At 31.3% G+C, this 72,089-nt stretch overlaps 5 protein-coding genes and 1 non-coding gene across 8 annotated transcripts; 3 read left to right on the forward strand and 3 right to left on the reverse strand.

Moving 5' to 3' along the window:
• Positions 1-4,980: 4,980 nt before the first annotated feature.
• LOC114728934 (auxin-responsive protein IAA23) lies at positions 4,981-6,415 on the reverse strand. Its single transcript, XM_028915883.1, has 5 exons — positions 6,134-6,415; positions 5,818-5,999; positions 5,599-5,713; positions 5,423-5,484; positions 4,981-5,327 (listed from the first exon to the last, which is right to left on the reverse strand). Exons 1-5 carry the CDS (start codon positions 6,316-6,318, stop codon positions 5,278-5,280), a joined length of 594 nt encoding a protein of 197 aa, XP_028771716.1. The 5' UTR covers positions 6,319-6,415; the 3' UTR covers positions 4,981-5,277.
• Positions 6,416-13,478: 7,063 nt separating this feature from the next.
• LOC114728936 (auxin-induced protein IAA6) lies at positions 13,479-16,146 on the reverse strand. The gene is made up of 3 exons (XM_028915884.1): positions 15,630-16,146; positions 14,812-14,905; positions 13,479-13,849 (listed from the first exon to the last, which is right to left on the reverse strand). Exons 1-3 carry the CDS (start codon positions 16,021-16,023, stop codon positions 13,747-13,749), a joined length of 591 nt encoding a protein of 196 aa, XP_028771717.1. The 5' UTR covers positions 16,024-16,146; the 3' UTR covers positions 13,479-13,746.
• Positions 16,147-30,483: 14,337 nt separating this feature from the next.
• On the forward strand, positions 30,484-35,009 carry LOC114728920 (E3 ubiquitin-protein ligase At1g63170). Of its 2 annotated transcripts, XM_028915874.1 has the most exons (6): positions 30,484-30,656; positions 31,232-31,316; positions 31,463-32,320; positions 33,431-33,556; positions 33,640-33,931; positions 34,428-35,009. In XM_028915874.1, the coding sequence occupies exons 3-6, from the start codon at positions 31,647-31,649 to the stop codon at positions 34,599-34,601; spliced, it is 1,266 nt and encodes a 421-aa protein (XP_028771707.1). In that variant the 5' UTR covers positions 30,484-30,656; positions 31,232-31,316; positions 31,463-31,646; the 3' UTR covers positions 34,602-35,009. The 2 variants fall into 2 exon arrangements, with proteins under 2 accessions (XP_028771707.1, XP_028771706.1); XM_028915873.1 differs by lacking the exon at positions 31,232-31,316.
• A 597-nt stretch (positions 35,010-35,606) lies between these two features.
• Positions 35,607-48,509, reverse strand: LOC114728919 (N-terminal acetyltransferase A complex auxiliary subunit NAA15). Of its 2 annotated transcripts, XM_028915871.1 has the most exons (26): positions 48,276-48,509; positions 47,462-47,540; positions 47,154-47,236; positions 46,917-47,066; positions 46,660-46,775; positions 45,368-45,473; positions 44,553-44,624; positions 44,353-44,468; positions 43,495-43,627; positions 42,345-42,422; positions 42,215-42,268; positions 42,025-42,095; positions 41,569-41,623; positions 41,373-41,468; positions 40,655-40,783; positions 40,453-40,535; positions 39,699-39,929; positions 39,277-39,409; positions 39,090-39,197; positions 38,187-38,318; positions 37,834-37,890; positions 37,448-37,545; positions 37,273-37,331; positions 37,071-37,182; positions 36,858-36,958; positions 35,607-36,431 (listed from the first exon to the last, which is right to left on the reverse strand). In XM_028915871.1, exons 1-26 carry the CDS (start codon positions 48,324-48,326, stop codon positions 36,220-36,222), a joined length of 2,715 nt encoding a protein of 904 aa, XP_028771704.1. In that variant the 5' UTR covers positions 48,327-48,509; the 3' UTR covers positions 35,607-36,219. The 2 variants fall into 2 exon arrangements, with proteins under 2 accessions (XP_028771704.1, XP_028771705.1); XM_028915872.1 differs by lacking the exon at positions 48,276-48,509 and having other exon boundaries at positions 47,154-47,219.
• Positions 48,510-49,271: 762 nt separating this feature from the next.
• TRNAS-AGA (transfer RNA serine (anticodon AGA)) lies at positions 49,272-49,353 on the forward strand. The gene has a single exon. It is a non-coding gene; the product is annotated as a tRNA-Ser (tRNA).
• A 217-nt stretch (positions 49,354-49,570) lies between these two features.
• Positions 49,571-55,371, forward strand: LOC114728916 (uncharacterized). Its single transcript, XM_028915869.1, has 12 exons — positions 49,571-49,636; positions 50,931-51,136; positions 51,266-51,354; positions 51,439-51,553; positions 51,638-51,801; positions 51,907-52,592; positions 52,689-52,767; positions 53,043-53,131; positions 53,835-53,946; positions 54,031-54,138; positions 54,803-54,953; positions 55,135-55,371. Exons 2-11 carry the CDS (start codon positions 50,955-50,957, stop codon positions 54,928-54,930), a joined length of 1,752 nt encoding a protein of 583 aa, XP_028771702.1. The 5' UTR covers positions 49,571-49,636; positions 50,931-50,954; the 3' UTR covers positions 54,931-54,953; positions 55,135-55,371.
• The last annotated feature ends 16,718 nt before the right edge of the window (positions 55,372-72,089 follow it).

Here is a 72,089-nt window from a genome sequence, read left to right on the forward strand (position 1 = left end):
ATATGAGTTTTAATTTTTTATATTTTACTGTTTTTAAAAATCATTTTTTTGTTATAGATACATAATCCAAAATAAATGTAATCTCTTGACTATAAGTCTTTTAAAAAATAAATTTTTATTTAAAAATTATTAGTTGCAAATTTTAAATTCAAACCATTAAAATTTTATTTGAATGATGTAGGTTTCACTGTATGGATGAGTGTGAACACCCAATTTTATCCCGGGCTCATAAAAAATATTAAATAAAAATAAAACAAATAAAAAAAAAGAATAATAAAATAGTAATATCCTCCTTGATTTTTGTTTGAGAAATCCACCATGTGGCAAATAAAAAAAAAAGATTAAATAAGAATATCTCTCTTATAATAAAAGGAAATAAAATAAAGGATAAAAATTAAAAGCCAATTGACTTCCAAATGCGGTAATACGGGGTGGGGTCTTTAAAGAAAATAAGAAAATTTAAAAATAAAAAAATTCATTTAAGATGATTAACTCCTCAATTTAGAAATATCTTTTAGAGTCATAATTGTGAAAATTTTATTAAAAAAATTTAAAATAAAAAATCACAATTTGATGATGATTTGGTGTTTAAATAGGAAGTTATATTACAAGTCATAATTAAAGAAAATTAAAAAAAAATTAAAGAAAAATTGGAAACCCTAGGTGGAGCCTATAAATAAAAGAGTAAGGGTTGGAGGAAGATGTTCAGAATTTTTTGGTGAAAAATGAGGCATCGTAGAGAGCTTTTCGATCATTTTATTTCATGACGATGAATTGGGTTGGGAAAAAAGAGAAGACGCCTAACTAGAGAAAAGTCTATTGTTCATCATCTTCTTTCTTCTATACAAAGAAAGCTTATGCTCTTGTGATTATTATCACATTTGTGAGCTTGAACAATGATGATTAGAGGGTTGAATCAAACATGATTTCAGTTAATTCTCACTACTCTCCTTCTCTTTGATTTGTTTGAAATATGTCCTTATCTTTTATCTCCATATGTACTCATTTTCTTCCTTTTTTATTTTATTTATTTCATTTTTGTCCATGTCATTTTGCTAATATGTGTATATAGTTTTTCATTATTGGATTATTATATATTGTATTTTCCTTTTTTTTTAGCCAATTGATTAGTAGAACATCAAGTATGAATTTTCATTCCTATCTACTTTGTTTAACTCGAGTTTCATGATGAATTACTTTGGGTTGTTCTTTCTTTTCATTTTCGAAAGTGCTTCCTTTTTTTAAAATCCATACCGTGTGAGGTTTTCAGAACCTCTGCAGGTATCTAAATCCAATGGTAAACTGTGTGAGACTATGGGAGTCTCTGCAAGAATACTAATATAGTTGTGCAAATTTTCTTTTTGAAATAAAAAGAAAGAAAATAACTTTGGCCCCATGTTTGTAAGTAAATAATAAAATAGAAAGTCTGTTTTAAATATATATATAATCTCAAAATATTTTTTGGAGGCGTGTGGGGTGTTTAGAACTTTAACAGGCTCGAACGATTATTCTCCCGTGTAAGGTTATAAAAACCTCCACAGGGATGGTAATCCAAAATTTCTTTCAAAAAAATATTTTCTAAATAAAAATACAAAATTTTTTTATATATTAAAAAATAACAACCCACCAAAAAAATATTTTTTAATTGAATAAATATTTTTTAAAAAATATCAACCAAGTGAAATTTTTATCCTCGAATTACATAGGCTTTGATTCCTCTAAAAGGTATGTAGGCTCTAGGATTTTTTTCTAGGTCAAATCTAACTTTATAAATAATTATTTTTTTTGGTAAATAAGAAGTTTTTTTGTTTCGATCTTTATTTTTTTAAGGGTAATTAAAACATAATAAAAAAGCCATATAAATTTTGAATAGTTGATTTAGGGTAATTGTTTTCTTGAACGGTTATTGTGGGGTGCCTAAAACTTTTCCCACACACAATCGACTCCTGAACCGTATCCAGTTTTTGTAGACCACATTTTTTTAGGTTTCATAAATTAACCTTTTAAAATTTTGGTGGCAACTCCTCTTTCTTTTCTTTCTACGGGATGATCAGGATTCGGGTGCAACAATGAGCATCATGTTTATTACTGCTATGAGCACTAAAACCGATTTCCAAATGTAATATAGTGCCCAGCAAATGTAAGTTCCGACTTCTTTTGTTTCCTCCAAAATTGCATTTGATAACTAGGAATCTGGAGATCATCTCTGCTCATACACTCGTATCTGATCTGAAGGATAAATGGGATCAATGACAGAGTAAGAAAAGGTGCTCTCCCGTTTCTGTATCAGAGCTTCCATATGAACAATGCTAGACGAGGGAGGAGATCGATGGAATTTCTTTAACAACTTCCATGCAAGTATGTGTCACCAGAGGTTAGTTCCGGATTGGTATTGGAAATAATAGTGTATTTATAAGCACCAGCCACAGAATATTGACCACTAAAATTGCCCTTCCATAATAGCCTATCAGAATTTTGTAATACTGAAAAGCTTATATCTAGCGTGTTGGTTTTTTTGCATACAAACTCAAACTTTAAAAGCTACCTAGTTCTTGCTTCTCATGTTGATAATCAAATTCGAGACCCAGGAATAATAAGTTCTTATACCGATTCCTATATGTAAGTCACTTATAGGAGAAAAATTTGTTGCTAAATATAACTAACATAAAGTAAACTAATAATCTTTTTTTTTTCAATTTCACTCTTATTAAATACAATAAAAAAATATGTGAGAGAAAATATATCACTTATTTTTTCCTTGCCATTTTTTTTTACTAGGAGCATAGTTGACAAATTTTATCAGTTTAATGTATTTTTTGGTATGCGAGAATAGGAAATACAAGTGACTTACCTACACACATATATGAAAATATATATATTTGTGCATATATATTACCTCTGCTTCTAAATATAACAACTAGTTGGAGATTAAATTTGATCCTAAGTATCTTTTTTTTTCAAATTTATAATATATTTTTCTAAAATATTCCTATTAATTATAGGGTCTTTGTCGAAAAGTACTTCTAATGCATATAATTAAATAGGGTAATTTAGAGAAGTCAACACATATTTATTATAAATAACCAACTTAACTAATTTTTCTAATCTCTTTAAATTAGTTATCTAACTTTTATATTAAAAACCAGAGCTAATATATATGGACAAAGTGATAGTTGTCCAAGGATTGTTAATTCTGTGTATTATCAAAGCTGAGATCCCACGCAGTGTTCATGCCTGGCAGAATTGCCCATTCATTATAAGCTCTATAACGGTGGTTGCAATTACAATACCTTCCCAATTGCATTTAATCCATTCCTCATGTCATCTCGTCCATTAATCACAGGACTGAAGTTGTTTCGAACAAAGCTATACAAGTGTCATATATATATAATTCTTGTATGAGTTAAGAATTTACTATTGTTGGCTCTTTATACAAATTGTTTTTGTATCTCTCCATTCTTTCTCTCTTTCTAATGAAAGTTAAACAAGGATAAAATTGAAAAACAAATATTAAATATACTATAAGTGACTTATACTTATAACCAAAATTCTTTCTTATGAGTGAGTTATATTTGGGACTGAAGTAGTATATAATTTACGCCAGCTTGCTCCACCATTTCCAAGTGAAAACCTTATTTATGGCTTGAATTCGAGAACGCTAGTGGCTAGAAAATGGGCCCATTTGTCTTGGCAATGTTGGAGGTGTTCTCGATCCAATGGGCCGATTCGTTATTTCTTTCTCTGTAATCTTTTAGGCCCATATTGCATTTGCTTTGTGGCTTGAACTCCACAAAGGCTATGCCCCTTTTAAATTAAGGGCAAGAAGCACCACATAACCGGATGTGGGCTTCTTCATGCATTTTATAGGATATATAAGAATTGATTAGTTGCCGTGTTCATGACTTACATGCCATTTTATATAAATGTTGTGTTATATATGTTGATTTGCAAAACTATATCTTTTATCCCCTAATTCTGTACAAGGCTTTAATCTAGTCCTTTGATTTTATAAAATATATCTTTTTGTCCTCTAATTCTAACCTCATCAATTTCAAATGATGGCTTTTTGAGCTAATTATTGTTATTTTTAAAAATTAAACATAACAGCAACATTTGATAATGCTTTACCAATATTTAAAATTTCAATGAAAATATTTTCTTTAATGAAACTAACGAAATTATGGTTGAACAATTAAAAAACACTTTCAAATTAAGGGACTAGAATGAAATATTATGTAAAGTTAGATTAGTAGTGTGCTTGCCTTCATTTAGTGTTAAAGCTGTTAGCAGTCGTCACATACAGTAGTTTGCCACGGTGAACTGTGATAAATTATTATTAACTTTAGTATTTAATATAAAAGTTAGATAAACTAATTTGTTAATATTAAAGAAACTAATTAAGTTAGTTATTTATAATAAATAGATGTTAACTTTCCTAAAATACTGATTTTAATTATATGCATTGGAATTAGCTATCACTTGATGAAAATTCCTTAACGATGTATAGAAATTATTTGGGAGCAAAATGGATAAATATTTGAAATAAAGTAGATTGAAGACTTATATTCATGACTAAATTAAATCTTTAACTAACTCTTAGAACAAGAAGTAATATTATTTAGTGTTAAAAACGTGACAATGTATACTCCAAAGATTAGAATTGTCATAGTTTTGCCCCAATCAGTTTGAAAAGCCATGGCAAGATGTTGATCTGTGAGGCTGAATCATGACAATGGTCCATTTTCAACAATGGCAAATGCATCTCACTTTTTAGAGTTTATATGAATATGCAAACGCCAGCTAATGATATTATTCTCATAATAGATTCACAGTGGGTTTGATTTTCCCTTAAGAATAATGAATATCCAATTATAAATATGTGTTTCACATATGCATAAACATTCAGTTATTTATTTCGGTAATCATGGTCTAAGAATATAACCATTTCATGGTCACTTTTAAGGCGACATTATAACATCGTTCACTATTAACTGTAGGGATATTCTGAGAAAAGAAATTAAAGTTGTATTGATACATATTAATGAGATAATAAAGATGTCATCATAAACTGTTAATAGTCTGCCTGGTCCAGCATCGTCGTAGGTAGTTTGATAACTTGTCTAACAAGTAATTAACAACTACAAAACTTGCAGAAGGCATCGTTGGAAATTACAGACACACCTTCTCTTATTATAAAATTCTCTTCTCTTAACCTGTCACCCACATTCAAAAGCCTCTCTGTACAGCCACTCGTCAAAACTCCATCCAACCTCTTCATTAATTGCCACTCGTTTTCTCTTCCAGCTTCAACTCTGTTCTTCGAATCTCTGCATTTCACAACATAGATTACTTATCAGTATATATATATTGAGATAATTAGTCAAACAAAAATACAACACAGATCATAAAAGAGAAATCTGACCTAAGCCAGTGGCCTCTGATTTTATCATCAACCTGATTCTTTTGCAGGATTCAACAAACATCCTAGAAGAGACAGGAACATAGAAAATTTGTCAGAAGATTGATCGGTTTAAAATTTAAATGGCTGGCATGAATAGTGAATGTTTAGATTTTCTAAGGGTAAAATAGAGAACTCACTTCCAAGGTACATCTCCGACGAGCATCCAGTCACCGTCTTTGTCCTCATATGTGGGCACGTACTCTGCCCCATTCCCAAGGTCCATCATCTTCTTCCTCTCATTCAAATGATTGCCTGAATCCATGGCAGACATCGAAATTACAAAATCACCCTTTAAAACCACAATTCTAATAATTACCACCCGGAAGTATATCAACCTAATAACGCAGTATACTTACGAATTGTCAAGGATCCAAACATGGCCTCTAAACCCGTGAGCAGCTGATCATAGCTCTCATACTTCTCAAGATCTACCTTCCTCAGATACGGAGCTCCGTCCACCGCCACCTTCACGTACTTGCAGCTCCTCATCACATTTTTCCGGCTCGCCCTCACCGGCGGCCACCCCACCGCTTGTGCCCTGAATCATCAAAAAACCCACCACCCAATCACAACCAGTCCAGACACTAAAAAATATGCATCTATGTACCTATTTATGTATAACACCCACACGCACAGAATTATAAAATCAAATATATATCTATAGGTTCTTACTTTGGTGCTGGGGTACTAGTTGACGACGACGTTGGGCTGAAGACGGTGGTTTCTGAGAAGGCACGTTTAGAACGAGAGATATTATTGGAGCCGGGAAGGCTGAGGGTGAGCTCCGTCTCCTTCAGGTTCAGCTCCGTGACGTCGGATTGGGTGGAGCGAGTGGTGCCAGTACTCTCCGGCGACATTTTTCTTTTTCGGTTCAACGAACGACCGCCGTGCTTGGAGTCTTGTCAACGTTCAAAGTTGGAGGGGCGATAGTGCTCTTTTTTCGCTTTGTCGGGGGGAATACTATAATGTGTCCTTTGGGTTTAGCAATTTGTGTGATTTATATTTAGGTTTGAAGAATGAAGGACTCGTGTATGGGCGGCGTTGGTGCTTCAGCGTCACCACTCCGAAGGTGACACGAGTTTAGAAAAGAGCGGCTACGATTCGTCCATGTAAGTGACGCTATATGACGGCAGCGTGTACGGGATTTTCGTCTCTTTGCAATAGCAAGTTCCGGCTCCGGTCGGTTCTAGTGGGGTTCAAGTGGACGAACCAGAATGTTCCACGTCTACATCCTTTCGTTTTGGGCCCGAACGTCCACATCAGTTTTTCAGATTCATGTTTTTTTTTTTTTTTTGGGTTGCCTTTGATATTTTCAAAAGACAAGATCAACTTCCTTGAGTAGTAATTGGTCTCTTAGTCGGTATTTTGGAGGAAATGGTAGCATGCTATACTCCGTCCGCTCCTAGTTTTAGGGTAAAAAAACAAATTTATATGTATTCTTAATAGCTTTTTACCTTACATCATTAAATATAACATCTTATATGCCTTATCTCTTCTATATATATTAAAACTTTCTTTCGCATAATATGTTGATTTATTAAAGGAAAAACTATATTGGAGGTACCTATATTTTTTTTCAATTTTCAATTTAGTACCTATGTGTTTTTTGTTCTTAACTAAATCTTTATTTTTCCTCTATTAACATCATTAATCCTTATGTAGAGACTAAAAATATCAATAGAACAAAGTTGTAAGAGCTAATGTTGCTAAAAAGATAAAATTAAATGTTTAATTAAAGGGAAAAAAACACATAGGTACCAAATTAAAAATTGAGAGAAAGTATAGGTACCTTCAATATGGTTTTCCCTTTATTAAATTATTTTTATCTTTATAAATAAGTTTTATTCATTAAATGATACGATTATCTTTTTAAAAAGTGTCACCAATTTTCTGGGTATTAATTATAAATAGCCGACTTACCTTCTTATTTTTCTTGAGTCTAAATATTAATTAATATGATATTATATTCAGGATTGGAGAAAATAATTCATTTTCATTCAACTAATAGTGTTCATACATATCATGCTTTGATTTTATTTTCAAAATTAAATTTAGGCTAGAAAGGCCAAAAGAATTGTTGAAATAAAGATGGAATGACATTTTGCTTAAACATTGTACTCTACTATTCTTATTCTAAATATAGAAATTAAATAACCAATTTAAAGAGTATTATTTTGACGGCAAGCTGCCTCAATAACAGCACTACTCACCATGTTTGATGAGGTCTTGGGTTAGCTTGACATGCATATTACATGTTTGTGTGTATGAGTATTTAAGTTGATTCAAAAAAAATCTATAATAATTAAAAAAATAGTTAAATTAATCATTTATAAAAATATATATTTTTATTTCTAAAAGATTCTCTATAATGATTTAAAACCACCTTAAAATGCTGAACAAATAAAAATAGTTTAGAGTCCATATCTTGCAATATTTATATGTATAGATTCTAATCAATTTTAACTATACCTCTTAGTTTAAATAAATTAGTTATTATTATTTTTTATACAAAAACGGAGAGCAGTGCATGCAGCAAACCTCTTCAAGGTTGCCAATGATGACGTTTGAATATCCGAAATATTTATTCTTTTGGATATATTATTATTCAAAACAAAATAATAATAAAATAAAAAACATAAATTATAATCTAAAAAAAATTATCGATATTTTTTGTTCAATTTTTTTTAATTTTCAAAATACTTGAATTTTTGTTATCAGTAATTAATTTAACCAGATGACTTTTTTTCATTTGAATGTAACAGACCTAAAAAAGAAAGATAAGAGAATAAAGAATGGAGAAGAAGGGGAAAGAGGGGAGAACACGTGGGGCCTGCATGTTTCAATTTTCGAAGTAGAGGTCAACTTTACGCGAAATTCATGTGCTCCTACATAACTCAAAGTTTCAGGTGTGGACCCCACCTCCCCCATGTGACCATGTCGCTTTGTCCGTTCCCGCGACCGACTCCCCTTTCAACTACCGCCACGTGCCGGTTTTGACGCAGTTTCTTAACATTCTATTTTTTAATCTTTTTTTTAACCAAATAATCTTTTTTATTAGTCAACTAAAGAATCATGAAATTTTTGCGAAGCATCACTTGAATTATCCTGAGCGTAATTGCCTTGGCGGTTGCTGAAATTCCCGTGCAAAAACTTAAAAAGTTATTCCATAAACTATTTGATATTTAATATTAGTGATTAATTTATATTTAAAGATTTTTATGAAAAATTTCAGAAAAAAATTCAAAAATTAATATTTTCCAGTTAGCACCTAAAAAATAAACTCAACTTAAAATTTTGAAACTTAAAAGAAATAACAAAAATGCCCATTTGTGAATAACAATTAATATGGAAATAATAAGTCCTGACTGTAAAATAACAAGTTTTGAATTAAAATTAATAATATGTTTTTTCTTGATATATATAACATGTAAAATAAAATATGAATCAATTAAAAATGATAACAATTTATTTGGGAATACTAAATCCTAATTGTGAAATTACAAATCTTGATTTGGGATTAACAACATGTTTTTTTATGCATAACATGTAAATCAATTAAAAATGACAATAGTTCATCTGAAAATAACAAGTCCCGATTGTAAAATTATAAATCTTAATTTGTCATTTTTTTAATTTTAAAATTTTAATTTGGGTTTACTTCCTCCTATATCATTGCCTGAATTGAAAAATACTAATTTTAGGGTTCTTTTTCTAGAATTTTTTCTATTTTTTATTCAATATATATAAGGCAACTTTTTCAAATTGTTTTTTCCGATTAGGTTTCAAATCGGAATCTTATTTAGTTAATTCCATCATAATATTTAAGAGACGACACAAGAATATTTTGTTGGAGAAACATAAAACCTGTTATTCATTGAAAAGGGATCGCTAATATATTGAAAGTAGCTTATGTAGTATATTATAGTCATACGAAGATTTTATGGTCGATTATGGTCTTCTATATACAATATCTCATATCACATAAATAATGAGTATTGAATGTATAACAACAATTTATTATATCCACTAATATGGATGATAAGTTTTTAGTTAATAATAATGATAGTTTTTTTTTAAATAATACTTAATTTCTTATGTAGCATCGAATCCAGAATTTTAATGTTCAATTCCCAAGCTCAACATTTCCATTAGATTTGTAAATCATAATTTAGTATGACGATGTTTCGTAGACGGGAAATTCCAACAAACGCTGAGTTGATGCATTAATATATTTAATTAAAATTTTATTTAAATGCAATAATACTCTTAATTAATCATCAATATCGGAAAAAAATAATTTGATTGAAAGTAAGCATCTTAAATATATAAGATTAATTAAGTAAAGTAACTAGGCATTTTTCCTTCTTTTAGGATTCCGAATCAACGTATCATTCTTCGGACAATAATAATTGTGAAATTAAGTTTAATATCTTGGCCAATAAATTAGTAAACTTACCATTAAAATATATACTAATCGAAAACAATCTTACAGATAACTAAATTTCAACCACTTACTTGATCAGATAACGAACGAACTCCATATAGACAAACACTGAAACATCCTTCTGGATCCAGATGATGAAACAACGTGTCTTAATTCGATAACACTATACCCCATTTCGTGCACAAGATACCAACTGGGTATTTTAACATCTAGCAATAATCAGTGGGAAAAAAAAGTTAAAATAAGAAACAAGAAAACAGGAAGAACAAAGTGGAGAAAAAGTGTATTATCAAGAAACTGCTTTCCAACTTGCAAGAATCGTCCCTTATACCCTTTTGAAGTTGAAAGAAACTGAAAGCAAAAAAATAAAAAAGAGCAGAGAGAAAGAAAGAGATAAGAGCTAAGTATATGTAGCTACCCACCACCACCACTATTCAATGGGAGGCAATCCATCATGGAACTGTGGACCCATTCCTCGTATTTTAGTTTTGTGTCCCCAAATTATTATACTATCTCTGATATTTAATATAAGAGCTAATTTAACTTTTAATTTGGTCTTAAATATAAAATTCTAATTCACTTTGTCTTTCATGTTTATCTATTTTTCTTAAGATAGTTTTTGTAGTAGTCGCACATGATTAAATGATACATGATCAAAAAGAGTGTTCTAGGGAAGATGACATCTAATGATTACAAATCATTAATTTAACAAATTTTCTTAATCTACTCAAATTAGTCAACTAACTCTTATATTAAAGATTGGAAGTAGTACTATGCCTAACAACATCATCACTACTTAGGTACAATTAATTGCTTAGATTAATTAGTTTGTTTGTTAGTTTCATGTCTAAGTAATCTTCTTGTTTTCTTACTTATAATCCTAATGGGATCCTCAGATCCGTTTCTTGATCATGGTTATATAATATTCTCTTCTATCCTTATTATAAATACCTTGGTATACTTCATAAATACCTCCGGCATATTTCTTCTATCCTTATTAATTTTTGTTTTGTTTTGTAAGACATTAGTTTTTTCCGACTATTTTTATTTGGTCCCTAACTAATCATAAAATTTTCTAGTTAATTAACCAACCATTCAAATTAATGATTTTTATTGAAGGTAATTTTGATATTTTACTAGAAATAGCTAATTTTGTTAATTTATACAAAGTTATTATTAGGTGTTTATAATAACAACCGGGAGAAGTATTTTTTTTTAGGTCATGTTATGTCCAATGTATAAGTCTGTATTATACATTATCATTTAACGAGATTATTTTCTATTGTAGTAGTATTGTAATGGATAATCATCTGCAGGTGTTCCAAATGCTTAACGATATTGTATTGATGATGTGGAAAAAATTTGTCGTTGTGAAAGAAATGCAAACTTTCAAATTTTAAGATTTTTATTATTGATTATTCTGCATCATTTATTATTTATTATCAAGATACAGTAGTGTAGTGCTTGATTAACGCAACTAGTTAAACATTTTTCACATGCATTTAAATATTCTTAATTAGCCCATGCGCGTAGCTAAATAATTTGGCACATATGGTTATGGAAAGATGCTAAGATCAATGGTCCCTTGTATTGCCAAAAAGTCATAGAGGACAACATATTCTCAATGTTACGTTGGAGAATACTATGGCTCTATGATTATTGCCCATTTTTAATTCATTTTATCTTGTTTTGAGAGGCTACAGCTAGTGTCTTTATCTGTTTGGAACTTCACTCATTTTTATGCAATTCACAAAACAAAGTATTTAAAAATGACTTAAGGTGGTATTTATCAGATAATATTACACACGCGCGCGCGCGCACACACGGAATTCAAATTTTTTTCCTACAATTAAGGGATGACATAAAGAACAAAATTAAACCATTCAAATTTCAAAGGAGAACATTGAATCTGCGCCATATTATATTATTATTTAGTTTATTACCCGAACCGTTGGAAGAAATTTTCCTGCCAATAATTAACTAAATATGTGAATGTTTTAATTTGCAACGATATATATGGGAAACAATATACGTATAATTAGAACAATTTACGTTTTGCCCTTGCTATAATTAGTTAAACTACTTAACCGAAAAATATATACAAGAGAAGCTAAATTCGTTGCAGGCGGGACAGCTTAGATCCCAAGAAAAATTCACAACCCCGTAATGGAGTATGCATGTGTTATAAGATTAGAAAATAATTAATCTCATATATACAATTAATTCAACCATACTTAATCTTATTATCTTATCATATCTATAATTAATTACAACAGTTTACGTTTCTCTAATCGATGCTATCCATCAGGACCAACAGCATTATTGTGTCAATTATAATTTAAACACAGTGGGTTAGTTGGTCTCGAAATTAGAATAATTTTTTTTGACGTGGATCGAAATTAGAATATTGATGTGTGTGTGTGTGTGTGTGTGTGTTCTGATACGGATTAGATTCTGCACCTCGGATTTTAAGACAATGCTCAATGTTTACGCCTTTTTTTTGTTGGGGTATTCACAATGTTAATACGCTCTTTATTCTGTTCCTCATGCGAGGAACAAATGCACAGTTCATGAACTGGAAATTCTTGTTATCGCTCTTTTGTGTTATTATGTTGATCATAGTTTTTAATTTTTAATTTCTAATTTACTTTAAGAAATCAAGTCTTGACATTTTGACTAATTGACTTTGATATCATAAAGTCGAAAGCATGCTTTAGTAATATATATATATATATATATATAATGTTACATGAAGAAAAAGTTAAACTTCCCAATGATAAACGATGCTGATTAGCTATCTTTATATGCATCATCTTAAAGTATTTTTTCGACAGCACCTAGCATCTTAAACTAATTTGTGGTTCACCTAAAAATCCTAAAGTTTTTTTTTTCCGAAAGTAATCAGCCTTTTAAAATATTTTGTAATTTTGCTCTTAAAGTAGTTTTCTGAAATCAATGAGCATCACACTGAACTTAGAACACCGAGTGTTGTTGAAAAAATATTTTAGAATATTGGATGCAAGAAAAAAATAAAAAATACTTTAAAATACTGAATATTACTGTAAAGGTATTTTAAGCTGGATGAATCACATATAGTTTGAAATATATTGAAAAACATATTTTAAAATGCTGAATGTAACTTAATACTTTAGTAAATTATAACTAATTTATTTGTGATCTTAAATGCAAATGTGCAAAATTCATTAGATAAATAAAGTTTTCGTCATGATTAATAATTACTTATAATTCTTATATATGCACCAACTTTAAACATAAGCATGGTATTCACATCACATCTAAAAAGCACTGTTACAAATTGATGCAACTTCATATGAAAGTGATTAAAACAAACGAAAGTTTGTGAGTGCGTACGTGTGTATTTTTCAATTTCTCCACTTCACGAAACAAATTGAAGAGAAAATAAAATCTGAAAAATACTGATGACCATAATTTTCCAAAACAATTTTTTTGAAAAAAAATGACATGGTTGGCTAGTAAAAGAAGAAGCGATTAGAATTGAAATAACTCGAGTGACGTAAACACACACAAACACACATACTGCAGAATAATAAATGAAGTTAAGGCAAAACATGGATTCATAATAAGATTAAACGATGAGTTTTTCCTCATCTACACAGGTTCTATTGTCCTCCATATATCTCATACATAAACAAAAGTGTCCAAGATGCACACATCCATATATATATATATATATATATATATAACGACGACATTAATTAAGTGGAAATGACTAAAACGCAGACGTGAATTCATACTAGATTAAAAAGAAGCCTAACTTTCTTCTTTTGACTTATAATTAGTCTTCGCACGTCGCCGCCGATCACTTCGTTTTGCCCTTCGAAGACCCTTTTGGCTGCAGATCGAAGCCTTTTGCCTCCGATCTCTTCATAATCCTCAGCCTCTTGCATGATTCTATGAACATTCTGCCAAAAACACACCACATTATGATTAATTTAAGGATACAAATTTGATATAATTTAATTTCTTTCTACAAACAATTAATTAAATGCATTTAATATTAATATTATAATTTTTTTTTTTACCCTTGTTAAGGGCAAGCAATTATTGAAAAGATTTTGCCCCTCCCCATTTCAAGGTTCTCTCCAACATTATAGTGAGGGATATATTCACGCATGTCGGCAATATGTGGTCCAAAAAAATAAATGTTATTGGTGTCACAAACACGTAAACTTTATAATCTATACTCTCTCAAACCAGTCTTCATGAAAATTCCAGACTTTCCCGGAAAATTATCAATGATTTCCCTCTTTACCGGGCCTTTTTCCCTTCCTTTCAAGTTCTCGAGAATTTTCCTTACTCGCACAACTTGATGATTCTCTCTCTCTTCAACTAATCTAAACCTAATTAGTAAATTCTTATTGTACGATATGTCTGCCGAATTAACTTATTCGTACATCAATTTTGTACCAACTTGAAATCTGTAGGGACTACTCACGAATTTCATAAAACCAGCTTGAGTTATAATTAGCACTAATTCACTTTGTATTAATGGTAAGTCAAGTACTGAAATTTATGGATCTGGAATTAAAACTCCATGTACAATTTTATTTTCTGTATTAATTAGTCTCTCTAAAAAGAAATTAAACATTTTTCATTGATTTGAGGACTTTTTAAGAAACCTAATAATGGTAAATCTATATGCCTATGAAAAGAATAAATTTTTTAATATAAAATAATTTGAAAATAAAATTGAAATGAAAACTTTCAATGCACATCATATCTATGGTTAAAGAATATCAATTCTAATAAAGCAATATAATCCTACATATTTAAAGCAATTTGGATATATAAAGATCCATATTTTTAATAATAGTATTTAATTAGGAAAGGTTATAAATTAAAGATGGAGGACAAAAGGACTTACTCCCAAGGGACATCTCCAACAAGCATCCAGTCACCATCCCTGTCCTCATAAATGGGAACGAGTTCAGAATTGTCCACACCCTTCAATGCCTCTCCTGCAATATAATAACCAAATAATTATACTTTATAATTATTATAATAATCTCTCCCATTAACTTTTTTTATTATTAAATTTTAAGCCTTTTGCCTTCGTTTCCTTTCAAGTTTCCATGCATGCTTTTAACTTTACACTGTTCTGTTTTTTTCTTGATCAATTTAGCATATTCTTACAGCTACTTAACAATCCAAGAAGCAGCTTCGTTATTATATATGTTCGTCCTTTTGTCTCCCCTTTGTCTAACTTAGTTTATTTGTGGTCATTCTCCCTGGAATTAAATTAATTAAAGGTTCTCTAACTATGTTATACAATATTACTAATTAATCAAACTTTATGTTCATGAATCGCCTACCTTATTTGTCAAAACATAACTAAATCAAGCAATGTTTTCTTCTTTCAGTAATATTCATATCCGATCCTCCTCTCTTTAGGCACATAGATCTTTCATTAGTTCAAAACATTCTCTCCTCTCTAATATATCACAGGGATTTATACGTCTTCAAAACAAGCCCGAAAAAAGAAATATATCTTACAGTTGATCATATAACAGGAAAGTATAATAGATCTCCATGTAGACTTGCCCAACATTCTTTTGAACTTTAATTTCATTATATATACGACCCTTTTCTGAACTTGCATGTCTTTTTGTGAGCCACATATATATAACTCATGGATTATATCAGACAAGTAATTAGAGAAGGAATTAATAAATGGTAACTCACCGATTCCGTGGCAATCAAAGAGCTTCTCCAAGGATGAGGCTAACTCGGAGTAGCCCTTCTGCAAACCCAAATCAACTTTTCGCAAGAAAGGAGCTCCATCCATACTAACCTTCACGTAAATTTTGGGACCTTCACTCATGCTATTTCTCCTCCGGTACGACCCCACCGGCGGCCACCCCACAACTGGGTTCTTCGCGGGTGTTTTCCGGTCGCCCGAGCAGCTGTTCTCATCCTCGCTGCCACCGCCAGCACCACCATCGACATGGCCAATCTCAGAGAACACCCTCTTCTTGGTCGTCATCATCATCTCAGTCGTAGTACTCTTGTCCTGACCATCCCCACCACCGCCGGGAAGACCCAACCTTAGCTCTGTGATTTCAAGTCCGAGAGCCATTATTGGGATTCGAATTCAAAAACTTGTTTTAACTTTTGAAAACTTATAACAAAAGGATTCTACTCTGAGTGTATTTGTGGGGATGATGATGAGAATATATTAATTTGAGCTTAGTGTGGGAAGCTAGCTAGGGAATGGGTGGGTTTATATACAAAGTGAAGGCGAAGGACACAGTGGGCGCCATGAAAGGGTCAAGTAGGGTAAGTGGTCGGTCACATGAGAAGCAAATATAGAGACGATATTGTTTAATTTTTTTTTAAAAAATCAAATTAAAACATTACGCTAATAAAAGATTATAGGACAGATCCTACGGTTCCTATGTTGCCTTGTTGGTTATATTTGGTGATCAGATCTGATCGTGGCCGTCTGATTAGGTGACTGATGAGCATGAAACAAGCCAGCCATGTGATCAACTTGTTTGATTGAGTATCTCTTCGCATTTATAATTTATAATTTATACCCAGCGAAAGTCTTCGTTGTGGATATGAGGATATGTATGACTTCTTTTTTTTCTTTTTAGACAAATTAAAAGCAATAAAAATATTATGTCTGGGGTATTGTTGGATTTTGCTCCAAATTAGCGAGCCAAGTTTTCTCTTTGAACCATGATCTTAATTAAGGGCATGATATCTCGCGGGTGAATATTAAGAGTTTTACTAATTTAGTGTTCTTTAATTTAAAAGTCAGATATAGCTGTTTCTGTCTATACATACGCACACACACCTCTACATGTGCTTGTCTGTGTGTAAAATTTTATTTTGTGTTGTTTTTCTTAATCAAATTGATAAAATGGTCCCCGAAATAATTTTAATTTCTGTCACACAAAATTAGCTTAAATTTATTATCAAAAATTATTAAAAATTATTTTATAAAGTAATAATTTTTTTGCATGCTAGTCTTCTTGTGAAGTCATTGCTTTAAAGATTCCAAAAAGATAAACTGTAATGAATTTTTTCATAATTTCAAAGACTAAAACTGTTATTATTTGACCTAATAATGATCTAAACACTAAACTGTAATTTTCTCTTTTCTCAGGCTATTTACCTTTCAACTAATGATAAGTATGAAATGAAAGGAAATTCTAAATATTCGACGAAGATATGAAAGGGGATATGGAAATCTTTGCCAATAACCCATAATTACTCAGTAACCGTCATATTTAATTAATTAACAACGAGGGATAATTAATTAAGGCAAACTAATTACCTAATTAAGCTAGTTTCCCACAAAACATAACTTTTTCTATGTCTTACAAAGTCATAAGAACAATATATAAAGGCGATAGGCTGGCTATCTGAGAGATTCCATGTCTCCATATATGTGTTTTAGCATCTTCTTTCATTTCTTGTACATTAACCTTCAATTCAAATTCATTTTCTGGTACCTTTTGTACATGTTTCACGCAGCCACACTTATTGACTGACATTGCATATGAATAATGTTCAATTTCAAACAGTATAATCTAAAGTTCACACATGCATTATGCATAATAATTACTTTGGCGATAATTTTCACAATAAAATAATAATTCGTATTCCTCACAAAAGGAACTACTGTATACTATATTTGTTCCATAATATAAAAGTTAACCGACTAATTTGAGTGAATTAAAAAAATTTGTTAAGTTAGTTATTTGTAATAAATAAGTGTTATCTTCACTATAGTATACCCTTGCTAATTATGCATGTATATTAACTGAAACTACCATTTGATGAAACCTTTAACATATACAACTATTATAAGAACTACTTAAATAAATAAATAAATATGAGAGATAAAATGGATTGAAATTTTATATTTATGATCAAATTAAATATTAAACTAACTCTTAAATCAAGGAGTGGACGTAGTATATACAAACACCTTGCCAAGATTTGGTGTATACAAAATGTGATGTCCACGTACCGAACACGAACTTTAATAATGAAAATGAACACCACAAAGGAGTTTTGGTACTCTTATCTCTCTTTGTCATAAAGATAAGGGTGTGATAAGTTAGTGATATACGTGTAATTTGATACGACAAACGAGAGGCTGTCGTTTTGACTAATCATATTGATGAAGAAGCATATTTCTCTCTTGTAAATGAATCTTGTGCCCAACAAGAAAGTGGTGGGGATGATAAAGCTGTATACACTTTTCTTATATAGAATATTATCAACTTTATTTTGTCCTCAACTTTCATTACTTGCTTTTTATGCATATGGCCCCATTTAAGATAAAAAGTCATTAAGTTTTGTCTTAGCAAGAATAAGATGGATAGCCTCTAAACCAAACTTTTCTCAATTCCAAAAATGGAGTTTTTCCCCCCAAAATAATCTCTCTATCCTGCAATTAGATTGTTGTGTATCTGGATCAAGATCATAATCAAGCAGAATATCAAATATAAATTTTATGAAAGAAATTTGCACTTTATTAATTAGCCATCACCCACTTTTGGATGCAAATATCCAGAAAACATTACACTAGAGGTTCATTATTATTATTATTATTATATGCAAACTTTGTGTACATTAAATTAAAATATTAAAATAATTTTAAGAAATCTAGACAAGAACTCGGCTAGCTTTATTTTTTTCACTTTTTATGTATGTGTTGGAAGGGAACAAGTGACGCAGAAATTGCATGAGAATCACAGAGAAACAGCATAAAGTTGCCGGACTTAATTATTTATTTGAATAAAGATAATATTCGTTAACGGCTCCATTATCTTCTGACGATTTAAATTCTAATCGTGACAAGTATATATATTCTTCTTGTTCTTCTTCTTTTAGTACTATTATGTGATATTTAATTGATAGTTTGTTATATCCTAAAATTATAAACGATTAATCCTCCATCTTTTATTTTCTGTTTGATGTTATTTAGCATTATTGACGTTGGACCGAATATAATCATTATATGAATAGTGTAATAATTTAAATTATGCGCCATGTGGCTTATAATGTATCCATGACCATTGCTCATGTAGATATGGATCTCAATTAGTTGGTCATGAATGCCATAAATTATGATGAAATAAGTAATTCATAATATGTGAAATGTCGTCAGAGACAAAGATGACTTAAATAAATCAAGTTGATTCAAAATAAATATTTGATTATTAGTTTTTTGTATTTATCACTGATGAAAGCAGATAGTGTCTTGTAGTTAGGGCTGCAAAAACTGAGCTAAGGCATTTCAGGCTTTAACGTATGTTTCCGTTTAAATATTCCCATGACTTTAATTTATGTTTGAGAATCTGAATTCCATAAGGAACAACCCACTGCCCCATAAAAAGAAGACTTGGCCTCTTCCATCAGTTTAATTTTTTTTCCTGCTTTATTCATGTAATTAGGGCTCGATTTTCAAGTAATTGGTTTGCACTTTGCAGTTGGCATCATCTTATTAAAAAATAAAAAAAAAGCTGCACTTTCTTTATCAAGCAAAATGGTCACAAAGAGGATCCAAAAATTCTGCTGTTATAGTATAGAAGATGAAAATATGATTTCAAAAGTTTAAATTTTTTTAAATTTTTGTGATAATATTTTTTTGGAAGAATTCAGGAAAAAAATTGAAATTACTAAATCTCAAATTAAATTTGGTAACAACACTTAATATGTTTTGACAACACTAGACTTGTAAATAACAATACATTTTTGGAGGACTTCTCTATTTGGGATTTAGTAATTTCAAAATTCTTTTTGTGAGATTATCCCTTTTTTTTAAAAAAAAAATTTTGTTGCTACAAAACTACTTTTATTTAAATATATTAAAGTAAATAAAAATGAATCTGAATTATTCAATTTGAATTTAAACTGCTTAGATAATGGATCACTTTCGCACATCTACCTACATTTATCAGTGTCATATTTATTAAGAAAGTAAAATAAATTATTTAATTATAAGTGACATTATATATTTAAAATACCTCTTATATGACATTAAACTATATATTAGTTTATAAATCAGGTAAATTAGTTAGAAAAAATGATAAATATAAAAGATAAAGTTAGTTGATGTCATATATATATATATATATATATAGAATTAAATCTAATCCACCAATATATTAATGATCGGAGAGAGTATTTCATAGCCTAGGACTTATCAAAGTAACTAATATAAGCCTTATCAAGGAGAGATAGAACAGAGACGATCTCCTTGAATATTAATTTAATTAATTGCGACTAATTAATTTAAGAGATTTACTTCCATATTTGACCGAATTAAATTACTAGATTGAGCATTTGAGCTAAATCTTGCAGATTCTATTGACTAAACAAGAGGAAGACCTCAATAATTGATCAATGTGTTATAAATTAATAAGATTAGATATATTATACTTGCTTCATCTGGGTGACTTATAACACTCATTTTTTATGGTTAAGGTATAAATCTATCAATGAAATATTCTTCTATGTGCATTTGACACCATAAAATTTCCTTAAGTATAGCTAACATTTGCTAGGTATAAACAAACATGACATTTTTCTTCATTGGGAACGTTCATATGCACTCCTCTTACACCCGTTGAAACTTTGGGGTATCAGATAAGTATGGGAGAATACCTTAGCCCATTTTCAATTAACGAACTTACATTAATAATATTATTATTCAGTCCCTGTTTATCAACTGTACCATCAGAGAATCTCTAAAACGAGTACGAAGAAGATTACATAGAAGCATAAACAAGGGGCCACTTCAGAGAGAACGTGAAAGTATATTTGGTTTATTTCTGTAGCAGTCAGAAATATAAACAAGAATATGTTGTGCTGGGTAAACACTAATTGGCATTGTACTATACTTCTAGTATATTATTATAAACCAAATGTAGGTGTCTGTAATAACACTTACCTAATTCCCAAAAAACCTACTAAATTCAGATATATTAAAAGCAAATGTCCCTTCCCAACCGAGCATATGTCTCCTAGGGCTTGGACATAGCCATGAGATTCACAGCATAAATCCCACCCGCACAGACTCACCTGCACGTGACTCACTCCCCTCTCTGCAGGCACATCCCTGAATCACATATTGTCTTTATAATTTAGCTTTGCTTGCTAGCTAGTAGTTCTTGATCCTGATGAAACCTCTAATTAACACAAAGATTTTCCCCCATTTATAAATAGCATATCACTAGTTTTTGGGGATGCTCAATCTATACATATAGCTATCACTCCTTGTGGCCAAACTAACCGTGAAAAGATACTAGTGTTATAAAGGAAGGAGTCAGAATAATACTACAGCAATAGTTTTATTAAGGCGTTTATATATGTGTATGTATTGTTGATAAGATCAGAATCTATGTACTGTTTATACTCGTTGGTATCAAATATGAGTGAATAAATAAGAAATTCCACATTTGATGAAATTAAACTACTGGTCCGGTCCTAAAAGCAGGAATTAGTTAGAGAATTGATTTTAATTTTAAATATAAGATCTAAATCCATGTTATTTCTCTATTTTATAATTTTTTCTTAAATTAATTTATCTAACTTATAAAATTATATATAATTTAATGTTACATTGGAACATTTTAAGAAACCTATGTTATATTTGTTAAAATTAAGTAACTTATTTAACCTTTTTCATTTATTTAAAGTAGTTAAGTAGTTCTTATATTAAGAATTAACATAGTGGAAAAAAAGCACGCATGCAAAAAAAATATTTTCAAATTTACTTATATATTTTCTCTGGAAGTTCCAGAAGAAAGAGGATTTAATACCTATCCAATGCTGATGTCCTTCTGGGTCCTAATTAACGAATCTTTGATATCCATTTCGTTGAAAAAGAGGTTAAAGAAGAACAATTAATGGTTAACCACATTTAGATCAATAACAAAACGTCAAAACAAGACGCGTCAACTTAAACAAGCACACACATCTTATTGATTGTTGGTACGTACTCAAAACTAGGCAAATTATTGACATCGAACTTAAATGCTTTACGTAACAATTTCTTGCCACGTAGCCTAGCTATGTGGTGCGCTAGTATTTAAGACCAACAAACTGGATGTTGCCACATTTTTGCAAAAATCAATGTTGTGAATATAACGTATAAACTGTGGACAGAAAGTACTATTTCCATGTGGTCAACAGCATATACAGAGGCACATCTATGTACAGTATATCTTTTTGGCTTGCGGCCAAATTTGTTGACATCAGAGAGAAAATTATTGTCTTGCCACGTAGCCCACTATGTTTAAAACTATCTAAATTATGTTGTGACATTTTTGCAAGAAAATGTTGTGAGTATAATATGCAAAAGCTGTGGACAGAACCAATTCCATGTGGTCAATAGTACAGGCACATCTATGGAGTATATATCTTTTGGTTTAAAGCCAAATTTGTTGACGACATCAGACAACTGCAGAAAAATCTCTTGCCACGTAGCCTCGTGTTCTTCAAACTACCCAAGTTTGTGTTGTGACGACATTTTGGCCAAAAAGTAATGTTGTGAAATTAATCAGTTACTGTAAAAACTGTGGATAGAACCACTTAATTTCCATGCGTACGCGGTCAATGGATTAAGCACGTCACTGAGTACATCTTTTTGATTGAAAAGGAAAATTATACTACCTCTAATCTTTAATATATATATAAGAGTTAGTTAACTAAATTGAGTAGATTAATGAAGTTTCTTAATTTAGTTATTTATAATAAATATGTATTATCTTTCTTAGAATACCATTGCTAATTATGTGTGTTAATTAAAACTACTATTTAATTTGATGAAACTTTTAATACGTGCAGCTGCTACAATAACTACTTTAAAAAAATAGATAAATATGTAAAGCACAATAAATTAAGATATTATGTTTAGAACCGAATTAAACGTCAAACTAACTTTTATATTAAGAACTAGAGGTAATATATTGATATTAGAACTTGGTCTAGTGATAGACCAGTTAGATCACAAACTTGGTCAATTGTGTTCGAATCCTAACTTATTAAAAAAGAACCAAGAGGAGAGGCATCCTACTTGCTAAGCCTCAATCGGGATGAGTTGATTGCTTAGATAACCAACAATAGACCCAAAAAAAAAGTAAAGGTGCATTCAATGCCATTATATTACTTATGATGCATCTAGTACCCTAGTTTTATTTTTCTAGTAAATCTAGTATTTCAATCTTATTTTTTTAACTACATCCAACAGTCAATGTATTTGGGAAATAAGATTAGCTAGGGTGTGGGATATCTTTATCCAAATATTTCATGCCACATAGTCTACATATAGCGTGTTTTGAAACTACTTTAAATTGTTCTGTTGTGACGACGAGGACATTTAGAATTTTTGTGAAAATAAAGGTTGTGATGTGAGAGTTTATGTAAAAAACTGTACTGTGGACAGAACTGTTTCCAGGTGGTCAATAGGATAGCCGTTAACAGGAAGATATGAGATACAGGGCAGTTATGAAGACACGTAGTGATCTTATGTACGTGTGAACGTAGTATAGTAAGAACAAAAGTTATGTTCTTTTGTTCATCACAAAAGCTGAGAAACAGCATCAAGCTTATGTCTTTTCATGGGATTCCAATCAATGGCTTGGCATGAAGTTTCACAGGGCATATATCAATCAGTGGTTTGATTTTGCCCATTCAAAAAAGAAAATGATTTCTCTGATATATTCTATTTCTCTGATATATTCTATGTGTCCTGTGACTTTCGTGATTGAAACGGACAAAAATGACCAGGTTTTTTTTACAGCCAGAAACTGTTGTATTTGATTTACATTTGTACACGATTTTGGTTTTCTTTACACAAGTTGCAATTAACGGACAGCTAGGGTACGTGGCTTATTCAAACACTTGTTTCAGACATTTTCCAGGAAAATTTTATAGACAAGAAACTGACTGAGAAAATGTGCTGAAAATGACAAGCTCAGAAGGATGAAACGAGCACCAAATTTTGAAACATCATTATCTTCGTCGACTGAGCAGCTTGATCAGTTTACTAAATTTACCCATGGCAGATTCTTTATCACACTTCTTTTCAATTATATCCAGAAAAAAATTTATTATCTATACTACAAAAATTTCAATGCAGTAGCTTTAATTAACCTGCTCTTCGCTACTTTACTCCATCTATCCAATTATTTTTTTAATAAAAAACTAATAATTAATTCATCTGCAGGTCAAGAAATTTATTCAAAATTAGCTAGAATCTATAAATATGGTGGAGATTTCATTTTCTTTTAACAAATATCCTCATTTGATGGACTCTAATAACTCCTCGGGAAATTATCCTAAAAATATTTAGGGTCAATATAATTTTTTATCACTGCAATTTTGGCCCATTTTAGCTTTGATCTCTCAAATTTTAAACTTATGATTTTAGTCCATGAAACTTATAATTTGTCCTAAAATGTTAGTCCATGAATATTGTAAATGGTGCTAAAGTGACAATGTAGACTCACTAGATGATGCTTAGATGAATCCACAATAAATTACATAGAGGGGAATGAGTTTTCAAAATACAGCGCGCTGAATAACTCCTCAAACGAATAGCGAGAGGAAAAATGGGCTAAATAGCTATGTTTTGAGGGTCTATTTTTTTTTTTTTTGCCTGTTATCCACACAAGATCTAACTATGTTTCATCTGGTGAGTATAAATCACCACTTTAATACTATTTATAATACTTCAGTAAATTTTGATATTGTTACACCTTTAAATATTAACATTTTAAGACAAACTAATTTTCAAGAACTAAAATAATGGGTTTAAAACTTGAGGGATTAAAACTAAATTAGATCCAAATTTTGGGGACCAAAAATTATATTAAGCCAAATATCTAATAACTTTTTAAGAGATGAATATCGTGGTGGTAGGTTGGGAACTTCCATTGTATTTATATAATTATATCTCTCCCTAACAGGATAATATCATAGTCAGAGAAATTTTTTTATTGATAATTGAAAGCGTTAGTTTGTGTTATATATAAGGAACTAAAAGTAAAAGATTAAGTAAAGAGACAAACATCGAATAAAACCAACTTATCCTAATTTGGCCCTCCCATCAATGCATATGTCCAGTCTTTTTGGAATATCAAAGAGATTTTTTTTTCATTATAATGAACTCATTGCAATTTCTGTTAGCTTCTATACTACAACTCGCTATACTCAAATCACCAGAACTAACGTACACATACAATGTTTCACAAACTTACCTAGCTATAATCAATACAAAGGTCCGTTAATTAAAATTGTTTTCAGTGTGTCAATAATTAAGAAGCGAATATCACAAATTTACAAATATTTCCATAGTACAATGATTGTTCAAATCGCATACACTACTATAGTATAAGTTCAAGAATGATACAATCGTTTCTATGCTTCTTCCTCTACTTTCTTTAATTATACTTGCTGTATTAATCTGAACGTTGAAGTATCTTCTCTTTGATTCATCACATATATCAGCCTCAACGTCTAGTTTCCTTTCTCGCCATGTCCTTCAATAATTTCTCGTTATTCTATTATCTGATCTTTCTCGCCTAAACCCTATTGATTTTCAAGGTCTGAACTCGATCACATGGCAACAACCTTATTTTTATTGTTTCTCTGAAGCTCACATTAAATAATAAATATATTTAAAATAATTTTGAAGGTAATTTGTAATCATCAAAACTAGTAGTTGGTGGGCCAAATTCAAAGGCTCAATTCTTAACAATACTACCTCCGGTCCTTAATATAAGACCCTGTTTGACTTTTATTTTGGTCCTAAATATAAGACCCCCAATCCACTTTATCTCTCATATTTATATATTTTTTTTTCCAAAGTAACCCTTCTAATAATGAGAGTTCTAATCAATACACTTGATTAGTAAGAATATTTTAGGAAAAATAATACCTATTTAGGAAAAATAACTAACTCAACTTACTTTTTTAATCTCCTCAAATTAATCAACTGACTCTTATAATTAGGACCGGAGGTAGTAGTATATAAAGATATTTCTTCCTTTTCTTTTTTTCTTCCCCGAAGTAGAATATATGGATCATTCCAACATCAAAGAGCAGTACAGAATCCAGTTCAAGCAACAACATTGCAAACAGAAAGCATATCAAATTGAATAACAGATAGTATCACGATTTTCTTTTCAGATCGAATAAACTGGCATTGGAAATACGAACTTTGAAAATTTGTATAGTTGGAGAAAGACACAATTTATTACGGTCACATGATGTTAAGTTGTTAATCAAACTCCTATATACAATCGTGTATGCATGTGTGTGTATATTGGGAAATGAAATATAAAACTTATAACAAAATCTAACATCTATCATAATTACCAACGATATTTGATTCATTTCTCAAATTCTATATATAATGTAAGAGGTAATGTGTTTAATGTTATATTGATAAATTATTGAGAAATAATTAAAAGAAAAAAAATGATGGGATTGGTTTGAAGAGGAATGTAAAAAGTGCCGACACTGGGAAGGAAACAAATAATTGAGGAAGAAGCTGTTATGCGTGTGAGGAAATGATGATTGCAAAAAACAAACAAGTGGGCCCAGATTTGGGCTTGGGCCGGGGGAGTGTGTTTTCCACTTGCCATGTGTGTACCGTCCTTGCGAACACGACGCGGATATTTCAGACAAAGGCCCCACACATCTCCCTCTGATTTTTCCCCATGTCATTACGCGTTTTCCTTTATTACTCACTCGGAGACTGAATATTATTATTTCCTATTTTTTATATAAGAGCTAGTTTTATTAGCCCAAAAAAAAATAAGAGCTAGTTTAGTATTTAATTTAATTTTCAAAATTTAAATTTTAATCTATTTTATCTTTCATACTTATTTATTTTTTAAGATAGTCTTTATACTAGTTTCACATGTTAAATGCTTCGTTAAATAGTAGTTCTAACTGATACATATGATTAGTAAAAATACTTTAGAGAAGACAACACCTACATATCTATTAGAAATAACTAACTTAAATAATTTTTTGTAATCTACTCAAATTAATCAGTTAAATCTTAAATTAAAGACCATGTATAATATAAATGGAAAAATACTTCTTAAGAAGTGTTGGTTTAGTAAGTAAGAAGTTGGTGCATTAAAACATGTTTTAGTGGTAAGTCTCCAAAATCCAATTCATCTTTTTTTTTTCAATGAAAAATAATTCTTAAGAAAGCTTTTCACTCATATGACATGAAATAATTGGAGCAAAATTACTTAATATCATAATATTAATAATCAATAATTTTAAAACTGAGGCAAAGGGTTGTGAAAAGGTTATTTATGGGAGTAAAATCAATGTGCCAATAAAAATTGGTTCAATTTATACCTTTTAAACTCATGCCACGTAAGAGTGTAGTACGAATCATATTGTGAACAAGAATATCTTATTAATATTAATAGATAACTTGTATTCTTTAAATTATGAAACCTAGCTAGATCTTTGGTGAGTTTTTGAGATTTAGTCCACCTAAATTTTGACAAAAAGAAATTATACTAATAATATGCTCATATTTAATTGCGAAAGATTTATAGGAGGAATTTCTCCTCGTAACAATTTTACTGGGGGTTGAATTATGAAAAAGTTGTATACTTGCCTCTGACATGATGGATAGATGATAAGAGGAACTTTATATGAATGGCCAAATTGAAAAATCAAAACAACTATTATTCTCATATACTACCTCCGGTCCTAATTATAAGACCCAGTTGATTATTTGAAGAGATTAAGAAGTAAGTTAAGTTAATTATTTGTAATAAATAAGTATTGTCATTCCTAAAATATCATTGCTAATTAAGTGTATTGGCTAGAACTATCATTATTAGAAGGACTATCTTGAAAAAAAATACATAAATATAAGAGACAAAATAGATTGAGGTCTTTTAATTAGGACCAAATAAAAAGTCAAACGGGGTTTTATATTAAGGACCGGAGGTAATATATATGAAAGGTAACAAATACTTAGATTTTTGGGTGAAGCAACCGATTTAAGCCCATTATCAACTTTGTAGCCCATATAGGCAAGGCCCGGCCCCTAGGCCCACACGAGTTGTTTTCAGTTTGTTATACTTTGGTCCTTCCAAAAACGGCGTTTCCATATGTCCAAATAAAAAACTTTTTTTTTTCTATTAATTAATAAATCATGAATAATCCCATTTATATCAAATTTCATGCTGCTCAACTAAGAAGCTTTTGGTTGTGAGTAGTCTCATCACCCCCTAAAGATGAAAACACCAATTCAAATCCCGAAAAGCATACTTATTAGAATGGATTTAATTTTAACGTAAAATGGGTAAAATATAAAGGACTATTTCGTAATGTCTCTTTTAAAATAGTCATCATAAGTCGTTGGTTCGTTAAAATGAATAAGAAAATAGCAACAAATAACCATTTAGTTTGTTGCGTTCTATTGACTAAGTTAGTCAATCATGTTGGTCGTTCAATTTTTTTTTTTAAAAGTCAACAATATAACGAATAATAAAAAAAAATAGATATCCAGACTCTAAACAGTTACATCAAACATCAACAACTCTCTTAAATTTCAAAACACCGTTTTGAAAGTTACTTGGCTATTTCAAACATCATGATTAAACATTCAAAAAATGACTTACTGTTGAAAATTACTCGTACTGTCTTTTTATATATATATATATATAACAGTAATACTTTTTATTTTATTGCTCATAAGTTTCATTCGGCGGTAATCCTATTTGAGACAGATTTTTTTTTGGTTAGAGAGACCGATTAAATACTAAGTTCGAGTCATTTTATTGTGAAAGATTAACCTCTTACTTTAGATCTAATTAGTTGATATATGTTTATTTTATTAGTATTTAGATTTATCTCCCCAACAGTATGTATCTTGGAAAAATTAAATCTCACTGCCATGGTATATACTAATGTAAAAACGTTGATTGGTGAAAGGTTTGTATCTACTAATACTTTTTCATTTGCCATTATTATAACAGATAATATATCACAAAATTTACTTCCCCGTATCCATGAAGTAATCAAATAAAATTACTGTCATTATCATCAATTGTGGCTATTGCACATACGTATAAAAAACTAACATTTTTGTACAATTACTCATTTTAACCTCCATATAATATTTTAAATTCAATTCTCTTGAGATATTCTAGTTACAAAAATATTAAGGCATCGATAATTAAAAGTTTTTAAAAATAGGTTAAATCCCTAGAAGCTCCTTTTTTTTATAAAAAAAAAGAGAGTCAACTTTATATAATGTAGAATGCCAGCTCCTACCATACCATGCAGCAAGCTAAGGGGTTGTGAATCACAACAAAAAGGGTTTTAATGTTTTATCCAGCAACAAGGAAAAGGATTTAATTGAACATTCAGTGATCTCACATGTATCAATATTAATGGCCGCTCATTATTTTGATGAATAATTTGTTTATACAGAAGAAGATTATGTAAACACAAAATCTTACTTATTATATTTTATGGCAGAAGATACAATTTTTTATGAAGAATTTACCATCATGTACATAATCCATGCATAATATTATAAAAAATGGATACAAATTTTTGACTGCTACTTAGTATCGATAATAGAACTAAAAAATATCTAAGAATAAAAAATTTAGAGTAAACGGGTTCTTCAAGTTAGATTTTTTTTTTTAGCCTAAACTCATTAAGGACCAACCCTACAGAGTCGGATTGATTTGTTTCCCACCTTTAGCTGTGATGGAACTAGCCTAAGATAAAACCTGGGGAAAAAAAATAACAAAGAGAGAACAACAGACATAAACAGCTGGGGGTAGAATTAGAAACAACATTGTTGATGTTATAAAAAAAAGAAACAACATTGTTGAGTTTTTTGATTCGTTGGAGTAGCATCAAAGAGTCCATTGTGTATATCAACAAGTCATTAATTGAGATGATAGCGGCTTTTTCCTATAAGAAAAAAAATACAAGTTTAAATCTTAAAAAGTATACTTGCCGAGAGGGTTATTTCTTAACCTTTCTAAACCCGAAAAGAATTTTCAGTGTAACCTAAAGAAGAGTTCATCTAGTATCTTGTGTACTATTCTAAACTGCGAGTGAGAGAAGAGTTAATTGTGTGAAGCAACCTGCATCAATTGCGTGGCACGAACATTTATTCTCAGCAAAGTGAAATGGGTTAGAAACCGAGCTTGCTGAATCAGCCGGCCACCTCATACATTGCCAACTGAAACTAAACCAGAGTTCAACCCATCCTTTCATCAAAACACCATTCAATCACTATAATCTCTCCTCCGCAAATAGAAAGCTTCTTCGTCTGATTCAGCTTTGATGATCACCGCCATACACAGACCAATTCTTTCCTCCCTGAAATAACTAGAATCTCCATTCTCCGACACGAAGTTTCCCAGCCCAATAGCTCCAAGGTCATATCTGATCGAGTGATTTTTCACCGTTGGATTTAATCTCTCCATTATGGTACACCTTTCTTGTCATCTGACGGTAACCATATCTCCACGTCATACAAACAGCTCAAATGATTTAAACGTTCCACCTCCCTTTCTCTTTCCGATGCGTGTTTCCTAAAGCAGTGAAGCACAAGAAGAAAAACAAAATTTTGCTGACGTTAGTGCCATTTCTTTTCCCTCAGGGAATGGGAAATCTGAAGGAAAACACACGAAACCGAGCTTCGAAGCCTTCTCTTTCACTCTTCAGTTGAATCAGGTGCAGATTTTCTCCTCCACACTTCCCCACCTAGAAATGTCTCGACTTTATCTTTTTAAATTACGAACATAATTTATTTTTTCCTCACTTGGGTTTCATGCTGTCTTGATTTCGGATGTTTTCTCGCTTAATTTGAATAATTCCGTGTTGTTTTGAGATTCCGTTTCGAGATAATCGGTTTGATGTGCCTGAATGTGTGATTATTTTAAGTCGTTGTGTTGCATCTGTGAGATAGATGCAATGCTGATTTGAAGAGTGCTCTTGTGAAATATAGATTGTATTTTATTAGGTTTTATAACTTTAAGTAGTTGGCTTGAACAGAAAGACTTTTTCAAATTGTCTTTCTTTCTGTTTCAGTGCCTCTTCTATAAGCATCGAGATGTAGTTCACTGTGTCAATTTTATGCCTGTTTAGAAGGAAGTTTTCTCAAATGACTGATGACAGCTTTATGCAGTTTCTTCATTTAGTTTATGCTGATTTCACACACTTACTAAGTCTTTGTGATCCTTTGCCAGTTATTTACTCGGAATTTTAAAATTATCTTCTTAGATAGTGAGGTCTACTTCATGTTGCAGCACTGAAGTGATCTGTTGTTGGAAAGTGGCCAAATCACTCACACAGCTATTTTTCTTTCATTTTATAACATTCCTCTTGTTTTTGGTAAGCTAAAGTTAACTATCATCATGTTAGTTGTATGAATTTATAGGAAATGAACGGAAACATTATTCTTGTATTTTTCCCGCATGAGCATTATTAATATTTGAATCTATGAACTATTCATTATCTTCCTGTCATTATGTAAACAGGACAGGAATTCTTTTACATTGTACGGTTTTAAGTGCTGCAAGGATCTTGGTTTTCTTCACCCAGCATATTAGAGTAGATTTATGCATGATCAGGAAGCAAACTGCAAGAAGGCAGCTAAGGGTTGGAAACCTTGTCGCTACCACTCTTTGCCTTATTGCCTTCTACTTTGGTTGACTAAAATACATGGATGTTACGTCTCTCGGACCAAATAGTAACACCCAAACTGATCAATACCCTTTGCTGATGGAGCAGCCAGAAACCCACAGTGGTCATCAGCACGTAATTGACATTACAAGAAATAGTAATGACTTATCCAGCTCTACTCAAGATGATCAACATCGTGAATTGCATTTGCCACATGATGAAGATCAACCATCAGTTGGCACGCAAGTTCCCACACCCCAATCATCATCATCTTCATCATCCAGGTTAAACTCTACCAATTCCTCATCGACAAGAAGAGGTGAGGGATATGGTCATCACAGAAGAAGCCCACTGAATTCTGGACTATGGATTTCTGTTGAGCTTGTTGTCACTGTGGGTCAGATCATAGCATCTATTGTTGTCTTGTCAATATCCAGGAATGAAAATCCCAAAGCTCCATTATTTGCATGGATTGTGGGTTATGCGTCTGGTTGTGTTGCTACACTTCCTATTCTTTATGTTCGTTATCAAAACCGTAATCAAAGCACTGGACAAAATTTGTCTCAGCCATCTCAGGGATCTTCTGGAAGCAATCCTCCAGAACGGACTTCTTATACTGCAATCTCTGTTGCTTATGTTTCCGACGAAGAGAATAGCCGTACTACTGAATCAGCTACAGGAAATGCTGGGATTCCTGGATCCCTTAGTTCTAGGTATTTTTTCCTTGTAATTTAATTGAGATTTTAATCATATTCGTTTCTTTCATCATGCATGTTGCGATTCATGTTTATCTTAGTTACTAGTCATATATCCTTTTAGTTTCCTCTTATAACAACAGTATTGTGGCTAATGTTGTATGTACATGTTGCCAGTTTCTTATTCCCCCCTCTTTTCCGTCTATTTTAAGCTCCACATGGTTCAATCATTTTGTATATAAATGACGAGAGTGTGGGTTGTTGATGTGAACTTGTTAAATTACTTAGAATGTTATATACATATTACAAGGTTCCAATGCTGAGAGGAGCACACATCATTCTGGACTTGGAAGTTTCTTAATGCACACATAAAGCATGTTAAGGAAGAAAATGAGGGATTTTAAAGTGGGCAATCATTATAATGGAGAAAAGCATTTTGCAGCTTTTTTGAGCGTAATATCTATTTGCTCTGGTCCCATTCAAAATTTGAATTCATAACAAAATGTGGGGATCAGATTCATCATTTGGTTCCATGCACATATGAATTTTTTTTCTTCATATCATTTTTTTTTTGGGCCTTATTCTGCATTATAGTTGCTGTAAGTGCAAAAACCTAAGGCTGTGGCTCACAAGCTCGTGAGATGTACTCTTCCGGTCCTTAATATAAGACTCATTTAATTAATTTGATTAGATTAAGGAAGTTAGGTAAGTTAGTTAATTATAAGAAATGTAATATGTTTTTTCTAAAATACCATAATCATCTTTCTTAATACCTCCCTCCCTCCTCTACTTGATTATGGTTGAGGGAGTATTCATAGGGGTAGTTTAGAGACAATTAATAAATATAAGAAGAGAATCTTATATTTAGGACCAAAACCAACTCAACAATTGGGTCTTATATTAAGGATTGGAGGAGTATCTTGGATGTTATATTTTTCTTTATTTAAGATAAAATTTCTCGAATTGATTTAAATCATGTGGAGAAGGAGAAATCTTTCAAAAATGCTCCACGTGTTTTTTTCCCCCCCTTATGCTATTGAATTCCAAATTCATAACAAAATTGTTGATATTAGTTGGGTTTAGCATATAATAATAAACTTAGCGGAGAAATCCTTTGCTGCACTGCAGGTTTAGTGGTCTAGTAGACCATTTCAAAATGGCCTTAGATTGCTTCTTTGCGGTTTGGTTTGTTGTGGGCAACGTTTGGATCTTTGGAGGTCACTCTTCTCCTTCTGATGCTCCAAAATTATATAGGTATTTGCAACACTATATTTTGTGGTACTAAACTAATAATATTTAACTTTCCCAAACCTTGAAATATGGTGGCCTTCTTGCAGATTATGTATAGTGTTTCTTACCTTCAGCTGCATTGGATATGCTATGCCATTTATACTATGTGCAACAATTTGTTGCTGCCTACCTTGCATAATTTCTGTTTTGGGGATTCGAGAGGACTTTTCTCAAACTAGAGGAGCCACAGTTGAATCTATTAATGCCCTGCCTATATATAAGTTCAGTTTGAAGAAAAGCGAAAATAATGATGATCCGAATGGCAATACAGATATAGATGAAGGAGGGACCTTGGCTGCTGGGACGGAAAAGGAGCGATCCATATCTGGAGAAGATGCTGTAAGTTTGTACTTGCTACATTTTTTAAAATCATGAACTCATTTACCTATTTCGTTCCGGTGCTACTGCAATGCAATGCTTAAAATTAGAAAAACTGGTATTTGTGTTAACAGGAAATGTTGTGTCCGGTAAAATTTTTTTACTGATATACTAGTATTTCTTTGTTGGTAATGAATTTGCAATAACATCAGGTTACTTATCGTGTAGTAGCAAGCCGGGTAAAATGCCATTCTGTTCTTTAATGGTTGAAAGAAGCCAGAAATATTGAGAAATCTTACCTAAGTATAAAGTAAAATATTTAAATACAAGCAGAACCTAGATGTTGATGCCTGATGGATGGGCCTCTGCATCCCTAAGATCCTCCATCATTGATGATCCTTCACAGAAAATACAGGCCATACCTCCTCTACAAACGTAGAACTAAATGTACTGTAAAATTTTATTTTGGCCCAAATTTTTTGATGCAAAGTTTAAAGCCTTCTGAAATTTGTTGTAGGCTTGTTGCATTTGCTTGGCGAAATATGCAGATGATGATGACCTTAGGGAGCTACCTTGCTTCCATGTCTTTCATGTTGAGTGTGTGGACAAGTGGCTAAAGATAAATGCATGTTGTCCTCTCTGTAAAAGCGAGGTCGGTACAAGTGTCCTTTCAGCAGGGGAGTCCAGTTAGCATCAGAGGAGAATGGTTGCCGAGTCAGCCACAGGCCCTACAAGGGCTGGTAGTTGCTTTCCTGAAGATGATACGCCCTAATGAAGTTGCAGCCTTTAATGCCTGTGCCAAGCATTTGGACTCTGCTTTTCAGCGTCACACGTGGCCTGAGAGCTGAAGATAGATTCCAATTTTTTTTTTTTAATAAAAAAATATCTTCAAGCATATATAAGTATCGATCATAAACCTTTGAAATGCTTATAATGACATTCACCGCCCTTCTCTGCTCACCTTTTTCCTGCCTTGATATGCTTATGAAGTCTTGTTGCTAGAATTCTGTTTACAGTTTACTTATTCTTTTTTCAGTTCGCGATATGTAAATATATGTACGAAAAATTAATGAAACTGTTGACTTGAACTTCAAGCTCTTGATCATGCTTAGGTTTCTTTGTTGTTTTGTCTGTTCAACGTCTGTTGATGTAGTGGATATTGGATATAAGTATTTTTTTTTTGTTAATGTAACTTAGACTATCCCCAAACTATTTTGGATTTGGGTTTAAGACTAATATTTACCACGTCGAAAACGTTAAAAAAACCCTTTTAACAAGTATACTTGGTGGGATTTTAACTTGTGTTCTTTTTCTTATAGAATGAAATCGTCCACCATCTCAATTAACAGTCTGTTAGTGATTATAAAATTTTTTTGAAAAAAAAGTGGATATTTCATATATTTTATTTGTAGATGAGATAAATCATAAAAAAATTCATGTCCTTACGCTTTTTTATTGATGATACCGATTATTGATTGAAAACTTTTAATTTCCAAACATTTATACCCATTTCAAATCCAATTTCATAATTTAATAAACAGAAGCATATGCGCACGTAAATTGGGAGAGCGTGCGCACGTTTCACTCTTGTCCTAATTAATTGAGAAACCTCTCCGGCTAAATAACCAACATCTTAGTTCGATTCATTTATGGCAGCACATGTTTAAACAAATGGGCTTCGCAAGCGTAACTGAAATTTCAAAGGAGTTCATGAACGATTGAAACTACAACCTAAACATTCATAAAAAATTGATCAAGAGTATGTCTTATAACTCAGCCCTCTCTGCCAGTGAAAAACAGACTGAAATAATCCAAAACTTAAGCCGTCATTGCGGCAAAATTTTCCCCTAATTTATGCTTATACACTATAAATAAGCCAATAAAATAGGCAACATACAACATTTCGGTGTATATATAATGGCTGGATGCAGACCACAGACCTGAAAAACTCTGCAACTCTCCCCCACGACCAAAATGGTGAAACCCCGTACACTGGTGCAAATCCTTTCGCCCCATCTTACCCTCTCACGAGAGAAAAAGGGGTGAACGGCTTAAACTCAACCCTAAAATGTAACTGAGGTGAAATTATACACATTTGCACAAGGGAATACATTTCAGAGCTGGGGGAAAACTTGTGCAACGAACCACATCTGTGAATTCCATGTAGAATTTTGCATAACACGCATCAAAACTCGACAACCCATGTTGCCGTGAGCTGCAACTCGGTCTTTTCAAGTAGTGTCAAATGCAACTTGGTTTACCACGGGTCCCCAGAGAGTAACTTGCGAACCTCTAGCTTTGACACGTGTTCAACTTTGTGATATGGAGAGGTCTTTAAATGCGTCTAGTTTACCATTTGATGTGAAGGGATCCACATTTTGGCCATCCACCGAATGGTTAATACTCACATTTCCGAAGTTATTACACATCTGATTGAAGGCTGAGCTGGGACAAACAGAACTGCGGTTGCCCTCAAAGTATGTGGAATAAGGGAAAAGCTCTTTACAACGCACTTTCCATCCTGTAGCAGAGCATTAATCTTAGCACGATAAACCAATTCTTATCATTTCCAAATGAACACAAAGTGATAACATTTATATCATCTAAAGAACCATGATGAGCAAAGGTTCTAGTGATGCACCAGTTTGCAAAACAAAAGTGAGAGACAAGGTAATGATAAAATAAACAAGTTCTAGTGATTTCATAATTTCTATCAGTTCGTGTGAATCCCACAATCTACATGTCCTGTAACTGACTTCATGCTACTCTCAATTACCTAATTAAATTATTTTCCCTACTAGTATATTCCTCTTTCCCACCTATTTCATCCTTTTACTAGTTTCTGCCAACACATACCCACCATCAAATAACAATGTGCAGTTGTCCTGTCAAGGCTATCTAAGTGGAGAAAAAGTTTGGCAACAGACAAGTTTTCAGTAACACTTACTCAATGCAGCATCTGGCTCAACAAGGGCTGTCTCTAGAAGCTTATGAACAGCTATGCAATCTTTGAGTTTCCATTCCCAAATTGCTCCAACCACTCCATTTCTTGCGGAACCAGAAGTCATCACATTCAATAATACTATTTTATTTTAAAGCAGAAACTCAACCCAGAAGGGAAACAAAAAGAAACAAAGTTTAAGATACTACATGACATCACCTAGGCACACGGTCACTCGGGGACTCTTCGATCAACTTGACAGCTTCGGATTTTCTGTTGGGATCCAAAGTGCACAACATTTCAGCAGCAGCGGCTCTGTGCATCAAAGAATCTGCAAACAAGAGAGTTCAAATACAAAATAATAAGTTATCACGAGAAGAGTTGACTAAAGGCAGAAGTTCCAGATATTGTAGATTATGACCTTTATGTTTTCCAAGGAAAGAGATGTTTGCCTCAAGCAGGGACTTCTCATGCAACTGACTGCTCAAAAGAAGAACAGAAATTTAAAGTTAAAAATGAATGGATCAGAATAATTGTCCGAACCAATCTCCATATAAATAAAAGGAAACAGATAGTAAGAAAAAGTGTTGGAAAACCTAATTGTTGGGCGTTCAGCTTCTAAGACACTCCAAATGAGTTTCTCGCTATCAGTCACAGGAGCATTCATAGATCCAACTTTATGAAAGAATTTAATCTACAACACATGAACTTGAAAATTAATGACAACGGAAACACATAAAAAACTTCACCGCAAAATGTGCACTTGAAAAATAAATGCCAGCGGGTTTTTGCAGATTATCATTTTGTTGGACTCTCATGAAGGAAGAAGTCACAAGAACGGAGAATGTCGATGAGAAAAGAGAAGATAGGTCTTTAAAGAGAATTGGTAGAACAAATTTTGAAGGGATTTTTCCTTTGATTACCGATCTCTCTCTCACACGCATGCACACATATTTATGTATTCTCAGAAGAAATATCATACCAAGCAACGATGAGAATCTGGGTGCTCAGCATCCAATCTCAATAACTGCTTTACGGCCTAGAAAATATAAGACAGGGAAAAAAAACATTTAAGAAGAATCAGTTTCTGATATGAAAAAGATATAGTCCGTATTATAAGATTCAAAACAAAAATTACTCCATTAATGAGCTAGAATCCACATTTCATTAAATTAATTGCTAGTTGACAACTTAGTGCTTCCCATTGTGCTTAAGATAGCAAGGAAGACACTCAACTATCAATCCAGTTCAGTCACAAGCCTGACAATATTATATGGCAATAATCAGATGCCAGACACAAGAAGTTCCCAAATCCCCCGTTTAACAGAGACATACCTGAAAGGCAAGCAAAATCTTCTGTTTCCTGATATACAGTTCAAAAGAGAGCAAATGTGTCTCCAACGAATCAGGTGCATTCTTCAGCAATAACTTCAGATATTTTGTGGCTTCTAATAGTGGATCTTCAACCTAGACAGAAGAAAGACAGACAATACTCATGACAACATAGCCTTACAATTAAAAAGCTAATAACAAAGTGCTTTATAATAACAGTTGATCAATTTATCAATTATGACATTCAAACAAAAACGAAATACAAAACAGAAAAAGTTGGTGCTAATCTGCTCAACCTAGCGAATTCACATCTAGCTAATTTAGAGGAAATGCTACTAAAAAAGGAAAATATAATGGATACTTTGAAAATTTTCTTGGAAGAAACATTGAGAATATGTTTCTTCTAGGAATAAAAGTATGCATTACGCTTTTGACAAAAGAAATATTTATAACATTTTTTATAAGGAATGTCCAGCAAATAAATTTCGGGCAAATCTACTTAAAGAATCCAAACTCTACTGGCTCAGATAAAACACATTTATTTATGTCATGCATTACTTCACACTTCATCTTTTGAACATTCCTAATTTTTTCTTTACATCAGAAGGTTTGAACCCTTCACAACTACTCACACCCCACCATATCTCTAACACCTAAAAGCTAATTCACGGTGGCCTTTGACTATCTTTGATAGTTAGGAATTTCTACCAACATCAAAAATCCTCATATGCCAAGTAGAAGCCATCAGAATATTAGCAGTAGATCATCAGGGAATTCAGCCTACAAGTAAATGCTGTTCCTCATCTTATCACAAGTCGGAGAAGGAGATCTCATGTTGGGGCCCAGTAAAATCAGATAAAATGACAATATGAACCTAATGGGCAGTGAACACATTAAAAATTCCACCTGCAACAACTTTTCACCACGTGGATCAGGATCAACAGGTTTCACATGCCGCTTTCCAGACTTTGACACACCACCAGCATTTGAATCTTCATTCTTCTCTTCCGCCTCCTAAATAGAAAATAAAACACTAGGATGAGTATTGTTCCCGTAAGAATATCCTCATAAGCCATTTGAATTACTATAGTACTTTCTTAGCCCGTGCTTCTGCTTTCCTCTGTTTTTGCCTCAATTTCTTTTTCTGAGAAGGAAGCAACTTTGACATGTCATCCTCTTCCTCAGTTGTCGACTTCAAAGGAGAATCATACAATTTCAGGTAACATCTGCAAAACGGCACCTCAACTATGAGATCAAATATACAAGATGAAAAGAGCATTCACATTATAAAAATAATAATAATAGCACATTTGCCATATGACTCTACGCTAACTTGAGCTGAACCATTAATGCCAATCCTGAAGGAGTTAACTGAAATTGATCACAACAGTATAAATCCAATCCACAAATAATGAACACACGAGGAACTTTCAGCTTCACAAGGGGTGCAAGAAAGCAAAAAGCCATAGAAATTAATCACGTGTAGCATATCAATAAAGCAAAAGCAACGTTCACCTGATTGCTCCAGCAGCTGCTTTGTGAAAATATGCATGTGAGTGCAATCGATCTTGTAATCTAAGCATCTCCACATAAGTTCGCAAAGTCATTTTTCTTAAGCAGTATGAATGGAAATCAAACTGGTCTTCAGTAATATCTGCATAATGCTTTTCTACAGCTAAAAATCTCTTCAGAGCCCGGCCAAGATTGCCTTGGCGAAAATAACTTTCACCAGCAGCCAGCTCATACCTGCAAAAGTGATAAGGCAAGGAATGAAAACAAGAAACTTTAGTAAGAAATAAATATATTAGCAAAGATAAAGCAAGTATCTCACTCAATCAAGAGCAGCAGCCTAGGAGAATCACCAATAAAAAGGAAATAACAAATTCTGCACACTAGCCACGTTATACCTAAAAGTGACTGTACTAAAAATGACAGACTCAATGACCAAGTCAAAAGCAAACTGAGTTAATAAATAATTAATTAATAAATAAAACAAACAAGCCCCTTGTCCTAAATAATAGGAAACCAACTAACAGAAGTGAGATCGTTATTCTAACTCCCACTTTCTCCACTAAATGCATCCTTATCCTCCATCTCAAGCACGTGCTGCATGACAGACTGAATTTCCTCCCTCTTCCCATGTGTACACCTCGTATAGGTGATTATTGGTTGACTTGTTCTCTTATTAAAAAAAGATTGATTTCGCAAGATGTGTCATATAATGGAACCACAATACCCCTTTCTAGGGAGCAATGTTACATATACATACCACATGCACTGCATGTCATGGAGGTTGTTGTGTTGATCCCCATCTTTTGTGAACAAGACTGCAGTTTTTTCTGCCAAAGCCACCTAATAAACCAAGAAAAAGGTCAAGAAAGAATCAAATGAAGAAAAAAATAGAAAGGTGCAATAAATAACATGTTTGTATCTAATTGTAATTCAAATATAATGATAATATGGATAAAAACCTGATCAGCCTGTAACATGCGCTTAACACATTCACTATTGATATATCGATCAGCAAGATCCATACACCTAGCTTCATCTGCAAGGGCAGCAGCAGCGGCCAAATCACCAGCATGCTTCAGTATCCGACTCTGATATACAAAAATCTTGTAAACACCATTCAAAAGATTTTTCTAAATGAAAATTGCTTAATGAGAAAAAGTGGAAACCACTGTATTGACTAGAAATTAGTGTCTTGATTTATTTCCTTTTATTTCCCTATGTAAATAGTCAAACTTAGGATTTTATTCTTTCTTCCCTGATTTTGAGTGAATGTGATCCTGCCGTTAATGCACATGCTGCATATATAGTAATTCTTATATCAATGGAATCAGTGCATATTCAGATCTCCGCTCGCATGGAACCACAGCTACTAACTCCTGGCCCAACTCATTTTCATCCATTATCTCAAGCACACATGTTGGCTCTTTTGGGATTCATCATTTGACTTGCCTAAATTTTTTATTCAATAACAAATTTTTTTGCCAGAGTAGCACATCAATTACTCATAATATTATAGCACATGTTGATATGATTCATAGAAGAGAGAGTTTGAATCCTAGCTATCAACATCTTACAATCCAATAAGGTTCTCAAGTGTGATGGTTTAGACTTGAGATTTTATATAAGAATTTGGAATACTGGAACATGACCAATCAAATTCAGAAAGCATTAGCAGACCTTGACAGAATATAGATCGATGACAGTAGGTGTGTGCTTCATAGCTTCATCAATTCGAGAAAGAGCAATTTCATATTGGCCCCGTCTGTCATAATGCTGCAACAGCACAACTTCTTGTGTAAGGAAAATAAACGATAGAAGGGGCACACAAAAAAAAAAAGGCATACGAAAAATTATCCAAAATATAGCCACCAACCTGTGCCAAGAAGAACAAAGTCCACATCAGAGTTGAAGGGGGCTCTTTGTCCACTCTGCATACAATACTAACAATGGTTAGCCAAAGATCTTAATTTCAAGAAAGGACCAGGTTATACAACCCAAAGAAAAATGTCAATGACAAGACAAGTTATTGGGCCTAACTTGGAGGATACAGAGATAGAATCCAAGCCAAAAATAAAAAATAAAAAAAATAAAAACAGAAACTAGTCATGCAACAAATAAGACATATATTGTCATCATATTGACTCTGCTAAATTTTTGAGGAACTAACTAGGACTACGTCCCCAAAAAAAAACTATGAGAAAATCAGAGAACATTAGTGCTGCAACAACACTAGTAATCAGTAAAGCATTTTCCAATCTGCAAAATATTACATAAGCCGAATTTCAGTGAGGAAATGATGATACTAAAAATGTTGATAAGCATCTCTTACCTTCCAGAGTATTGACCGGTTGTCCTGATTGAATGCTCTAACTCAAGAATAAGTTGTTCCAAAATATCAGCCTGTATAGACGTGAAAAAGAAAAAAAGTTATAACCAATAGAAATAGTATTTTCTACAACCGCATTTCAGTCACAAGTAATCCAAACAATTTTTAATATAAATTAAAGTTTAAAACTGACCTTCCCTGGATGATTGTACAGAGAAGAAAGATCAGAGAACAGCGATGGAACTCCCTAAAACAAAATAACATTTTCAGTTTTGTAACTACTAAACTAGGAAAAATGTAATATGAAAAGTAGTTGTTTTCACCTTAGTTAGGCGAGACTGAATATAATTTTGTGCTGCTTCTCGAAACTTGTCACCTTGCAAAAAATCAAGTGGTATTCTCTGGCGCACAATAATTAAATGTAGAAGGAATTTCACTAAAGGAAGAAAACAAAGCACTCCAACAACAAATATCTTTTTAAACAACAATAAATCCAGTGAATTACCAGTCTTCATATTTTCTATATTAATGTACTATTGTCAAAGATCCACTAAAAAATGAACTCAGAAGAGTTTTTTGCCATCAAAACCAAGATTATAGAAAGGGCCAGAACCACTCGTAGCATCACGATGATAGTTGTCAGTTTTTTGCCATCAAAACCAATATATATATATATATATTTTTTTTTTGGTGACATGTATATTTCAATTTTCATAACAAGAAGGGAAATTCCAGCTACCTAAGGAAGGGGGAAAAAACAAGAGCATAGAGACGCAGAATAAGCATGTTCGTTTCAGCTTTTTTTATTAAAGAAATTACATATTTTTTTTTTAAGAAAGGTATTTTTGAGAAATTCTAGGATTATCATTTAAGCCTTTTACATTAACAATTTTTTTTAAAAATCAGATTATTTATTACTTTGAGAAGCTAAATTTCGTAAATTTTAAAAATAATCAAATGCAATAGATAAGAGAGAATATTGATGAAATTGTGAAGATACATGGGGATATCATAAAATCTGAAAATCGTTAAATAATAAATCGTTTTTAATGATCATAAATTAATTCCTACTTTTCCTAAAATCTCTCAACAATAATCACTTTTCATAAAATCTTTACAACAATATCAAAATCACTTATTAAGTTTAAAAGGCTCTAAAAGTGCTTTTGCTAAAGGATCCTCCAATCAAGATTTGTCAATGTATTTCCATTTTGTCGCAAGAGAGAAGGAATTCTTCTTGCCTCCTCAGAAAACGAAAAAGGAGGGGGCAGATCTGCCCTAAAAGCAATCTTAGCATGGCAAAGAAGGGCATTCCAGAAGAAGTTATTTGCAAGGAGGCACTGAAATACAGGCAGACATGTGCATCTCTTATGCAGATAATAATACAACATCATAACCAAGTTATCATTGAGGTACATCCAGGCATGACATTGAAAGTAAAGTATACATAATTACAAGCACAAATAGTGATACCTTCACAGCAGAAGACCACTTGTACTGCTGCTCAAGTGATTTGTACAAAGCCTCTAGCCGATCTATTTCATCTGGAGTATAATGGCCATCTTTTGAACATAACCCAACACATTTTTGGAGTCCTTCAAAATATCTGAACAGATAAATGAAACATTAAATTAATCAGCTTCCAACGTGAGCAATATTGCAGAAAAACCAAACACAAATAGACTACTTAGAAATAGAGTTATGCAAGTGACCTGACTGTCAACCCATAAAACAACATGAAATAAAGGCAGGGGCGGCTATATCAAAATAAGGATTTTATCATTCTTTGCTGGAGACCGACCAGAAATAAAACTATTTCTCTAACAGGTTAAAAAAGAATTTTCTATTCAGTATCTCTCTTAATACCTGGCCTACATAAATTGTAATTACTAGAGATGGGCCTTTCTAAGACCACCCCAGCTTGTTTTAGGCCACGCCTACTGAAAAGTGCTCAAGCCATTCCCTCCGAACCTCATTCTACCTCTACATTAAAGACAAGGAAAATATCCACACAAAAAAAAAAAGGCCAAAAATCATTGGTGAAGATGATCCTATCAAATTTTTCCAGCACTTCCTTTTTTACAAGCACTTTTAAGCAACATTTCACAGGAGATGCTAAGTGAAAACACAATTAACCACATATCTACCCATGGTTTCCACCTTTCAGGGAAAATGCGTATAGAAAACAGCGTAAAGTTAAACCCTCAAAGCGTGCAATAGAAGCAATAAAGGAAAAATAATTTTCAAGATTGGGGAGGATATATCAAAGATTCCTAGATAGACTGTGCCGTTTACACATCCCAACCTAAAAGCTCTGAAAACAGAGATCACCTATAATTGTCAGGATTCATGGACAAAAGCGCCTGATACAATTTTTCACCTTCTTGCAAGCGACCAAGCTTCACTATGAGTGAAACCTCTTGTTCTTTATATGCGAGCTTATCAACCTAAACAAAATAAAAAGAAAACATAATAGCTCATGCTCTATTAGTTATAGTAACACATCATCACGGACAATAAACCAGACATACAATTTTTGACTCTTTTTTGTGCAACTCCCCAAGAGCTCTCTCAAGAAATCCACTTTCCTCCAACAAAGAAATCTGAAAAATAATAGTTAACACATGAAATCAGAGTCTAATTACCAAAAAATTCACAATCTAGGGACAACACTAAAACCAGCAATTATATCCACAAGATTTCAAAATTTTGGACATGCAGAAATATAAGTGTGAGCAGAATATTCATATTGGACCACATGTAATTTCACTTGAGTCAGTCATTTGCAGAAGCATTTAAGTGCGGAGCTGAAGTAACAAAAAAAATTTCCCATTCACTCAATAACAAACAGCATCATATAAGACCCACAAAAGGATTTGATCATATACCAAGATATAGAAGCTGTAAAAAATAAACTTGTTTGTTTCATCAGAAGAACAAAATCCTCCTAAAATAAAGGTGGGGGACCAAAAACAATGACAACTGAATACAGATGCAGACCTGATTTGGATGGAATGATAATCATTTACACTGGTTGATACTTGGGCTTCAATAACAAGCTATTTTAAATGGTGTTCTTGTCATCCAAATGACGGCTTATCTAAGGTTCCCCAGAAATTCAGTTATAAGTTTGTTTAAAGCACCACAATTCAGATTCCCAAGAAACTTTAGGAAGTCTAGGAATTGAATTTTATTATATGAAAAATTATATACACAATGGCAAAGACTGGTCACAATTGTACAATTAAGGTAACAGCCAATCAATATAAAAGTTACATTAAATCCCAAATTTTGGGAAAGGCACAATTCCTAAATCGAGAAACAGACAAGCCATCAGACAAGAAACCTTGTATAAAAGCATTTCCCCATGCTCACACCGTTCATTTTCAGGAGGATAATCATCTTCTAAGGTACCTTCATATGCTTCCAGAATTTCAACTGCCTTGGACGCACTGTTACATAATTAAATATAAAACATTAAAAAAAATTATTACAATGATAATCATTAGCAGAAAAGCCAGGGTAATTGACAGAACTCATTATTTCCATACATTTTAATGTCTAATCCTATGCTTGCTAGCACTAACTCTTAATTAGTTGGGCATAATTAATGATAAATGTGCATAAAGGGTAAAGTCATTTATGATGTTTTATGTGCATATTTGTAGATATTATGTGATTTTCTATTTTAGAAAAGTTAATCCCTTGAGTTGATTGGGTGCGCAGGTGACTTGGGGATCAACATTTATCAATTGGATAGAATTCAGTAAATGGCAACTAAGGACCAAACTTATTGTGGCTAAAGGACCAAGGAAATGGCATGACAGTAATGACATGCTTGAGGCTCCGGCTGATCTAGTGCAATAATGCAATAAGTAAAGGAAAATCAAAATGAGAAATCTCTCAAATTACATCAAATAAATCTACCAATTTACACTGGCAAAGGATCTTTCAGGCATATTCACCACTGAATTGATTTATAAAAACAAAGTCCACCAACGAATCCCTCAAGATAAGCAACAAATTGAAGGGAAAAATATTAGATAGCATTTCATCTGAGTTTATAATTTTTGGTTATTTACATTTTAACGAAAACAATTCTGGCAATACAATACATTACTTATAAGGTGAGTTGCCATTATATCTTTCCAGAAGTTAATTTCTAGTAGATATAACACATCAACCACAGCAAACTCATGACTTTTGCAAAATATAAATGATTACCACTTTATATACTAAATTAGCAACAAAAGATCATATCCTGACCAACCCTATCAAAATGAGAGGGATGACTAGAATAACACTCCCCCAAAGTACTGATCATGTGTGAAGCGGGATTCAAAATAATCATCTTTTGAGAATATAAAAAAGTAAGCATGGGGTGGAGTGATGACGAGGGTTCAAACAGCACCAATATAACCAAGAAAAAAATCAAAAATAAAAATGTAAAAAGTACAGAAAAGTGTCAAGCTTCAAAATAAAGCAATAAACATAATAGACAGAAATAAATAGAATAACAACTAAGAAAGAAGACTATCTTAGTTCCATAACAGCAGGCAACTAAGCATGAGAGGAAAAAATTGTTAAGAATAAACACCTATCAGATACAAACAACTAAATACATGATCCAAATCATACTTAGAATTCAAATGATGGGCAACTGCAAAGCCAATCCAGTTCATGCGATGATTTGGCTTAAGAGTCAGAAGTTTTTGTCTTGTCTCAACAAAGCCTGTTAAATCTCGCATCTGAGCCTGGAAGATATAAGCAAAATTTGTCATGAGTACAAGTTTTGCGCGCACACACAATATGAAACAAGATACACAGTCCATAGATGAATGAGTTCATCCATTATAATGAAGCAAAGGAAGATGTATGGCATTTAAGTTACGTACCTGCAGAAGTGACAGGTCACGTAAGATTTCAAGATTAGCGGGATCTATTCTCAATGCATTGCGGTAGCACTTAATGGCCTCCCTATATTCTCTGTCTGACCGATAAAGAAGACCATAAACATGCCAGCAAACATGACTTTTGAGGTTATTCTGAACCAGAGCAAAATATTAAGCCAAGGTCAACTACCAAACAATGAACATATAATTAAGGTTAAATATCAAAGACAATATGCAGACCTTTAGTCCTTGACGAACAAGTTCATATGCCTCAGACTTACGATCCATGCAATTCAATGTCAAACCCTTCATTGATAAAGTTTCTATCAACAAGAAGGAGGAATAGACACATATATAAGAAAATTGTTTAAAGAACCATTAAAAAATGTAGCGCATGAAAACGACACTGAGAAGGCAAGTTTTTTTTTTTTTTGGGGGGGGGGGGGTTAGCATTGTGTTTCTGGACACCCATTGGGACAAACGAAAAGCAAATTGTAATAATTCCCTGAACAGAAGAAAACGCACGAGCTACCAAAAAGAAATAATACCTCCATGGTCCGGAAATTTTTTCAAAATAGCATCAGCTGCTTTGAGTCCCTTTTTGTATTGTTTTGTTTCATATGATTTCTGCAGCAAGATGAACAAGGGGTTAAGAAAAATTAAGAGTGTGTGTGTGTGTGTGAGAGAGAGAGAGAGAGAGAGGGAGAGAGAGAGAGAGAGCTCTTCATTTATCAGTTTCCCAAGAAAGGAAGTGTTTTCGCTCACTTAGCCAAAGATTATGATTGAACATGGTAAGCAAATTCTACTTACATTAGCAAAACAATCATGCATGAATTTTCCCACGTGGAGAAAACCGAATCCTATAACAATCCTACTCGAAGGAATTTGCCAAATATAATTTATGCAAAGGCATTGCCATTTGGCTCCAGAACCCGAATCCTTCCTTACGACGGGTCGTGAAAGCGGAGCAAGAGCGACTTCCAACATTTTCAAAGCAGGGAATTCGCTTAATTACTCAGTATCTTATATTGTCTCCCGTTAACAGGTAGATACGGCATTTTCCATGGTGAATTAACGTTCACCAACTATATACACGACCTCTATGCCATAATTTTCAATATTATGAAACTCGACAATTCAGTGAGAACACCCCCATTACTCTCGGTTTTCACTTTTATCCCGATTCCTCAAGCAACCAAACAAACCAAAAGAAACCATCCACAACAAAGAACAGAATCTTAGGGTTTCCAGGAGGTAAAAACAAACCAGGAAGTTGAAGGAAGTGATTAAACTGCGATCGAACCACGGGAAGCAATCAAAATCGAATTATAAAAAGAAAGAGTAAATGCAATCGAAGCTTACAACAATAAGCTTGAAGAGGTTGGCCTCCTTGGGAGGCAGAGAAGCACCCATTGTTAGAAGGAGAGGCAGAGGAAAACAGAGTTAAGAGAGGTTTACAACAATGGGAGGAAGCAAATGACAGAGGTAATGGCGAAGGAAGTGAGTGAGTAGAAAGGGACAACGGTGGCGTTTATCAGGTTAAAAGCAACCCTACTATGAAATAGCGGCAACCGAGGACAGTTTTGTTGTTTAGACTTGACTTGAGGAGGCGCTTGTGCGTGCAATAACGAGGAACCACTTGACCTTGTGTGGTTTGTCTGGTGAAAAGTGAAATTGCCGTTTGCCCAAATAGCGATTCGTTAAACAGAAGACCCCAAAATAATGACAAGGGAAAATTTCGTTTTAAAAAAATAAAAACGAAGAGTATTATTATAATTTTATTGTTAAATTTTAATTTGATTTTGGTCCTAAAGAGTGAGGACTGAAATTTTAAAATGTTTTGATGATTGATTGATATGAATTGTCTATGATGGCCCTAAAATGAAATTTTCCCTCATAATGATAATAATAATAATAATCAGCCTCATCAATGAAAAATTATATTAGAATATTTATATGTTAAAAAAATTTTAACGTGTTTGGCAAAAATAAAAACAATGATCAACGCACCAGAAGCTGTAACATTTTTCAAAAATTTTTGAGCTTAAAAATGATAAAAAAAAATAAAAATTATATAGAATAATATACAAATTAATCATAACCAAAAATAATGTATATTCGGATCACCTGTAACCATATAGTTTTATTTCATTAAAAATTTCAAATATTTTCGTTTTATTATATTGATAATTAACCTTATTATAAATATAATTCCTGCCAAAAATTATTGTCCTTTTTTTAGATTTCAAAATTTTCAATTATGATTCATATTTCTAGAGGATAGCATATTTTGCATGTTGTGTTTTTCATTTTCCCTTTGTAATTGAGTCTGTAACTTTTGGCTTTAACAACCATCAGGTTGACGTGCCGGAGTGGTTATCGGGCATGACTAGAAATCATGTGGGCTCTGCCCGCGCAGGTTCGAATCCTGCCGCTCACGCTTGTTTTTGACCTTTTTATCCCTCATTTCATAAGTGAAAACGACAAGTCGCAGCTCGCGCGGGAAGGAGCTGTAGCTCCCGCTCAGTTCTCTTTATTTTTATTTTTTAAAAATCAATTGATTGATTTTAAATTTAAAATACAAACGCATTAGACAGAAGCCGCTCTTGGTTCTCTTTCCCGCGATATTTTAGGGCTCTTACAATCTGTTCTGCTTTCTGGTTCTCTTTCGAGCAAAGCTCTGGATTCTGGCCGGTTCTTCTCTTTTTGCCTTACACTTTTTGGTATACTCCTTCATACTGGGTTGATGTTGTAATTATTGAGTGATTTTGGAATTTCATAGTTAGAGTTTTTTGTTTAAATTTTGTGTTTTGGGTGCCAATAAACTTTATTGCACTAATGTGTTGAGTATTTTCAGGCTAAGAGCTGGGTTTTGATTTCTGAGGATGCCCGGATTCTGCCGATGAATATGACGTAAGAAATTTTGTCCTTGCTGTATTGGAACCGAAGGAAAAGAAAATGCAGAAATTGTTTATTTTTATTTTCATGCAGAGATAAGGGAAGCAGCATTCGAATGTTTGAGTTAGTTCCAAGTACTATATTTGCTTGGATAGTTTGAATCTCTGTAAATGGATTTTCTCATCTGGTGAATTAGATGAAAGTATCGAAGTAATGTCTTCTGGTTTCTCCGAATCAAGGGAAAATAATGTATCTAGCACTTGAGACCATCTTATTTAGGTGATGTTTTTATATCAGATATTTTGCTTGTGCTTTGCGTCAGGAAGATGCATGCTTCGGATAGGGGCAGTTTGTTAAAAAATTTCTTTAAAAAATATTATAGTTAAGCTGAACTCTTGAGTGTGCCGGAATATTAGGCTAATCATGAGTGTTTTGTTAAAAAAAAAAAAAAAAATCTATTTTTAGCTTTTTTATATTAGTTATTCGAAATAACTAGTTCAAATAAGCCATTTTTCCCACCTGTTATTTATGAGTTTGGCTTATGTTTTCCCAATTACTCCCTCATGCTCCGAACAACTTTTTCTTGTTTAGCCTAGCTAAAATTATTTATTCTTTCCTCTAATTTTGAGCAAACTGACCCCAAGTGAATGTCTATGTTATTAGACAGCAATTGAAAGCCGTATAATTATTATTGACCCTAAATTAAAAGAAATGCCAATGGTTCACCTTAAAAGCTTTATTTTATTGGTGAACCAAGGTTTGAATTCTCACTGGGAAAGTTGCTCACATTAAGTGCATGATAGTGTCTCAAACAAGATTGCCTAAAGGATGCTTGTGCCTAGCCAAAAGAAAAGAAAAGATCAATTTTTATGAGATGGTTATTCGATCCCCTTATTTTTTTATAGAAGTCAATTGAAAACTGATGATAATGTAATACTACTGTTTTACCCTTTTTCTGCTGGAAGCTATAGTGTTTTATCTAACCCATGGTCTTTTTTCTTGGTCATGGTGAGAACCTTGATAGATTGAACTTGGAAACTAATTAGCAGTCGTTAGACTTTTAGGCTTTTATTGTATTGTTATGATAATAATCACTTTTCATGCCTCTTCCTTTTACAGCCGTTGCAAAGTTCCAATAAACCTATGGAGCAGGCGAAGTCCAGAGTCAATGTTAACCCAGGGCCATTCAACTCAGGATATTTGAGAGGTCCACCATTTAATGATAGGAATGATGTCGTTTTTATGGAGGCCAAAGATTATCCCCGAAAACGAAGACCAGCTCTAGGCCACAAACGCACACATTTCTCATTGAAGCCAAATAAAATGTAAGCTTTACTACTATCCTTCTCCCCCTCACGCTTAAAAAAAGTGTCTTTTTTGTTCATCGTCAAAGAATTAGTTTCTCTGGAGATTGACTGTAAACTCTCTGTATTTGTCATGTATCCACCTGACAGTTATCCTAGTGAGACTTTAAAACCAACTCTGGACATTGATTATATGAAAGATCCGGAGGAATTTTTCATGGCTTATGAACGGTTGGAAAGTAAGTCATATCCTGATTAACTTGCTGAATACCCATTTGTTGGTATTTCTAAATTTTCTTTTTGGAATTATAATTGATCCATAGATGCCATAAGAGAAATACAGAAGCAGATGGGTGGTGTATCATTTGAACTAAATCAGAACAATAAATCCCCTTGTGCGCGGCAACGTCGACCAGTACTCTTGAGAAATAATCAGTGGTATCATTAGAATACTTAATCTCCGTTTTCTTGCATCTTTTATGACTTCATTACATTGTCTAACACCGTTATTATGCATGTCAGGAGGGTAGTCAGGTATAGGCATCGGTATTCAGTAGGAACTTCTGAAAATAATTATCATGTGCCTTCCTTTCAAGAGATATATGAACCAAGTAGTCAAGGTTTTGATGGTGAGGACACAGGCAAAAATGAGCCTTGTCTTGCATCACTGGAGAGTGAACTAACTGGTATGTGACTTCTACTATGTGGAGTAAAATTTGCTGTTATTATCTTTAAGTGCATTATATTCTGTCACTCATTTTGGCCTAGCCTATGATAACTTTTTGTTGCAGACTCTTCTGTTGTTGAAGGGAAGATAGGCGACATATTGAAAGAATTGCGGCATAGCACTTGTGATGATCTAGAGAGAGATGTAGCCATCCCGCATTTGCTAGATAGCTTACAGATCAGATCCATTACCTTACAAAAATTATCCATCCCAGACTTAGCAAGCAATCGAGTGACTGATTTGAAATCTTTTGGGTGTGACATGTCAAAGCCAGGGAAGGTTTTATCTGACACAGATAATTTGTTGACAGAGATGCGAAATAAAACTGCATTGAAGCAAAGACAGGATGCAAGAAGTGCTTTGCGACAATTACCTTCATCTTCTTCCACCCCACCGAAGAGTCCATTTGCTCTCCTATCATCACTATTGAAGTATTGCTCATTTTCAAGTTCTTCAGTTGATCCATTTCCTTTAATTGATGATGATAATTTGCCCACAAGAAACACTTCTGTGGTGAATCGGGAAATCAATCTTATCAATTCTGGAGAGGCAGCATCATTCGTTAAAGATGGCTGCGCTGGAGATTGTGCCATTACATCTAGAAAATCCAAGGAAGATAATTCAGAGAAACTTGGTTTTGATGCTCATATTGGCTCAAAAGAACCACTTGTTGACATTGATGTGGAGATTGGACACAGTGACATGGGCGATGGAATTATGGATGTTCCTGTATGCAGGTCAAACTCTGAGGTAAATTGTGCTTTGAGATTTTGAAGACCGTGAGCGTTTCTTTGGATCTTTTAGTTTTATCATCTTATGAGTTTGTGAATATTGTGTTATGGCAAGGTAAATGAAGCAAATATGCAGGAGGCGGAGTGTTCTATGTCTAGAGATGACTCAGATCTTATTTTGGTGAATCCAGTAGGTATGGGTATAATAATCAATTTCTAAGATACAAACATGAAAAATATAACTTTGCTGAATTCCTATGGTGAAACTAATCGGTACATCACATTAATGGCTGAATTGACTGTTTTAATCATTGATAATATAACATTACCCAGAATTTCATGAACTTGCTACTTGTTGTAACTAGTAAGAATACTTGAACCTTGATCTAATATGAGGAAAGAACCTAGTTTTAAGATTTAATGTTATGTTTCCTTTTTTTGTCAACTCTGTTGTGGCATGCATTAGCAGATCAATCAATTCCTGTTGGGCTTCAATCGAATGCTAAAGATGAATGCACGATAACATCCAATGATGGTGAAGCGAGACAGTGTTTGCAGGTTATTTACGTGATAGAGATTTTCTGTTTTGTTCAATCTTTTCACATGCATCTTGATTTTAATAATTAACGCAGAAAATGAAATCTAGCACCTGATAGGGCCTAACATTATAATTTTGCATGAATTTGGCTACCCCAGTACAGTTAGTTCTGTCCAACCTTTATCCTATCTGAAAGGCAAAATAAAATATACTATATATTATACTGTCTAATTAAAATAGATGGTTTATGATTGAACTCTTGCTTTCAATATTCTATCCTTAAATAGTTTCTAGAATGTCTAAGCTTTGAAAATCTAAGGAAATTATGCTTTGGCTAGATGATTTGGAACATCATCCCCCATTTCAGTGTGGTTTCATTATTTTGCACCTAAATGCAGAACTTTTGCTTGGTTGGTATACTTGTCTTCCTCTTGTGGCCGGTTTCATATTGAATTCGGGAGCGAAATGAAACGTCTTTGGGACTATTGACTCAGATGGATATGTTGATGAGTAAACTTTACTTGCTGAATAAACCTTGTCCAAGCATAGTTTATTGAAAGTTCACTTAGTAATAACCATTTGCGAAAATTGTTCGGTATTTCAATGCTTTGCTGCTTTCTGCGTAAAAAGTTTATGCCAGAAGGAAGAAGAAAATATTAAAGGCAACAAGGAAGCCATTTGTTTTATAATTAGCAGCTTCTATAATTATTGCCCCCCGTGAAGGTACGAGAGAAAACCAAAGCTTCCAAGGCATCTGTTAAACGAAGGAAAGACAAATCATACTCGTGGAGAGAACAGAAGAATGAAAGACTTTCAAGGAGGCAGAGCCTTGCAGGTTTGAACTGTCACATTGATCTCATTCATTCATTTTCAAAAACTTGCTTAGTATATTGAAATATTGCTGTGTTTTTGTTTTCAGCTGCCGGTACTTCTTGGAATTCTGGAGTAAGGCGAAGCACTAGAATCAAGACAAGGCCTCTGGAGTACTGGAAAGGAGAAAGACTTGTTTATGGTCGCATACACGAGAGTGAGTGTAATTAAAAGCCTTACTATGGGATGTGCACATGATGAATCTAGAGTTCTCACCTATAGTGAGATTACTGTAGACTAAATCATTTGCTAAATCATGACTAATGTGGATCTGATTATAGCCGTTTGTTTTACGCTGGTCTTTTAAATAATATGGCAGCTTGACTTTTTTACTTTTTTGGAGGTTACTAAATAGAAACAATAAACTGTATCACTAACAAAAGAATCTTGCAGCTGAGTGCTACTAATGGTTTAAGCTGAAATGTGTTTTGTCTTGATCTGCACGTGTTGCTACAGTCAAATCAGACAAATCCTTGCCATGCTACCTCTAAAGTTGTTGTTGTTGTATCATCTTATGGGTTGCAACAATGATGGAATTGTAATATAATCTTCCGCTCCTAAATGTAGGAACTTACAAAGGAGTTGGTTTTGGTGTTAAATTTAGAATTTTAATCTGTTTTATTTTTCATATTTATTTTTTTCAAATTAATTTATTTAATTTATAAACTAATGTATATAATCTAATGTTACATCGAAATATTTAAGAGAATTAGGTCTTGTTTGTTATAATTAAGTAATTTATTTAGTTTGCTTAATCCATTCAAATTAACTAAGTGACTCTTACATTAACACCAGAGGAGTAATAAATTTGATCACTGCAGGTTTGGCAACTGTCATTGGGGTGAAGTATATGTCTCCAGGAAGCACTGATGGTAAACCAACTATGAAGGTCAAATCCTATGTTTCAGATGAACACAAGGAGCTGCTCGAAATGGCTTCTAAATACTGAAGCGTTATTCTATTGAAAACACTGTAAGTTTTATGTCATAACTTAGATTGTCTTTCTTTTATTGATAAAAAGCGATAGGATACATAAAATCACTTGTAATCCTTGTGAAGTTAAAAAACCTTTTAGAAAACTGCTCATCTGAAAAATAGTCTTAATTTTTATGAGATATATATATACAAATATAAATAGTGAGATTCCTTTCAGATTTTTCAGAAGGTATTGGACTCACATACTAGTTGGAGCAGGTTTGGTTGGCCAGGATTTTCAGTTTTTAGCATCTTGTGTTGTGGCCATTATTTTAAGAATAAATTCTGAGATGTATCATTTCATTAGGTACCAGACGAAAGCTAATGTAAGCTTTTGCTGTATAGAAGAAACAGCCGAAGAATTTGTTGAGTTGCATTACGAGGGAAGAGATTGTTTGATTTAAGCAGAAGAAAATACTTGGGATTAATCAATTCAACTCAAACTTGGTGGAAATAGGAAAAAGATATTAAAATATGAAATATTCATGACCAATTTACTAAAATTGTGTGGACGAGTGACAGAAACAATTAGATTTTGATAATACTTCAATATAAACTCATAATCACGTATCAGATAATTTTATTTCAAAAATTATGTAAGATGATGTTACTTGCATTTGATCCGTATGCCGCCAGAAGTTTGAACAAGTCTCGGTTCTCGGGTGTCCAGGAGAATTCTATCCAAAAGTTGATGTCTATGAATAATCTTACTTTGCAATAAACAAATTGGTTCTGATTTTAAATATAAAATCTATATAATTAATTTATAAAATTAAGAAATTATTTAAATTAATTATTAGTTATTTCTCTTGTTTTAAATATAAGACTGTTTTTGTAGTGTAAATTATATTATAAAAAGAGTCTTATATTTAAAATCAGAAAGTAATATGGTTATTTACTATGGAAACTTCTCTTCCTAATTGAGACACTTTTTATGTGTGTAATCAAAAGGAATAGTATAGGGCAAAAATTATAAATCTTGGAGACCAAGTAATTAGTCTTGTCTTTGAAATCAAAATTGTTGGTTTCTATATTTAGAAATCAAGGTTATTATCCCAACAATGATTCCAGAACAATTGAACAATTACTAATCAAAATGAATTTGATCATTCTGATTTAGCAGAAACTTCTAATTGATTCTATGACGTTTCAAAATTCATCAAGTCAATATCCCCCTTCTGCAAGGCACCTAGATGAACTAATTAACCGCCTCAAACTAACTGTTCAAAAAAGAAAAACCTGATCTAAACTCACATGACTTGATCTTAACCAGGCGTAAGGTTTAAACTTTTGAATTGTTGGGTTTTTGATATAATACCTAATTAATTAATTTGAGTAGATTAAAAATGTTAGTTAAATTAGTTAATATAATTATTTTTAAATATCCTAAACATTTTTTTTAATTTGCCCTCTCTTTTTCCTCTTTAATTATTGTTGGGAGAATATCAATAGAATTAATTTTAAAAAATCATAAATATGTTAAATATGTCTTACATATAAAATCAATATAAATTCTTCAATTAGGTTAGGAGTATTTTACTTTTTTATGTCAATGTCGTTAGTATTGAAATTGAAGTAAAATATGAATTTCATAGTAAACTACAATATCCATAGTCATAACCAGTGCAGTTTGTATTTTAATCCAAAGCCATTAGCTTTATTATTGAAAGTAACACTTCTCAGTTTATATTTTAATGATGTTTTAAAGATTGTAATTTTAAATACGTTAGATCACGTAATACTTTTACAAGGAAAAAACATTATCTTTAATATAAGAGCTAGATAGATGTTAGATTTTATTCTAAACATAATATTTTCATCTATTTTTATCCCCTAATTTTATAATTTTTTTCCTCAATTGTGAGGAATTCTCATCAAGAAATGGTTTTAATATACATAATTAAATAAGAAAATTTAGAAAAGTGAATAAATATTTATTAGAACTAACTAACTAAACTATTTTTTTAATATTTCAAAATTAGTTATTTAACTCTTATATTAAGAATTGGGTGTAATAATTAATTCTAGTATGAAGTTTCATAATACTTAGTCCTTATTATAATATTAATCTTTCAGTCCTAAATAAAAGACCTATTTTATAGTGTAATTTAGGATCTATTTTGTAGTATAATTTATACTACAAAATATGTCTTCTATTTAGAACCAAAAGATTATACTCCTCCGGTCCTTAATATAGGACCCAATTCTTGAGTTGGTTTTGGTCCTAAATATAAGACCCATTTCTCATATTTTTCAATTTTCTCTAAATTACCCTTATGGATACTCCCTCAACCATAATCAAGTAGAAGAGGGAGATGGGGTATTAAGAAAGATGATTATGGTGTTTTAGGAAAAATATGTCACTTTTCTTATAATTAACTAATTTACCTAACTTCTTTAATTTAATCAAATTAGTTAAATGGGTCTTATATTAAGGACCAGAGGAGTATCATTTTCTCCTCTTTTCTTTAAGGAAAAACTCTTATATGGCATCATATTGTATGGCACGTGTTTGACAATTGCATGTACAAAGATATCTTTTATATATACATATATATATATATATATATAGTGTAATTTTAGTGTCACAAGATAATAACGGACCTAATGGGCGGCGATCTGGAACATTGTTCCGGAAAATGACGTCTAATACTTAAAAAAAAAAAAAGGAAAAAAGACAGAAAAATGTCACTTAAACTTCATAATCTCCAAATAGTCTGTTGAGTTTGAGAAATCCCAATTCGATCTCAATAGACCAAATTGGGATTATCATGTTAAAAAAAAAAGACCAAATTGCCCTTCATTTATTTATTGTTTTTAAAATACCAAAGTCCCCACTGGCCGGCTAGTCACCGAGCTCCGACGACCGGCCGACTATTGGTCACCGGAGTTCCGGCGGTCGGAAATAATTTTTTTGAAAATTTTTACAACTTCAGTATAACAGTTAACAACTTTTGTGATGCTATTAACAACTTCAGTATAGCAGTTAACAACAGGTTTTCTGAGAAATTCAACAAGCTTTGATGGCCGGAAACAATTTTTTTGAAAATTTTTACAACTTCAGTATAACGGTTAACAACTTTTGTGACGCTATTAACAACTTCAGTATAGCAATTAACAACAGGTTTTTCAAAAAATTCAACAATTGGTCACCGGAGCTCCAGCAGCCGGAAACAATTTTTTTGAAATTTTTTACAACTTCCGTATAACGATTAACAACTTTTGTAAGGCTATTAACAACTCCAATATAGCAGTTAACAACAGGTTTTCAGTAAAAATGCTACTTTTTGAATTTTTCAAAAAACTTGTTGTTAACTGCTATACTGAGATTGTTAATAACATTACAAAAGTTGTTAACCGTTATACTGAAATTGCAAAAATTTTCAAAAAAATAATAATTGCTAAAGTTGTAAAAATGCTTTTTTTTTTTTTAAGTTTTAAGAAAACATGTTGTTAAATGCTATATCAAAGTTGTTAATAGAGTTACGGAACTTGTTAACGGTATTATTAAAGTTGTAAAAATGCTACTTTTTGAATTTCTCGAAAAACCTATTGTTAATAGCTTTACAAAAGTTGTTGACTGTTATACCGACGTTGTAAAAATTTTCAAAAAAATTGTTTCCAGCCGCCGGAGCTTTAGCGACCAATTGTTGAATTTTCTCAAAAACCTGTTGTTAATTGTACACTGAAGTTGTTAATAGCGTCACAAAAATTGTTAATCGTTATACTGAAGTTGTAAAAATTTTTAAAAAAATTATTTCCGACCACCGAAACTTGTTGAATTTCCCAGAAAACTTGTTATTAACTGCTATAATGAAGTTGTTAATAGCATCACAAAAGTTGTTAACCGTTATACTGAAATTGTAAAAAAATTTTAAAAAATTGTTTCCGGCTACCAGAGTTTGTTAAATTTCCCAGAAAACCTGTTGTTAACTGCTATACTGAAGTTGTTAATAGCGTTATAAAGTTGTTAACCATTATACTGAAGTTGTAAAAAATTTTAAAAAAATTGTTTTTAGCCGTCGGAACTTGTTGAATTTCCCAGAAAATCTGTTGTTAATTGCTATATTGAAATTGTTAATAGCGTTACAGATGTTGTTAACCGTTATATTGAAATTGTAAAAATTTTTAAAAAAAATTATTTCCGACCGTCGAGCTCCGGTAACCAATTGTCGGCACGTCGCCTGAGCTCTGGTGACTGCCGCCACCAGAGCTCTGGCGACCGGCCGGCCAGTAAGGGCTTTGGTGTTTTAAAAACAATAAATAAATGAAGGGCAGTTTGGTCTTTTCTTTTAACATGATAATCCCAATTTGGTCTCTTGAGACCAAATTGAGATTTCTCAAATTCAGCAAACCATTTGGGGATTATGATGTTCAAGTGGTATTTTTCTATCTTTTTCCCTAAAAAAAAAGCAAGTATGCTTTTTTTTTTTTAGTAATAAAAAAAGCAAGTATGTTTAAACATGATAAAAGTGTTTATATAAGAGTATCCAGTATTTGAAAGTTTTTTTTTTAATTTTTATATATCCTAAAAGTTTATTTTCATAACAAAAATACCATGATCATTATCCACTATTAAATTATGCAATTTGACTGGTATTTTTAACGGTTAAATTTAATGGCAAGTAACAGTTCATGACAGAAAATGTCACGAAATAAAACTTTTAGAGCATATAAAAGCAAAAAAAAAAAAAAAAAAGAATCCAAGTGCTAGGTGTTCCTTAGTGGATGCTTCCAAAGTATTTAGGCATAATATCTCTACTTAAAAAATATATAATTAGTTGTTAATAAATTTGAAACAATGAATCTTTTAAAGATTATAAAATTAATTATAGCCAAATGTTCTTAAAATCATAAGTAAATATCAATATGAATATTTGGCCAAAAAAAATATCAATATGAATATACTTTTTTTTTTAAAAGTATGGAATGACTTTATTTATAAATTTTAAACAATTTGACTCGTCTTGAATTCACGCAATTTTATTTTATTTTTATATTTTTTTCAACGTTTTACTACACATTTGATTGAGGTGTGTGGATTTTTATTTTTATTCTTTTAACTTTTATATTTTATATATTATATGTAAAAATCTTAACCAATTGTATTATTGAGGGAGAGTTATTATTTTTAAATTTTTTGTAGTCATGGGACCGACACTAATTTTGATAAGATTTAAGGAAAAAAATATTCACCTAAAAGATTTAAGTAAAATAATAATGAGTGATTCTAGAAACTTTTAAATGGTCGCCGTCCATGCATTGCTTGTAGTGCTCCTTAAGACTTTCATGATCTTTTCTAAGTTATAAATGTACTTTCATCCCACTATGTTAACATATTCATCATATTACAAAATTAGAATTATTTTTATAGAGTACAAATGATAATTTTAAATATATCAAATGTAGCTAATTTTTATTTTGGCTATAAATTATATAAAATCTTTTTAGACTTTAGATCTATTGCACAAAACACTTAAGACATTTTAAAGTTTAAATTTAACTCCTTAATCTTATTATTTTTTGTATTATGAATCCGTCATCATTAAGTGACTATGTAGAATGTCATGTTTTTTTTTATTAATCTGACATGACAATTTTTTTTAAAAAATAATTATAATTTGATATCGAGAAATCCATAGTAAATTTAAAATGTCGGAAAGATAAGGGGCAACTTTAAAAAACGTTTCGTACAATTTAGTATTGTTTTTATACGTTGTCATTAGGGGTAATCCTTTACGGTCAAAAGAAAAAATGAGATGCAGATCCTAACTTTGATTTCTTAATATGTGGATGGACCCACTCAACACAACGATCCAACGGTTAGCGTTGAATAAATATATTTTATTATGGTCCACACAATCTTACCTCAAACATTATTTATTACAATTATTGTTCTAGACTTGTATTCATACGTATAATAAAATAAAATCCTCAGCGAATTAATAAAAATAATCTCAATCTCTTTTTTCCAAAAAAAAAAACATGAAATGTATCAAGCTATTTGGATTGTACTCCTCCAATCATCTAATTGTTAAGTTAATTTTAGTCCTAAATATAAAATATATTTATCACATTTATCAATTTTTCTTAAATTACCTTTATGGATACTCTCTCAACCATAAGTAAGTGAGAGAGGGAGGATATTAAGAAAGATAATTATAGTGTTTTAAGAAAAACATGTCATATTTTTTATAATTAACTAACTTATTTAACTTCTTTAATCTAATCAAATTAGTTAATAAGCCATATATTAAGCAGCAGGGGGAGTATTAATAATCACCCACTTTAAAACTTGGAATGGCTTTTATTTAGCCAACTGTCTATTGACATCATAGATAATAAAATAACTTGAAATTAAAATAAAGTGATTGATGATTCAATCCACATGCCCCCCTCCCACCCAAGCCTTGCATGTTCGGCGACAGAATCTGAGTATTTATATAATTTATATTAAACAAAATTAAAGTAATAAATAACGACAACTTTTACATTTTTATTATTATCATACAATTAGAAAAAAAAAAATTTCATGCATTTACGTAGAGTTCACAAATTAAGCCAAATTAAGCCGCGTATTATTACTAATCCAAGTTAACTTAGGTGATAGTAACTCTTATTTTAAGTAACTGATTGAGAATTTGACTTTTAAATTTTTTTTCAAGAGCTGATGATATTACGCCTCAGTGACATGAAAGTTTTTTTATATATTATGCCTCACCGTCTCAGTGGCATAAGGCTTTGTGGTTGTCCCACCTTTTTAATTAGTTTGGTTCTATTCGAAGTTATTAGGAATAGAACCAATACTATAAATTGAGTTTAGGAGTTGTGACAGGTTTGAGGTGGAAAAATGCCAACTCACTAGGAATGTAGGTTATTTCAACCCGGAACTTGTAGATAGGCTCGCCTTCCCACCTTCAATTAGGATAGGTTTAAAAAATCATTTATATGTAAAATTTGAATCAGTTACAGAATATAATTATACTTTTTATATAAGAAAAATCCTGAAAAAAATAATTGTTGAATTTCAAAATTTTAAGTCAGTATTAGTTACTACACTCACGGAAAAAAATAATTATACTCAAAAAGTAAATAACAATACACTTTTACAGTAATTTTTTATTTGAAATTTTGAAATTCAACTATTTTTTCTCCCTTTATATAAACATTTATGTTTTAAAATTTTTCATTTTTCTTATTGTCTCACATGCCAATACTAGGGAACAGCATATTTTGGACCAAAAGAGGTATATATACGTATACACATATTGAGTAGGAGCAGGCCCTGATTGAAAAATTGAAGTTCGTGCAAATTTGAGCACAAAAGATTATACCACCTCCGGTTCTAACTAGAAGGTTTTGTTTATAGTTTATAAATAAAGTCTTATAATTAGGTCGGGTTGGTTTGTGCCCGAAAATTATGAGGGTTGAGTTTAAAATTTTTTCCTTCAAATAAAAAAGAGTTTAAAAAGACTGGCCTTACAGAGCCGATAATATAAACAGGCTGGCTCTGCAGGGCTAAACGCCGACTGTTTAGACCTTTTTATATTTTTTATATTTTTAAAATTTTTTTGTATAACTCTAATATTATTAATGATATTTTGAATATTTAGTTGTTATTATCATTTTGAAATTAAATTTTACAAATAGTTTGATTTATTTGGTTTTAAATAATAATTTATCTGATTAAATTTTAAAAAATGGGTTAATTTGGACTTTAGTAATGATACGATTTATATTACATGTGTTGTTATTTTTAAACTATATATATTTGATAAGAGAGTATTTTTATACTTATATAACTTTTGATTTTATAATTTGAATTAGAAATTTATGAGTTTCGACAACAATGCTTCTCAAACTAAAATAAAATAATAATTAGATTGCAAAATTTAAAAGTGAAGTTTCTATAAAAAAAAAAAAGAAAAACTTGATATTTTTACTACGAAAGAAGAGCAATTGATTACAGTAAGGATAAAGTTTCAAAAAGTTTTAAAAAATTAATGATAATATTTGTCTATTGCACATTCGCACTATTCATAGAACTTTTGGATGCTACTGTCTTGTTGATGCATATTTTAGATGTTCTTAGATTTTTATAAATATTTAGATATTATGATATTTTGTATTTGTGATTTAATTTTATTTATATTTATATCTTTTATTAACAATTTTATTGGCTTATTTTTATTTTTTGATAAAAATTGTGAAAAATATGAAAAATAGCTTCTTCTTTTTTAACTAGCTTAAAGCCCAAAGGCCAGCCCTGAACCTATCAGTTTAAGAGCCGAGTCTAGCAAATTGGAATAATTTTAAAATTTTGGCCTTGCATAGCCGGCCCGTATTTCCAATTCTATCACCACATGAAATTTAATTAAATGCTATCTGGTGAGTTTATATCACTACTTTAATGTTATTTATGACACTTCAGTAAATATTAATATTGTTACACCCTGTTACACCTCCAGTGACCAACTAATGTTTTAAGACGAACTAAATTTTAAAACTAAAATCATGTGTTTAAAATTTAAGAGACTAAAATCAAAATAATTCTAAATTTAAGGGATTGAAAATTATATTAAGTTAATTTTTTTTATTTTTTCTCAGTTTATAGCAGGATGTTCTGATATTGTCCTATCCAACAACAGGATTGGACCAACTCTAAGACAGAATATATGTTCGTTTGGTTTCACTTGGTTGAAATGATTTTACACTGCACAAAATCAAAATATGGTAATATTTTATTTTTCGAAACACAAAAATATTTATTTTTGATCAAACCAAACAAACACGAAGTAAAATTTTCATTTTTGTTCCTCTGTTTGGAAGAATTTATGTGAAAACCAAACAAGTACGAAGTAAAATTTCCATTCTGTTCCTCTTTTTATGGGGAAACATGGATGCCATGGCGACCGTTAAGCTTAATGAAAATATAAAAATATTTTTTATTTGTTAATGAATTTTCAAATTTAAAAATAAAAATAAAGATCTTATATGCATTCCATGCTATCATTAGTGTATATTGCAATTACAAGCAAAGTGGGTGTGCTTCTAGAAGAAAGATCATACTCATAAATAAGGTCCCAGCCAAGAACGTGATTTTGGTGGGAATCTGATCTTAACAACAGGCTTGCTTTTTCCTGACAAAGCACGTGGTGCTTCTAGAAGAACTATCATGAACTGCATATTCCCTCGCAGGTAAATTGGAAGTTACATGTTTTTTTCTTTAAAATTCAAGATATATAGCTAATTTTATATTTAATTTGTTTTTTAATATAATATCTCAATTTACTTTATTACTCATATTTATTTATTTTTTAAGGTAATCTATAGAGTAGTTTTATATGTTAAATGTTTTATTAAATAGTAATTCTAACAGATATACATGATTCGCAAGGATATTTTAAAAAATATAATACTCCTCCGGTCCTTAATATAGGACCTAATTATTGAATTGATTTTGGTCCTAAATATAAGACCCATTTCTCATATTTATCATTTTTCTCTAAATTATCCCTATAGATACTCCCCCAACCATAACCAAACAAAAGAGGGAGATGAAATATTAAAAAAGATGATTATGGTGTTTTAGGAAAAATGTGTCATATTTCTTATAATTAACTAACTTACCTAACTTCCTTAATCTAGCCAAATTAGTTAAATGGGTCTTATATTAAGGACCGGAGGAGTACCTATTTATTATAAATAAATGACTTAACTAATTTTAGTAATCTACTTAAATTAGTCAATTAACTCTTATATAAAGATTTGATTTTGCTTTATTAGGATTAATGTTTATAAAAAAAAAGAAAAATGGAAAAAATTTCAGAAAATACCTTGGTTTGGTACTTATGTATTGAATTGACATTTGTGTTGTTCGAAGCGCTGAATTGGGTTTTCGAATTTTTAGAAGTATTTGTTTTTGGAAATTTTCTCTATAGATTACGCTATATATTATAATTATAAATATAATGAAAAGTGAAGTCATACTTAGAAGTTAGAATCTGGCTCTTAAAAAAAGAGTGTAAGTTTAACTTCTTCTTTTTTTTCGTCCGATACAAATTTAAACATACTTTTAAGCATAACAAATGTTACAACAGAGACTGAACAAAGAGTGCGGGAGTGTTTTCACCCAAAAAGCAAAAAAGAGCGTGGGAGTGGAAGGCGTAGTCGCGCCGCCTATCACATCATTTGCCCACAACTTTTGGACTTTTCACTTTTCCCTCCGCCCTTTTTCTTTCCAAGAAAACTTTTGGCATTTACAATTTTTTTTCAAGTTATTATGAATCCTTATTTGTGTTTTTCAAATGTTAAGGTTTTTTTTACGATTTCTTCAAAAAAAAATCTCAAAAAACACTTTCAATTTTAAAATTTTATATCAGTTTTATTTATTATATTTTAGTGATACTATATTTGAAAAAAAAATGACAAAGTATTTTCGTAATCATTTTTTATTTAGTATTTTAGAATTTTAGGGATATCTTGTCGGGATTTTCCCAAAAAATGATATAACTATAACCAGAGTTAGGAGAAATTTCTGTTGATGAATATAAACGATGGAATTAATATAGTGATTGTATTAATTAAGAATTTTAAAATATGCATAAGATAAAACTTAAGAAAACATTAATCATTTCATATGTAATTTTGATTAATTTATGATTCAATCATTTAAGTTTTAGCTATATGATCGTGGGCAAAAACACGAGGTTTAGCGATATGATCAATTAATCTATTGATTCTTATATCATACTTCTAAATATATATATATATATATATATGTATGTATGCATATATGTCTATATATATAACGGGGTAATAAAATGTAAGGGAGATCAATGTATTAAATTTTAAAACTTTAGATACTCAAATGATTAAAAAAAATTAAATTTGATTAAAAAAATTAAATTGCAACTGAATTAAAACTATAAAAATTAAATGATTAATTTTCAAAAAATAATAAAAATAAATAAATAATATAAATTAAAAATAACTCTACATCGTTATTTTGTTGTCATGGGATGAAGAAGAGGGGAGAAGAATTCTATTAAAATTAATTTGAAAAAATGGATATTTTATGAAAAAACCAATAAGCTAGTACAATAACAACAACAACCGGTAATATGAGTTAGACTTACAAATTTAATTTGTCAAAAAATGATTCTTTTTAACTTGCATCGTCAAATTTATAACCAGTTTCTGTAGCCTACCAACCTGTTGGTTAACCCGTATTTTTTTACTTTTTAATTTTATTTAATTATTATAATTATATTGTTATATTTTATATCCTATCTAAAAAAATTAAAAAAATACTTATATAATTCATTTGGTGTTTTCAATAAGAATTTGAATGAAAAATAAAAATTTTATTATATTTTGATTATTTTGTATAAGAAAAAATAATTTAAAAATAAAAATTTAAATAATATTAACAATAATAATAATAATAATAATAATAATAATAATAATAGTTGGCAGGTTAATGATGAGTTAGCCAACTTACTATTACACGGGGCCTTTTTAACCTATACTTGCTAACATTGACCTATAACGGAACAACCCATAATTGTTGGATTGGTTGGTAACAACTCATAGCAAACTCATTTTAAATGTAATACTACATCTGATCCTAATTATAAGAGCTAGTTGACTAATTTGAAAAGATTAAAAAAAGAAATTAAGTTAGTTGTTTGTAATAAATAGGTATTACCTTTTCTAAAATATCCTTGTTAATTAAGTTTGTTGGACAGAACTACCATTATTAGAAGGACTATTTTAAAAAAATGCATAAATACTCCTCTGGTTCTTAATATAAGACCCATTTAACTAATTTAATTAGATTAAGGAAGTTAAGTAAGTTAGTTAATTATAAAAAATGTGACACGTTTTTCCTAAAACACTATAATCATCTTTCTTAATACCATTTCTCCCTCTTTTACTTGATTATGGTTGAGAGAGTATCCATAGGGGTAATTTAGAGAAAATTGATAAATATGAAAAATAAGTCTTATATTTATGACCAAAACCAACTCAATAATTGGGTCCTATATTAAGGACTGGAGGAGTATTAGAGACAAAATGGATTAAGGTCTTATATTTAGGATCAAAATAAAAGTTAAATGATGTTTGATATTAAGGACCGGAGGTAATACGTACTAATCAACCATTCATTAAAATAGACAAGTCATACCCCAATAACTCCTATGTCAGGATAAAAAAGGAACATTTCATATTAACATTCTTTCACGCCTAATCCATAAAATTAAGATCGCCTTTAAATGATTAACTAACTAACTGTGATCTTAATTAATTAAATAACACAGCATATCATATTGAACCAGATGAGTGAAGTTTATAAAATTTTAATAAAAAATATACTATCTCTAGTTTTAAATATAAAAACTAGTTAGAGATTTAATTTGATATTAAAGATTCTTTTTTAACCCTCCGTGTTTATTTATTTATTTTTAAATAGTCTTAATGTTGATTACACATGTTAAAATAATTTTTATTTTGATGCACATAATTAATAAAATACTCCCTCCGATTCATAATATAAAAATTTTGTTAACTATTCTACACCCAAAAATAAAGTTTAGTCATTAAATACATCTTAAAATGATAAAGTTCTCTCATATTTTGACAACCCCTTATATTTTAGAATACAATTTTCTCATGACCAATATCTTGTATTATAAATTAAAAAAATATTTTATGAAAATCAATATTTATTTATTATTTAATTGAGAAAAGTTAAAAGGAGTTGCGTGTAAGATGGGTGAGCTGAGAGGATAGTTTGGAAATAAAGAAAGTGTGGGGCCTAGTCATGGTATACAGTTATTGCCTTATTACTCACGTAACCCTGATGAAGTCAACGTTTAAGCGTTTACTCTGTGACACTCCCTGCATCACTCCATCATTCTTTCTTATCTTTTTTGCCCCTTTTCGGCTGCTTTTGTCTATTCTTAATTTCTTATTTCTTTCCTGCCATTATCATTTATCACCGAAAATTTCCCATTTACTCCTCAATCATCGCTCCACACCATGTTGAATTGTTGATGCATTACGTTGATCATCTTTCAATAATTTTTTCCTAAATTATTGAGTATGGCCGTATGGGGGATTTTCATCAAAATTAATTTCAATGCAAATCATGATCAAAGTGGGCACTTTAGTAAAATTAACTAGATTAATTTTTTTAACCTCTATAAACTAATTAGGATAAATATGCATCAACACCTTAATTTTATTTATGGTGCATGAAGATAATGATATTATTTTTTATACATCCAGTTTATAGCACATTTAGCACATCAAGTATTAGAATGTTGAATGTAACACAAAAATCACATCGGGATGCTGAAGGTATCAAGAAAATAAGATCATAGTACTAAATGCATATAAAAAATAAAATCAAAGTACTGGATATGCATGTGAAATAAGATTAAATTGTACTTTCATCCAAATAATTGTCTAATTTTTGTATTAATTATAAAAAAATTACATAAATTATGAAAATTGTCAGCTAATTGATCTGCTTATAATCTACTCCTCCGGTCCTAAGACCCAATTGTTGAGTTAATTTTGATCCTAAATATAAAACTCATTTATTATATTTATTAATTTTCTCTAAATTATCCCTATGGATACTCCATTAATCATAATCAAATAGAAGAGGGAGATGAGGTATTAAGAAAGATGATTATAGTGTTGTAGAAAAACATATCACATTTCTTATAATTAACTAACTTACCTAACTTCTTTCATTTAATCAAATTAGTTAAATAGATTCTATATTAAAGATTCCAACACTATATAAAAGATGAACATCGGCTAAACCCGCAAAACAGTGGATGAGACAAGTGGCTGCTAGAAACGCAATCTGATTTGACGGGAAAAGAAAGGATTAGCCATTTAGGAGTCACAGCTTTCTGAAAATCGGCCGACCAATTCCTCCGTCATTTTTCCGATCCTTATCCATTTTCCTTGACCCCGTTGTGATAAAAGGGAGGAAAAAGGTCAGTCTTCGCGGAATTTAGTTTTAAAAATATATACTCTCTTTATTCTTAATATAAAATCTAATTATTAAGTTAATTTTGATTTTAAATATAAATAAATAATGTTTTTAATTGATCTCTATAGATATTTCCTTAACTATAATTAAGTGGAAGAGGGGAAAGATATTAACAAAGATTATTATAGTATTTTAAAAAAATGTTATATTTCTTATCATTGACTAACTTACTTAACTTTTTTAATCTAATCAAATTAATTTAATATATTTTTTTATTAAGAATCAGAGTATTAAACATTTAACATGTGGCATATATACAAGAGAGCATGAGGAAAAAACTGTAAAATTATTAAAGGTCAAATTATGATTCTTGGATTTTAATAGATTTTTTTTTACCAGGATTTTAATAGATTTTGATATTTGACTTACAAATAAGAACATATTCTTCTAGTGTTAAACATAAAATTTATTTTGTAGCATAATTTACAATATAAAATCAATTTTATATATTTAGAACTAAATTAAAACGCGTAGTTAATAAAAAGTCTACCGAATATGTTAAAATCTAAAATTTATATTAAATTTATGAGTAATTTATAATTATGATTTATAGATAACGAGAATGATTGATGATATATTCTTATAATTTTATCTGTAAATCACTTCCAATATTTTTAACCGAAATTAAAAAACAATATAATTATTATTCTTTAGATGATATAATTAATTAATTAGGAGCTACTACTCTAATCTCATCATAAGTCATTCTCATATATCAAAAAAATATACTAAATTAATAAAAAAATTTTAAATTTATTCTCATTAAATATCTGACAATTGATTTATATTTAAAACGTAAAATTTTTTTACAAGTGACTAACAATAAATAATGAAGCGGTGATAATTTAATTACACTAGCTGTCTCTGTTATTCTTCAAATGAATAATGTAACCGTATTTTATATTTTATATTTAACTGTAAAAGAAGATAGGGTTAAAAATTGGTTGCATCCGAGCTGTCCTGTCGGATGGGGCCCCACCATAATTGTTCACATCCATTATCAGTGTGCAAATGTGCCAACTTGAATGTAACGCCATGCTCATCGTTCCACATCATGCTTCAAGTGTTCCTTCTAGAACCCCTGCCTCCTTTGGCCCTCCATTTGGCAATAGGCATGCCCTTTCATCATTTGCTCTTTTTCCAAAAAAAAAAAATCAACAACAAAAATATAAAACTAGTTGATTGATTCAATTAAAATTATAAATAACATGATACCGTCTCCAATCCAAAATATGAAAAACTAAATAACTAATTTTTAGAGTTTAAAAAAATTAGTTAATTTTTTTCCTCAAATATTTCATTTAATAATAGGAAAATCACTATACGGCCCCAATGGAGGAATACATGAAATGATCGGAAGTCCAAATTACTCATTTATTATTAAAATTTTTAGTAATTATATTTTCTCTTGAAATTTCACAACCATTTTTCTTTTGATAATCTGCATTAAAAATTAAAAATATCCTTGGAAATCCCATTAAGTGCAATCAACAATAGTAGTTTGAATAAAAATTATATATCTAAAGGATTTAGCGAACTAAGTACTCCTCCGGTCCTTAATATAGGACTCAGTTCTTGAGTTAGTTTTAGTCCTAAATATAAGACCCATTTCTCATATTTATCAATTTTCTCTAAATTACCCCTATGGATACTCCCTCAACCATAATCAAATAGAAGAGGGAGAGGGGGTATTAAGAAAGATGATTATGATGTTTTAGGAAAAATGTGTCATTTTTCTTATAATTAACTAACTTACCTAACTTCCTTAATCTAATCAAATTAGTTAAATGGGTCTTATATTAAGGACCGGAGGAGTATGATATTTAGGATTAATCCTTTGCTTTTACATTTTTAAAATATGTAATTTTTCTTGCCAGTTTTAAGAGAGGGACGGTTTTGACCTCTATTGCTTGCTGGTTCGAAACATCTCTCCCTCGGGACCCCACCACCCCCACAAGAAGCCCTTTTTTCTTCCCATTTCAGACTTTTCCCCGGTACCACGCTTTGCTTTGTGTCCTCGTTTCCTCCCTCCCTTAAATATTAATCCACTCCTTTTTTTTTAATTCGTTTCTATTATTTTCTTTTTTTTTGGGCAAACGGCATCTATTTTAAAAACATGAACATTAAAAATTTTCTAAATGTTACACCTTATGCTTTGTCTGGTTAGTCTAGCCGTCCGAGCGTAATTACTAAAAAGGAACCACGTAAGGTCAAATTAAAAATGTTCACAAAACAGGTCAAGCTGAAAAAAGAGAGAGAGAAAAAAAAAGAGCAGAAACAAGAAAGAACTAATTCGCATACGATGGTGCAATCAAATGCAGACACAAAAAAATTTATAGCTCAATTGGCACCTCATGAGACCTCTTTTCTTTTCTTTTGTTTTTTTTACTGAGGAGTGCTTGGCAATGTAGAAAAATTTATAAAAGAAGACAAACTTCTTGACATATTTATTCCATATATTATAAAAGTATTTTGGCTAAACTATATATTTGGTTCTTTAATTTTATATAAGGTTTTAATTTGGTCTTTTAACTTCAAAAAGCATATATTAGGTCTTTTAACCCTAAAATTATTAAGTTTCAATAATTTTTTTAATAACAATAATGGATTTTTCGAAAATTAAACTTAATATGTTCACATTTGAAAATATTTTTTTTAATATTTAAGATCTTAATATCATTATTTTTAAAAAAAATTTAGGGTTAAGTAACTGAAAATATATATTTTAAAATTAAGGAACCAAATTAAAATCTGATATAAAATTAAAAGACTAAATATATATTTTAACCAAATATTTTTAAAATTATGACTTGGTTTCATCTAAATACTTAAAAAAAAAAAATCATGAGTTTCATATGCCTCATGGTTAAGTAGGAGTGGATGTGTGTGATAAGTGTGGGGTCTTTCCTTTCGTGCAGGGGAGGATTTAAATTGCTTACATCAACAAAAGAAAAAATTACTGTATCCCAGCTGATCAGCGCCTAACAGAATCAAGAACAGTTTCATAGTGTGCATACGTCTGCTGAAAGTTGAAATTATTTTTAATTTTTAATTTTTTA

The sequence above is a fragment of the Neltuma alba genome, unplaced genomic scaffold (assembly GCF_004799145.2).
Source record: "Neltuma alba isolate B1F8T4 unplaced genomic scaffold, ASM479914v2 tig00012582_pilon, whole genome shotgun sequence".
Lineage (NCBI taxonomy): Eukaryota > Viridiplantae > Streptophyta > Magnoliopsida > Fabales > Fabaceae > Neltuma > Neltuma alba.

Bases quoted from the DNA above. Each gene is read 5' to 3' on its own strand.
- LOC114728934 (XM_028915883.1), bottom strand. From the start codon at position 6,318: ATGTCGCCGGAGAGTACTGGCACCACTCGCTCCACCCAATCCGACGTC. The intron at 6,000-6,133 runs GTAAGAACCTAT...TTGATGATTCAG, and splicing joins ACTAGTACCCCAGCACCAAA to GGCACAAGCGGTGGGGTGGC. The intron at 5,714-5,817 runs GTAAGTATACTG...CCATGGATTCAG, and splicing joins GTTTGGATCCTTGACAATTC to GCAATCATTTGAATGAGAGG.
- LOC114728936 (XM_028915884.1), bottom strand. From the start codon at position 16,023: ATGGCTCTCGGACTTGAAATCACAGAGCTAAGGTTGGGTCTTCCCGGC. The intron at 14,906-15,629 runs GTGAGTTACCAT...ATTATATTGCAG, and splicing joins CTTTGATTGCCACGGAATCG to GAGAGGCATTGAAGGGTGTG. The intron at 13,850-14,811 runs GTAAGTCCTTTT...TGTTTTTGGCAG, and splicing joins GTTGGAGATGTCCCTTGGGA to AATGTTCATAGAATCATGCA.
- LOC114728920 (XM_028915874.1), top strand. From the start codon at position 31,647: ATGGATGTTACGTCTCTCGGACCAAATAGTAACACCCAAACTGATCAA. The intron at 32,321-33,430 runs GTATTTTTTCCT...GCTGCACTGCAG, and splicing joins CCTGGATCCCTTAGTTCTAG to GTTTAGTGGTCTAGTAGACC. The intron at 33,557-33,639 runs GTATTTGCAACA...GCCTTCTTGCAG, and splicing joins GATGCTCCAAAATTATATAG to ATTATGTATAGTGTTTCTTA.
- LOC114728919 (XM_028915871.1), bottom strand. From the start codon at position 48,326: ATGGGTGCTTCTCTGCCTCCCAAGGAGGCCAACCTCTTCAAGCTTATT. The intron at 44,469-44,552 runs GTATGTCTGGTT...TATTTTGTTTAG, and splicing joins ACAAAAAAGAGTCAAAAATT to GTTGATAAGCTCGCATATAA. The intron at 37,183-37,272 runs GTCATAATCTAC...TCTTGTTTGCAG, and splicing joins TTTCCTTGGAAAACATAAAG to ATTCTTTGATGCACAGAGCC.
- LOC114728916 (XM_028915869.1), top strand. From the start codon at position 50,955: ATGGAGCAGGCGAAGTCCAGAGTCAATGTTAACCCAGGGCCATTCAAC. The intron at 51,355-51,438 runs GTAAGTCATATC...ATTGATCCATAG, and splicing joins GGCTTATGAACGGTTGGAAA to ATGCCATAAGAGAAATACAG. The intron at 51,802-51,906 runs GTATGTGACTTC...TTTTTGTTGCAG, and splicing joins ACTGGAGAGTGAACTAACTG to ACTCTTCTGTTGTTGAAGGG.